General features: G+C 47.5%; 1 long non-coding RNA gene across 1 annotated transcript; it reads left to right on the top strand.

Annotated features, from left to right (window-relative positions):
* Positions 1–22058: 22058 nt before the first annotated feature.
* On the top strand, positions 22059–54570 carry LOC138303609 (uncharacterized). Its single transcript, XR_011205422.1, has 3 exons — positions 22059–23706; positions 34849–34952; positions 54143–54570. It is a non-coding gene; the product is annotated as an uncharacterized lncRNA (long non-coding RNA).
* The last annotated feature ends 17519 nt before the right edge of the window (positions 54571–72089 follow it).

Raw genomic sequence — 72089 nt, 5'->3', positions numbered from 1 at the left:
TTTCCCTACCACAACACCCCCGGTTAGTGTCTTTTCTTTTGATGCTAGCCGATCCTTAGCACTTGCTTGCACTATTCATAAATATGGGGCCCGGCTTGCTCTCACGAATGGCGCTAGCAGGCGCTAAAGATTTTGACGCAAAACTGCATTTGTGCAGTTTTGCATTAAAAAAAATATGCGCCCCATAGTGGCAGAAGAGGACTGCAAGCTCATCCAGTCTGGTCATGTGATACCTATTGTTCATTCACCAACAAAAGGTGATCTCAAGCTTTGCCCTCATCTTTTTCTAACTGTAGTTCCACCCTATGTTGATAGGCATTTAAGTGTACTCTTTCTAGACTTTCATTAGTCAGACCATACCTGGCCCCCAGCTTCAGCCTTTCTCCCTCACGTATCTCATTTTCTGGTGGTTTTAATAGTAAACAGAAGGAACAGAAAGATGCACGCAGTGAAAAGAGACAGGATAGACAGGTGAAAAGAGTGAAAGAGGAGGTAGGTTGGGAAAGGAGGTAAAGCCAACAGCAAATCCAGAGGGGAGGGTCAGGTGGGAGGAACGGAGGACAAGGGGACAATAACTAATAACAAAAAAATTAAGAATAGTAATAAAAAAATAAACGTACTTGTCCTGATGCTGCCGACTGCCTCGCAGTCCTCTTCTGATGGTTTCCCAGCATTCCCTGCACAGGCTCTCCATGCAATCTAAGCACTGCTCTCCTGGCGGTGCCTGGTGCAACCATCTTTTTCGACACTCTTTTCATGACCCACTTCTCCACAAATTCCCTCCCTTCTACTCTCCAGTAATGCCCCTCACCTCTCTTTAGCCCCTCTCTGCCATACATTTCTTTTTTGAATCGCTACTCACTCACACTTTCGTTATCTGCATGGTACACGTTCTTTGCAGCAGGCACATAATCCTTCTGCGCCTCTTTATGATGAGTAAAAAGTGCCACTACACAAAATTCTGATCTCTCACCAGAAGTAACATTAATCACCAGAGGTATCTTGACATTTTTATTGTTGCCTCAAAACTGCAGGATGCACAAGCAAGTTCAGTGCTTCTAAATCCATAAGTTATTTTGAAACTCAGCGCCCATACCAAAGTCAGTGCACGCACCAGAGCTCTCAGGCCAATGGTGTGCAGAGAGCCTAGGGGGCCCTCTGCAGCCCGGGGCACCCCAGCAAGCACAGCAGGAGCTGCGGGGGCTATTGTTATGCCACTGCTTCTCCAGCAGGATTTCACAGGAGTGAGAATTAAACCTGTGTCTGCAAGAAACTTGTGTGCATTCCCTTATGATTTTTACAAGGATGAAGAGCTGCCACCCCTCCCTGTCCTGTCCCTCACCATTTCGCATACCATCAGGGTAGTGGTGCAGTATTGGCATTTGTTCGCAGGGCACCCAAATCTGGCAGCCCCATCCATTCGCAGGGTAAGGTGTGGTAGAAATAGAAATAAAGCTCATGAGAAGAAAGTCAGTCAAAATGCAGACTTGGCACCAGCAGCCTCCAGAAATGGTTCTTAAATGCACTTTTGTTTAGAGCCACATGGGTAGAACCCTGCTGCAGGCAGCTCCTGCACCCATCTAAATGTCTGAGCCCTGGGTGTGGTCCCAGCTCACATATGGTAAAGGTCAACCCTATAGCACTGCATATGTCAAATAATTCTACTGGGTTTATAAATTCAGAATCATAATACTCACTCAACTTAGTGCATATGCAGAACTTCCATTATAGACTTCCTGTAGGAAAACATCGCAGCTCCTCTGGGGCCAAAGGTAACTCCTGCAGACACCCCCACAGCACTTGGAGAGGCCAGAATCGTGGCACATCCAGTACTGCCTTCACTGCTCTCTTTGTGGTTACTGCCAGGGCCCAAGGCACCACCAGTACTGCTTTCACTCGTCTGTGTTTACTGCCAGGTTTCTGAGGCACTTCCAGTACTGCCTTCATTACTCTCTCTGTTTACTGTCAGAGCTCTGAGGCATGGCCAGTACTGCCTTCTATGTTCTCACTGTGTTTAATGCCGGGGCTCTGGGGCACCTCGAGTACTGCCTTCACTGCTCTCTATGTTTACAGCCAGGGCTCTGAGGCATGGTCAGTACTGCTTTCACTGCAGTCTGTGATTACTGCCTTGGGTCTGAGGCACAACCAGTACTGCCGTCATTGCTCTCTCTGTGTTTACTGCCAGGGCTCTGAGGCACAGCCAGTACTGCCTCCACTGCTTTCTTTGTATTTACTGCCTCGGCTCTGGGGCACGGCCAGTACTGCCTTCACTGTTTTTCATGTGCCTAGATGCTGAGTCTACAGCTGTGATTTATATGCATTTTGGTGGTCATGTGCAGCATTGGCAAAACGAACAAGTATCGGTAAAGTCAGTAGGTCTCACATATACAAGTGTTATTTGGTTTGGCAATGTGTTCTGCCATGTTGTATACCAGCGTGGCTGCTGCTTAAAACAGCCACACTGTTGTACAACTAAAAGTAAACTGAATTAGAATGGGGTGGTGTGGATTGGATTGGGATAGAGTGGATGGATTGGAGTAGATTGTGGTGGATTGGTGTGTTGTGGCATGGGGTGGATCGAAGTGAGGTGGATTGGATTGGAATGGGTGGATTGGATTGGGGTGTGGTTGGCTGCAGTGGGATGGATCTGAGTGGGGTAGGAGTGGATTGGAGTGGGGTAGGTGGATTGGGCTAGGGTGTATTGGATTGGATTTGGGTAGATTAGAGTGCATTGAGGTGCAGGTGGATTAGAGTGCAGTGGGGCGGATGGATTAGATTGGAGTGGACTGAACTGGGATGAGTCGTGACCCTGTGCGCTGAGAATTAAGGGTGATGAGGCACAGCCACTATAAAGCGCCAACACTGCCTGAGGTGCTCCGCACTGACTGAGAAGCCCCCGTTCGAGTCTACATGTGCGGATCGATAGTAAAGCGCGGAGGAGTGCCGAGTGCTGCATGCCCCCATAGGAAGGTTGGCACTCCCCGCGCAACCTTAAAGCATGCACATACCCCCAGTGAGAATGTTGACTGCGTCACACAGCTGCGGTGACTGTCAAAAAATCTCACTCACCTGCTATGCACAGCGCATTGAAAGAAAGAGTGATGTGGCCAGTGCGGGAGGCATCCTGCTGCTAGGACCTGGGGCCAGTGGCAGGGGCCTGTAGTGCCAACCAGAGAAGGTCCAGCCGGTGGAGGACAAGCCCTGCGAAAGGGCATGCCCCTCCCCCATGCCTGCAGGGACCGCTTTAAGGCTGGGAAAGGCCTGCAGTAGGCCTTTTGCACCAAGACTGTAGCAACGACTCCACCTGCTCACCTTTAGCGCCTGCCTGAGCAACTGAACAAAAGGACAAGGAGTTGCAGTGTGCTCCGGCAATTGGCCGGTACTGCATATCTGTTAGAAATGGGGTTTTGGGTTTCCAGTCAGGTTACCCTCTGTCCAAGCAAGAACCCTCACTCTAGTCAGGGTAAGTCACACACAATCCAAAATTAGCCTGTGCCCACCCTCTGGTAGCTTGGCACGAGCAGTCAGGCTTAACTTAGAAGGCAATGTGTAAAGTATTTGTGCAATAAATCATACAACAACATAATATAGCACCACAAAAATACACCACACAGTGGTTAGAAAAATATGTAACATTTATCTGGGTATTAGCAGGTCAAAACGATCAAGATGCAATATGAATTTGTAAAGATATCTGACTCCCGCCGGCCGCGGTAACCGCGGTGCCGGCGGGAGCCGCCAGAATACCGCTGCGCGGTCAGAAGACCGCCGCGGTTATTCTGTGTTTCCCGCTGGGCGGGCGACCACCAGAAGGCCCCCCGCCCGCCCAGCGGGAAACCCCTTTCCACGAGGATGCCGGCTCCGAATGGAGCCGGCGGAGTGGAAAGGGTGCGACGGGTGCAGTTGCACCCATCGCGAATTTCAGTGTCTGCTATGCAGACACTGAAATTATCAGTGGGGCCCTGTTACGGGGGCCCCTGCAGTGCCCATGCCATTGGCATGGGCACTGCAGGGGCCGCCAGGGGCCCCACGACACCCCATACCGCCATCCTGTTCCTGGCGGACAGGTTGGCGGTATGGGGGTCGGAATCCCCATGGCGGTGCAGCAAGCTGCGCCCCCATGGAGGATTCCCCAGGGCAGCGGAAAACCAGCGGTACACTGCCGGTTTTCCGTTTCTGACCGCGGCTGTACCGCCGCGGTCAGAATGCCCTTGGGAGCACCGCCAGCCTGTTGGCGGTGCTCCCGCGGTCCCCGGCCCTGGCGGTCCATGACCGCCAGGGTCGAATGACCGCCAAAGTGTCTTAAGTCTTTAAAAAGCAAACAAAGGGGGTGATTCTGATATTGGCGGGCGGCGGGAGCCGCCCGCCAAGCGGGAACCGCCAGAAGATTTCGACCGCGGCGGTCATTCTGGGTTACCCACTGGGCTGGCGGGCGACCGCCAAAAGGCCGCCCGCCAGCCCAGTGGGAAACAGCCTTCCCACGAGGACGCCGGCTCAGAATTGAGCCGGCGGAGTGGGAAGGTGCGACGGGTGCAGTGGCACCCGTCGCGTATTTCAGTGTCTGCATAGCAGACACTGAAATACTTTGTGGGGCCCTCTTACGGGGGCCCCTGCAGTGCCCATGCCATTGGCATGGGCACTGCAGGGGCCCCCAGGGGCCCCGCGGCACCCCCTACCGCCATCCTGTTCCTGGCGGGAGACCCGCCAGGAACAGGATGGCGGTAGGGGGTGTCAGAATCCCCATGGCGGTGGAGCGCGCTCCGCCGCCATGGAGGATTCTCAAGGGCAGCGGAAAGTCGGCGGTACACCGCCGACTTTCCGTTTCTGGCCGCGGCTAAACCGCCGCGGTCAGAATGCCCAGCGGTGCACCGCCAGCCTGTTGGCGGTGCTACCGCCAACCTCCGCCATGGCGGTAATTACCGCCAGGGTCAGAATGACCCCCAAAGTCTCTTTCAAGCACAAAGTACCTGGTTTGGAGTGGAAAATCTCTGCAAAGGGCCGCAGAAAAAGAGATACGTGGAAAAATGGTGTGTGCGTCGATTTCTCCCCAGCACACATGGACTTGCATCGTTATTTTTCACGCGGGGAAGTCGAGCGTCGTTTTCCGGCGCGCAGACAGTCTCTTTCTGTGGGTCGCGGGATTACCAGATGTCCACGGGTCTGTGCGTGGATTCTTCGGCTTGTTTTCCGGCTGCGCGTCGTTCCGCGAGGCTGTGCGTCGAAGTTTTGTTCTCACGGCAGGTGTTGCGTCGATTTCCCCTCTGGAAGTCGGGCGGCATTGTCCTTGCGAGGCCGTGCGTTGAAGTTCCGGTCACCCCGAAGACGTCGCGTCGATCAGCGTCAGTGTGCGGCAATTTTATTGCCTCGGAGCAAGCTGTGTGTCGAAAAGTTTGGCGCACGAAGAGTCCAAATGAAAAAGAGAAGTCTTTTTGGTCCTGAGACTTCAGGGAACAGGAGGCAAGCTCTATCCAAGTCCTTGGAGAGCACTTTTACAGCAGACAAGAGTTCAGCAAGGCAGCAGGCCAACAGCAGGGCAGCAGTCCTTTGTAGAAAGCAGACAAATTAGTCCTTTGAGCAGCCAGGCAGTTCTTCTTGGCAGGATGTAGTTTCTGGTTCAGGTTTCTTCTCTAGCAAGTGTCTGATGAGGTAGGGCAGAGGCCCTGTTTTATATTAAATTGTGCCTTTGAAGTGGGGGTGACTTCAAAGAGTGGTTAAGAAATGCACCAGGTCCCCTTTCAGTTCAATCCTGTCTGCCAGGGTCCCAGTACGAGGTGTGGCAGTCCTTTGTGTGAGGGCAGGCCCTCCACCCTCCCAGCCCAGGAAGACCCATTCAAAATGCAGATGTATGCAAGTGAGGTTGAGTACCCTGTGTTTGGGGTGTGTCTGAGTGAATGCACAAGGAGCTGTCAACTAAACCTAGCCAGACGTGGATTGAAAGGCACAGAAAGATTTAAGTGCAAAGAAATGCTCACTTTCTAAAAGTGCCATTTCTAGAATAGTAATATTAAATCCGGCTTCAGCAGTCAGCAGGATTTTGTATTACCATACTGGCCATACTAAATATGACCTTCCTGCTCCTTTCAGATCAGCAGCTGTCACTTCAACAATGTCTGAGGGCAGCCCCAATGTTAGCCTATGAAGGGAGCAGGCCTCACAGTAGTGTAAAACAAATTTAGGAGTTTTACACTACCAGGACATATAAACTACACAGGTACATGTCCTGCCTTTTACACACACAGCACCCTGCTCTAGGCGTTACCTAGGGCACACATTAGGGGTGACTTTTATGTAGAAAAAGGGGAGTTCTAGGCTTGCCAAGTACTTTTAAATGCCAAGTCGAAGTGGCAGTGAAACTGCACACACAGGCCTGGCAATGGTAGGCCGGAGACAAGGTTAAGGGGCTACTGAAGTGGGTGGCACAACCAGTGCTGTAGGCCCACTAGTAGCATTTAATCTACAGGCCCTAGGCACATACAGTGCACTCTACTAGGGACTTACAAGTAAATTAAATAGCCAATCATGGATAAACCAATCAATAGTACAATTTACACAGAGAGCATATGCACTTTAGCACTGGTTAGCAGTGTTAAAGTGCCCAGAGGTCAAAAGCCAATAACAACAGGTCAGAAAAAATAGGAAGAAGGAGGCAAAAAGTTTGGGGATGACCCTGTCAAAAATCCAGGTCCAACAATATCATTACCTGAGGTTGACAGGGGCATACATCTGTTTCTGCTGCCAGCCTCTGCAACCGCTTGCTAGCACATGCAGCAACGTTAGAGCTCACAGCATGTGCACGAGCTGACTGGGGATGAAGTCACGTCTGCAGCACCACCTAGCGGCCATGTGCTGCACCTTGCTGAGGCACAGAGGATTGGTGTGAGCAATTTTTTAATCCTGCTTTGAAAGAAGGAACAAATTGATGAGGCCAAAAGCGTATTTGGGCAAGGCAAGCCCCAGATGACAAGAGAAGTGAGTGAGAAACCTCCCTGAGTGACAGACAGACTGTTGAGGAAAGTGCAAGAGGTGAGGGCTGAGGATACAGCATGCTCTCTAGTGGATGCCTGCCATTGACCCAAGGAGGATCACAGGTTGTTAGCCTCCCTCCACAGAAGAAACTGGAATCTCCCACAAAGGCCCTCATTATGACAGTGGCGGTAAAAAACACCTACCGCCACAGCGACGGCTGCCAAAACACTGTCACCGTGGCTACCAGCCGATCGCCATATTATGACCGCAGCTGGAATTCCGCCAGAAGGATAGCGGAATTCCGGCGACGGTCATGGCGGTGGACAGCGGTAAGGTGGCGCTTGTGCCAGCAGCAGCGCCATGGCAGTAGACCACCACAGACCGTATCATGACCCATGATACGGCCTGGCGGTGTTCTGTTGGCGAACGCTGCTTCTGGCAGCAGCACCTTGTCCCGTCTCCTGCTGGAGGACCTGCTGCAATTAGGTAAGTTGGGTGCTCCGACAGGGGAGAGGGAGGGGGGGGTGTTGTGTGTGTGTGTGGGGTGTATGTGTGTGCATGTGTAGATGTGAGTGTGCGTTTGTTGTGTTGTGTGAATGCGTGGGTGCTTGTATGAATATAAGTGTGTGTGAATGGATGTATGCATGCGTGAGTGAATGTGGGTATGAGTGTGTGTATGCATGTGTATGATGGTGCATGAATGTGCATGTTTGTTGGGGGTCGGGAGGGGGCGAGGAAAGGTGGAGGAGGACTCTGGGGAGGGGGAGGGTGCAGGGAAGACCTCTATCAGTGACAGGGAAGGAATTCCCCTGTCACTGATAGTGCCTACTGGCATGGTTTTCGTGGAGGTAAGGAAGCCACCAAAACCATGGCGGTAGGCAGGGTCATAATCCCGTGGGTGGGATAGTGACAGCCACCTGGTGCCCTGGCGGATGGAGTGATGGAGCCAAGCAGCAAAGCCTATGAAAGCTGCAAGCCTTAGGTGGGGCACGAAGAGAACGTGTGCTGAATGCATAGCCCCTAATGGCTATCTGCTGCCAACACGAGCAAGAAGATTGCACTACATGCCCCTAGCAGTAAATGGCCATCAATGCAGGCCCGGAGAACAGGCATGACCAAGAGCCAGCAAAGGGCGCCCATTAAGGAAGAGACAATGTCAGAGGTGCACAGAGGGCCGCACCTGCAAACCTGACAGCACGGGCCACAGCACAAGAGAAAGACTGGGCCCTCTGAGAGTGAGGTGCAACACCAGAGAGAAAAGGCCACGCCAGATGGTCACACTGCAGCACCAGATGGCCCCAGGTAGCTCATCATTAAGCAGGTCACAATGAGTGACTGACCATGCCAAGTAAACCCAGAGGAGGCAGGAGCAAGTGCTGCAACCGCGCAGTCTTGAGGTGCAAGTGCTGTGCCCTCGAGTGAAGAAAGGAAGAAGTGAACTATGAGCCTCCAGTCAGGGAGCGAACCATCAAGAAGATCCCAGAAGGGACCAGACCTGCGAGAGGTCTGCGAGGTGAAGGAATCAAGTCCTACTTACAGGACTAAGCCTGCGAGAGGCTGCAATGGAAGAAGATGCACCATCCGAGGTGCAGCACACAAGCCAGTGAGAGGTCCATGTGGTGCAATATGCAACCTGTGGCGCAATGCCACATCAAGAAGGGAAGTGGAGAGGAGAGAGGAACGTGGCACAATGCCATGACATGAAGGTTTGAAGAAGAAAGGGTGTGACAGACCTGTCACACAGAAGATCCGGAACACCACAGGTGTGCAAGAGAAAGGGAGAAGAACGATAGGACTGAAAATTCATACGAGTAACAGAGAGGGCATCCTTCAACACAAGCCAGCCACCAGAGTGAGAAGACGTCACTGGAGACAGCTCTGCGATGGACTAACTATAAACCGACAGCACACGCGAACCGCGTCCAGGCCCCACGCTTCTCAGTGCAGCTGTCCTGCCACCTGTCACCGGCTGCATGACATCGATGGCATTCTTGTTTCCAACTGGACATGTCATGCAAGAACCCCACGTGGCCACGAAGTCCCTCAAGTCAATCATTCTTCAAGAAAGACACCGCCACCTGTTGATCTGAACAAATAGATCATAAGATCGTCAACATTACCAGGTGCATCACCTGAACCACCCAAGGAGCACTGCACCACCAGAGTAGAGCCAAAGTCAGCATAGAGACCAGAAGTTGACAAGGAATCCCTGGGCTGACCACCCAGAAACCTGCTGTGAGGCCCAGTGAACCTGAGACCTGCTGAAGAGAGCATACTTGACCATTTGGATCATCCACCCTTGGGGTTGCATGAGGCTTGGATGTGGCCCTGTTGGGTGTTCTGCAGTGACCCCCTTGGCATGGCCTATGAGAGGTCTTTACAGCCTGTGCAGTCCCATGGCAATCCAGGGACAAGGGTCTCAAGAGAATTCATGTGAGAGGGGAATCCCGCCAAGACAGATGTGTGCGAGGCATCTCCACGATGGCCATCGAGAAGCACAGGGGTCATGGACAGAAACTGGATACCCAAAGACTATCGGACAAAGGCCAGTGCACATGAGTCCTGACGGCGAGAGCACACGGACCCAGTGACAACCACCCTTGTGACTAAGAGTGCAACTTGAATGTGGTCCTGTTAGCTGTTCCTCAGCAACGCCTTTACTTGGCCTGCGTTAGGCCCTGCACGGTCCACACGGCCTCGAGTCGACTCCTGTGCGAGAGGAAATTTGGAAGCTGCTCTACCAATGGACATTAGGATGCACCAAGGCCTTCAAGGACGACCCCTTTTCATCCAGGTCATCCTTAGTCTTTGGAGGTTCGCTATCCCTGGAGCATGAATGCCTTCCAAGAGATCTTTGAAGTGGTCTCCCCACTGCTCTTGATGCACCGGCATCAAACTTTGTAAATAGACTTCCCCCCTGCTCAGGTTGTGATATCCCAGTGGCCCTTGTAAATAGACTCCAACACTGTGAGCCCAGGTGGGACAGGACCTACAGTGCTCGAGTGCAATGTGATGTCATGGACAGGTGATTGAGGGATCCAGACTTCGCCACCACTGCCATTTGTACCCAGAGTAGTCTGGTTAAAATACGGAGGCGTGTCATGAGTGTCTCCAGTAGCACATGTCCGCGCAGCATGCCCAGTCGTCCACCTGAAGAGACTCAGTGGTGTTTATTTTAGTGTTTATGTTTTTCTCCCACAGGTCGGACTTGTTTGTTTCTTTGAAATAAAGTTTATGAGGGATGTAGAGTCTGGCTGGACTCATTCTAGTGTTTCCACCAGCTACTCTGCTGAGGGATGGCTTCCATACTCACCCAACACCCAACGATCACATGCATCACCAGTCAGGTGACCCTGCAATTGAAAAGAGGCTGGGCGCACATGCCCTGCGCAAGTTTGTATAACCACTAGGTGTCCGAGTCTCTTATTTAAGTTGCATGAGGGCCTAGGGCCCCCAACACCACAAGATAATTTGCCCACAAAGAGAGCACCAGCACTATGGTGCACACTCTTTAGTTGAAAGGTTTTGCAGCTTCTGCTGCTGGCGTGGGTGACGCTTCTCTGCCCTAATGGAGGAGCCGCCACTGCAAAGCTCTTGATTAGGTCTGTGATGGGGTTGGGTCTCCATGCACTCTCCAAGCTCCCTTTTTGTCCCCAAATTTTGTTATGCCACTGGGCATAGACCAATATCAGATTAAAGCACAGTACCACTGGGGTGGTCCTCTCTTACAGGACATAAAGGCAGATTACTGCCAGGTGACCCTGAGAACATGGGGCAGGCTCTGCGGGGGTAATCTCTTATGACATAAAGGCAGGCTCTGTGGGGGTAATCTCTCATGACATATTGGCAGGCTCTTCTGGGGGTAATCTCTCATGACACCTGGGCAGGCTCTGCAGGGGTAATCTTTCATAACATAAGGGCAGGCTCTGAGGCTGTTATCTCTCAAGACACAAGGGCAGGCACTGAGAGATAACCTCTCATGATACAAGGGCAGGCACTATGGGGGCAATCTTTCAAGACACAAGGGCAGTCACTGCAGGGGTAACCTCTCATGACCTAAGGGCAGGCTCTGCAGAGTTAATTTCTCATGATACAAGGGCAGACTCTGTGAAGGTAATCTCTCACTACACAAGGGCATTATCTGCAGGGGTAATCTATCATGACATAAGTGCAGGCTCTGTGGGGGTAATTTCTCATGACACAAGGAGAGGCTCTGCAGGGTTAATCTCTCACAATACAAGGGCAGGCTCATTGGGGGTAATCTCTCATGACACAAGGGCAGTATCTGCAGGGGTAATCTATCACAACACAAGGGCAGCCTCTGCAGGGGTAATCTCACACAACACAAGGCCAGTCTCTGAAGGGGTAATCTCTCATGACACAAGGGCAGTATCTGCAGGGGTAATCTATCACAACACAAGGGCAGGCTCTGCAGGGATAATATCTCACAACACAAGGCCAGTCTCTGAAGGGGTAATCTATTATGACATACGGGCAGGCTCTGCAGGGTTAATCTCACAAAATACACACTCTTAGGCATCAACTCCTCCCCCACCGGCCACCATCCCCTGTGTCCCCCACACTTCCTACACCTATGGTGAGGGGGTGGTGGTATTGTGTGTGAGCAAGGAGAGCACCAGCACCTTGGTGCAGGCATCACCCCCGCCATCAGTACCTTTGCTCCACCACATCTGTATCAGCACAGTTTACAGATGTGATGAGAGTGCCAACATACTTGTGCACACACAGCTGTGGCAGCAGAATTTGCAGTGCACACTTGGCCACAGTGACCAACACTTCATGTACATTCAAGCGCACTTGCCCTGATGCACGCTTGTGTACGGACATCCATTGACAGGTGAGTATTCAACCTTGATGCAAACAGGTCCATCAAAGATGGATCCCACCAAAGATTCAAGTTGTGAATCATCTGCAGGCTGAGTTTCCAATCGTTGCCATCCTTCAGGGAGAAAGAGTTCAAGTCTGCCACCAGATTGGCGCGTCAAGGAATAAATTCTGCCGTTCCTGATATATGATGTCAGAGGCAAAATTGCCAAAATTCCTTCCTAATCTCCACCAGGACTCAAGACCTGGTGCCACCCAGGTGGTTTATATGACGAATTGCAGATATGTTGTCCATGCCTAATAGGATGCAACATTTCACCTGGCGAGGAGAAAGAGAGCAAATCGCAAATGTCCCCGCTAGAAGTTCCAGGCAATTGATATGGAGCGTCAACTCCTCCGTTGACCTCCGGCCCCCTGTCGGTACCGAGCCACAATGAGCTCCCCAGCCCCAGACAAGGGCTCTCCTCAATTCTTTCTTGATAGAACTCCTCTTTGCCAGAGACAATAAAAGTTGGGCTTTGATAGAATCTACTTAAAAACCTGAGAATTCTATGACCTTTTACAGAGTCAAGATCGACTTGTCCAAATCGATAAGGAAACCCAGATCCTGCAGAAGCTGGACAGTCCATGACAGGTCCATCAACACTAAATCCTCGGTTTGAGCTATGATCAAAATATTGTTGAATTATATAATGAGTTCAATGCCTCTTTCCCTGAGGAACTGTAACACTTGATGTAAATGCTTGGTGAAGCACCAAGGAGCAGACGAAAGACCGAAGGGGAGAACGGAGAATTCGTACCATTGGTCTCGCCAACAGAACTTTAGATATCAACAGAGCAGTTAAAAATAGGCACCATGAGATACATGTCTTTGAGATCTAGATATGTTAGAAAGGCCCTCTCTTGCAGAAGGTCTCTTAAGAGATGGATACCCTCAATCTTGAATTGATGGTAGACTATCCCAGGAATTGAACTCCTTCAAATTGAGCACTAGACAGGAGCCCTGCCTTTTTTGTGTACCAAGAACACCGAAGTGACTAATCCAGAAGCGTGAGGGCTCATTGTGACTATGGCCCCTATGTGCAGAAGTGTGTCAATCTCTCCGTCCATCAAAAATCTCTCTACTTGGGAAAAATGAATGGAACAAGGAGGGGCTCTCTGTTGGGGGGAAGCATAAAACTCCAGTATGTACCCTTGCAGTGTCTGCAATGCCCACAGATCTTGAGAAATGTGTTCCCAAGCCTGAATATGCTCTTTTGATCTTCCCTCTAGAATATCTTCTGAGTATGGAATGATTCTTACCTGTTGATGTCCCATCAGAGGCAAAGAAATCACCTCCGTTATTGGTTCTGAAGCCCCGGCCTCTCCAGTATCTGGTAGGGTAGAATCCAGACGTAGAATAGGAGGTACTCTGACCCAGCTGGTTGTAGCCTCCTGAGACCTGGTAAAATCTGTGGCCTGGAGCTCTGCCCCTGTAGCATCCTGCCTGGACAAAAAGGCACCCACTGAACATCTTTTTCATAGACGATTGGGCCTTATCCTATGCAGAGAAAGTAGCCACATACTTTCCCAAGTCTTTGATGAATTTGTCGCCAAGTAGCATACCATTCACCATGGAGTCTGCTTCGTTAGGGGCTAATTCTGCCAGCTTAGGGCCAATGCATATTAAAAAGGACTGTGTGTGCTCGGTGGACATCTCACAATTTGCATTGCCCAAAAGACACATGGCTCGCTGAGCCCTTTCTAATACGGTCTGTGGATCCAGGGGAACACTGGTTTCTTTAGCCTGAACCGCCAGTTCCAAGATTTTTGTGATGGGACCTGAGATGTCCAGTAGTTTATCCTGGCAACCTGCCCAATATAGGCCTTTGTTAGTATCTTTGGAGAATCTTTTAATGAAAGTCTCGATATTCGGATCAAGATCAGGCGTATCCTCTACTTTGTCCAAAAGGGAGGGGCGAGGACATTCAGAGCGCAGGGTGCTGCGCACATCATGGTCAAACCCCTTCAATCTTTTGTGCACTTAATGTGCCACCTGAAGACAAGGAATCCACTCAGTGGAACAAGGGTGGATGATATTTTGCGGGTCAAAAGACAAGGCGGATGGAACCTGGTCGTCCTGTTGCAAATTGCAGGTCTTATGCATACGTTTGCCTGAAGGTTTAGGGTCGTCATGTACCCGGCCAGAGTCTGAAGATTGAGAGGCGGAGGATGAGGATACTTCCGCCTGCGTAGAAGACCCCATTAAGGAGTCAGAAGCCTCCAAAGCTGTGAAGGAGCCATATTCATTGTCCTTAATAACTGGCACAGCCATTTGCACCAGAATTTCACAGAAGAGGCTGGCCCCATTGAGGCTCTCTGGGCAAAGCCCAATCAGTAGTCTGGTCATCTCTGGCTCCAGTCTAGAGGAGGGCCCGCCCTCTCAATTCACAGTGGCCAAACCTCATAAGGGGCTGCGTAAAAGGCGTCAATGCTTAAATGAGAACCTGATTAACAGAGTCCTGGACATGGTGCCCCAGGGCCTCAATTAATCTCTCCTCCATGAGATGTTTGTCTGCTATCTCAGGGAGTTCCCGATAATAGTTGACCTCTTAGGCATAGTATGCCATGCTTCTGAGCAAGAGGAAAGAAAGAGTTCAAAGGGGGGTATCCCCAGCAGGAGTTACCTCACATAGATTGAGCTGGACTGAAGGCAGTCCAATATACAAGTGATAAGCAGCAAGATCAAAGGTGGAGGGAGCTCCTGCACTCAAAACCCCTAAGGTAGAGCCCTGCAACGTTTATGTGCCACATCGGGCATTCAGGGGATCAGAAGGAACTGTCTCCAAATGTGCGCTGTGCTTGGTCCCATCTCCTGTCTAAAACTGAGAAAATCGGATCAGAGCACATGCACAACTTGCAGAGAAGAAAGAGGATTGCTGTCCTTTCAAGACAAGCGGTCGCGGTCTAGGCATCCGATCGGACCCTAAACTTCATTTTCAGATAGGGCCATGCCTTAAACACATACTCACCCCATCGAACATTCGGGTATGCCCGAAAGCAGGCAAAAAAGTGGATCCAAAGGTCACGAGCAATTAACGTGAGCCAATCGTGAAAAACGATCGGGATGCGCAATAGCGCCATCGTAACAGAGCACCACGACACACTAAATATCCCCACTCCACGCTGGTAATTTATTAAAGTAAACACTTTATATTACGATTGAGTAAAATAGGGGAAAGAACTTATCTGCTGTCTGCAAGCAGGAAAGAAAGAGAAAGGGCTGTGTTTGCAGGGAAAGATATACATGGGGCAGATATGTGTTTGGTCGAAAGTATGGTCTAAGAGTGCGCTTGGGAAAATTATTTTTTTGTTTTTAAAGATCTGATTGGCTGCTGTTAATTGTTCAGTAAAGAGAGAGAAGCATAATCCAAAACCTTCGGTCCTGACATAAAAATGGTTTCTGTTCAACAAGTTGTTCCGTATTAAAGGAATAAATGTCACAGAGTTAAAAACCCAGAATTCTTCCGTTGCTTTAAGTTGCCACCCTTTAAATGTTGCATGCCTGGGTAAAACCAGATTCAAAGCGAACATGCACAGGCACCCGAGCTCGCCTCTACACCCACTGTGCATGTGCAGACAACTCAACCGCCCCCAAGAGAGCTCGACTGACATTTGAGAATAAACATACAACACGCAAGCGCTTGGTATCGTAGTTTCGTGCACCGAGAAGTCTATATAACAGGGACAGCGACGGTTCTCTCCATCTTAGACAAACCATTTTACTTTATGTTGTTTCTGTGGACACGTTTATTCGCGCCACTGTCCGCTGCGCCCACCAGAGGCCCCTTTATACACGGGGAAGGGGGGTGGTGGCATCGTGCGCGTGCACGGAGAGCACCCGCACCCTGGTGCACACACTGTGGGCATTGCCCCCCGCCATCAATACCTGTGCACACATCTGGGGCAGCAGAGCTCGCTCCGCGCACTTGGACACAGTGGCCAACACTTCATATACATTCCCGCACCTGCCCTGGTGCACGCTCGTGTACGGCGACCAATGCTCGTGTGCACATGTGTGTACCCGTACCCCTTACTCACAGATAAGGGCAGTAGCATCCTATTGTGCACTTGTCTACCCCGCTCACCTCCCTCACAAACACACACCCGGTGGGAGTGCCCCAAAAGTCCCTCACCAAAAAAGACAGGACTCACCGGGAAACTGTGGCTTTGATTAGAAATACTCCTGAAAGAGTTGGCTATTTTTAACCAGTTTCCGATTCCACGGATTTCCCCGTGTGTGAGTAGTCTAACACGGTGCACATTCATTGTTGTGTGTGCTGCACTGGAAGATCAGCCATTTACAATAATATGTAAGTGCCCGCCGGAGGGAGACGCGCTCTCCTGGACGATGACTCGTAAAGTGACACCCTGGTACCCCGGGCAAGGGCTGGGGCCCGTGTGGGTGGTCCATATTTGTTGATGATGGTGTCACAGTGACAGTTTCCAGGGTGGGGCCACTTCTACATATAACAACGTGTCCGGGACGCGCACTCGGAAGTCGGCGGAGGCTGTGGTGCCAGACCCCCTCGCCCCGTGAGAGGTTTCACGCGCCTCGAGGCCCCGGCACAGGGTCTGGCAGAAGGAGCCGCCTCTCACCGTTGAAGGGAGAGCTTATTATCTCATGGGCGACAGCGCCTCTGAGGGCTTCTGTCCGTCCCTCTCTCTTCAGCCGCCCCACACTTGTGAAGAGTGAGTGAACCTGACACCTCCCGGCATGGGGCCCCCCGAAGAGCGCGCACTCGCTGAAGCCCCGGAGCTCGTGCCAGGGGGCGACACTGAGGAGACACACTACGTTGTGCCAGGTGAGCTAATGACCCCCCTACACTAATCAGTACCAACCTTTCACCCTCCCCCACCCGCGCGCAGACCCTCAGCACTAGTGCACAGCCAAACAATGCCAAGAGACCCCCTTCAGGCGGGAGACTCGCGATTTTAAAGCGAAAATGGCTTTACTGTTGCTCTCAGCCGCCTGTATCTGTCGCTCCTCCAATAGGAATCAATGGGAGAAATACATTTTCAGAATTTGTCTTCCCAAGATCCCAATTTCCTCAGCACACCTTGGCACACCTCAGCCCACCTAGGCGGCACACCTTAGTCCTCCTTGGCACCCCTCAGTCCACCTTGGCATATCTCAGCACTCCTCGGCACACCCTGGCGCACCTCTGCACACCCTGGCATAGCCTGACACACCTTGGCACGCCTCGGCACTCCTCAGCACACCCTGTCACACCCTGGCACGCCTCGGCACTCCTCAGCACACCCTGGCACACCCTGGCACGCCTCGGCACTCCTCAGCACACCCTGGCACACCCTGGCACGCCACGGCACTCCTCAGCACACCCTGGCACACCCTGGCACGCCTCGACACTCCTCAGCACACCCTGGCACACCCTGGCACGCCTCAGCACACCCTGGCACACCCTGGCACGCCTCGGCACTCCTCAGCACACCCTGGCACACCCTGGCACGCCTCGGCACTCCTCAGCACACCCTGGCACGCCTCGGCACTCCTCAGCACACCCTGTCACACCTTGGCACGCCTCGGCACTCCTCAGCACACCCTGTCACACCCTGGCACGCCTCGGCACTCCTCAGCACACCCTGTCACACCCTGGCACGCCTCGGCACTCCTCAGCACACCCTGTCACACCCTGGCACGCCTCGGCACTCCTCAGCACACCCTGGCACACCCTGGCGCACCTCTGCACAGCCTGGCATAGCCTGACACACCTTGGCACGCCTCGGCACTCCTCAGCACACCCTGGCACACCCTGGCACGCCTCGGCACTCCTCAGCACACCCTGGCACGCCTCGGCACTCCTCAGCACACCCTGGCACACCCTGGCACGCCTCGGCACTCCTCAGCACACCCTGTCACGCCTTGGCACGCCTCGGCACTCCTCAGCACACCCTGGCACGCCTCGGCACTCCTCAGCACACCCTGGCACGCCTCGGCACTCCTCAGCACACCCTGGCACACCTTGGCACGCCTCGACACTCCTCAGCACACCCTGTCACACCTTGGCACGCCTCGACACTCCTCAGCACACCCTGTCACACCTTGGCACGCCTCGGCACTCCTCAGCACACCCTGGCACGCCTCGGCACTCCTCAGCACACCCTGTCACACCTTGGCACGCCTCAGCACTCCTCAGCACACCCTGGCACACCCTGGCACGCCTCGGCACTCCTCAGCACACCCTGTCACACCCTGGCACGCCTCGGCACTCCTCAGCACACCCTGGCACACCCTGGCACGCCTCGGCACTCCTCAGCACACCCTGGCACGCCTCGGCACTCCTCAGCACACACTGGCACACCTTGGCACGCCTCGACACTCCTCAGCACACCCTGTCACACCTTGGCACGCCTCGACACTCCTCAGCACACCCTGTCACACCTTGGCACGCCTCGGCACTCCTCAGCACACCCTGGCACGCCTCGGCACTCCTCAGCACACCCTGTCACACCTTGGCACGCCTCGGCACTCCTCAGCACACCCTGGCACACCCTGGCACGCCTCGGCACTCCTCAGCACACCCTGGCACACCTTGGCACGCCTCGACACTCCTCAGCACACCCTGGCACACCTTGGCACGCCTCGACACTCCTCAGCACACCCTGTCACACCTTGGCACGCCTCGACACTCCTCAGCACACCCTGTCACACCTTGGCACGCCTCGGCACTCCTCAGCACACCCTGGCACGCCTCGGCACTCCTCAGCACACCCTGTCACACCTTGGCACCCCTCGGCACTCCTCAGCACACCCTGGCACAACCTGGCACGCCTCGGCACTCCTCAGCACACCCTGTCACACCCTGGCACGCCTCGGCACTCCTCAGCACACCCTGGCACACCTTGGCACGCCTCGACACTCCTCTGCACACCCTGGCACACCTTGGCACGCCTCGACACTCCTCAGCACACCCTGTCACACCTTGGCACGCCTCGGCACTCCTCAGCACACCATGGCACACCTTGGCACGCCTCGGCACTCCTCAGCACACCCTGGCACACCTTGGCACGCCTCGGCACTCCTCAGCACACCCTGGCACACCTTGGCACACCTCGGCACTCCTCAGCACACCCTGGCACACCTTGGCACACCTTGCTCCCGACAGATTTTCAGAAGTCACCGTTTTAAGCGGGGGAGGACCCAGGTCCTCTTGTGTTTTTAGGGCTTTCAGAGGCCCCTGGAGACTCGGGCAGCTCTTCCTTTCAGAACAGAGGTGGAGGCGGCGTTGGGAAGTAGCATTTCAGGGCGTGGCCATTTAGGGGGCTAGAAGTACCCCTCCAAAGAGGCGCCAGGGGTGTGCGATTGGCACGGATAAGTAATACTACAATTGTTTTTGTTTTGACCGTGAGGCTGAATTAAAGATCACCGAGGCCTGTGGGGGGAGCAGTCTCGGAGTTTCCCAATAACCCGTCATTATTTTCACTCCATGATAGACGTGTTCACCTTTTTTTCTCTGCACATCTCGTCAATCTGCATCTTACACCTCATCTCTCTCCTCTTCAGCGCCCCCTTTTCACTGTGAAGGGGCAAGAGTGTGGGGGCGGGGAGGGAGAGAGGGAGTATCTCAAACATGTTTGGGAAGTGCTTAATTTGTAAATAAAAAGATGCCGGTGCCCAAAGCTCTCCTCCTAAACACGCGGCTGCTGTAATTAAATGTGCGAGCACAGAATACAGAGGCAGCTTCCTTCCTCTTTCCCATATGTGTCTTTTGCTCGCAATAAATGCTTGAGGCACAAAAATAAGTGCCGGCCCTCAAAAATGAGTGTTGGTGCTCTGCACCGGAAACAAAAAGCACAAATTAAGCACTGTGTTTGGGGCAGTGAATAGGCATTGATTACTTTGAATCTGTCTGTGCATGGTTCCTGCACAACAGAAGTGATGCTTCGCTTGCACTAGCCAATTAAGGAGACTGCAAGGAAGATTGATGCAGAAGCGAACAAATGCTAAGCAATGGGCGGGCTCAATGCCATTTTTGTAAACAGTAGTGTCTTGAAAGCTAGACGCCAGGGCATACTCTTGCAAGCTCGCCCCTAATAATGAATGACCTTGTGTAATGTAACTGGTGCTCATTTAATATACTCCAGTACCTTCGAGTTGAGTCTGAGCTGTATGCAATCTCTTGATCATTGAGTGATTTATCTAGATTTACAGGACTTTGAGCCCAAGTCAACACTTGCACCTGGGTCCCCAGTTCCAAAGTTGGCAGCTCCGGAGGTAATGCCACAATATTTTTTGCAGCAGCTTTTCTATGGCGTGAACTCGATCCAAAGGTATTGAGAACTTTAATTTACATAGGCACCAGTTACATTACAAAATGACACCATATATATTTTTGGCACTGAGAGATTATGTGATTTGGCAACAATCACAGGAGGTTGAGCCGAGGCCAAGACTCCCTTGGTTTTCCGGTTCTAAAGCTGACGTCAGCGGCCGCAGCGCCGCATCCTCTCTTCACTGCTCATCTTTTGCATAAATAAGCGTATTTCACTCTTGCAGGCAGCTTTGGGCACAATATTTTAGAAACTGCATTTTATCAATGACATTAAGGATAAAAAGTGAACTATATGCTAAACAATGCTGTTCAAATCAATGTTCATATATATGTTTAAATATAAAATACATGAACTACTGCAGTGGTTCCCAACCTGTGGTCCGGGGACCCCTGGGGGTCCGCGAAGCCTCCTCAGGGGATCCGTGGCTGCTTAAATAATAAATAATATTAATAGATTAGGTCCCCAACATTCAGTGCTCAGTGGGGGGGTCCCCGGATTCCAATAAACAGTAAGTGGGGGTCCCCGGGCTCCAGTAATGATAAAGTGGGGGTCCACAGAAGTGAAAAGGTTGGGAACCACTGAACTACTGCATATGATAGTTTTTAAAGGCCTGACTCGTGTGTTATGCTGGCATTTTATAATTTCATGTTGTGGTTTACTGGCGCTGTGCGCCCAATTAAAGGACACCACAGAGTTTATCCGGAACAGCTCAGAAGTGTTGAATCAAGGAGTAGAAGGAAAGATTTGGGGTCGCGGGGGGAGAAGGCAATGTCTGCCCCATGTGGTACAGTACACTCCTTAGGTGCAGCACTCTGAAAGTGTCAGAACGAGTTCTACATGTCTGCGAGCTTTAGGTTCCATCAAGGTGGCTTGTGGGGCGCCTAGAGGTGGAGACCCTTTGCAGACCACGCAGCACAGTCCTTAAACCACAGACCTTGTGCAGCTCTCGGGCCGCACCTGAAAATGATTGAAAATAACCTATTGGCTGATTTACAAGCCCCTCGCGCAGCCGGTGCGTCTTTTACCCTTAGATAAGGTAACACCTCGGCGGCGCGAGCCCCTCAGTGTTGCGTTAACCGGACAGAGATCTGTTTCTTTCCTAGATCCCGGGTGTCCCGGCCGTGAGAGGACCGCGCTGACCCGAGTGCGCAGACTCCGTGCGGCCCTGGCGGCCGCTCTGTCCATCACTGTAGAGGGGCTCGCATCACGGGTGAGTAGCATCACTTCAGTCCATGATTCACCCCTTACAAGCAGACCTCGTTCATGGAGGACGTGCGACACCCAGCGGCCGTGACTGGCTCTGCTTTCAATTAATGGAATGCAAGCTCTTTTAATAAACATTGTGCCCCGAAAAATATTTACAGATTCTTAAAGGAAAGTGACGTGTGTACATTTTGTGTGGACAATGTGTTTTTAAATAATAGCTAAAGGCACCTTTTCTGCCTCGTCCCCCAAAGAGGAAGTATAACAGTATACGAATAGAAAAATATTTGTGAATTGTGATCGGAGTGTAAACCCAATCGGACGACCTTTACTGCTGCTTTGATGTAACTATTAAAGTATTTGTAGCACAGCAAACGTGATTTCACATTTTGTTGTGTTTCTGTACGGGAATCCAATTCATGTACTCTAACTTTTTAATTTAAAAGTTGTCAGCGTGAAAAGCAAAATCAGCTTGGTTAAAGTGTTCTTATTACATTAGTGACAAAATAGTAAAAAAAAAAAAAAACACTTTATTATATTTGTAAAGGTAATTTATAATTCAGTATTCCTTGTTTAAATCTGTATTTTAATTGTTAAATGTTGTGTATTCATTAAATGATACATTTGGTTTCACAAACCCCCTTTTCCATTATTCTCCTGGTGCAGACGTCTTTCTGCGAGGAGAGCCCCCTCAGTTTTACAATAAAGGATGCCAATAGATGGTGGCTTGGATTCCGCCCAGCGCGCGGGGTTCGCGGTACCTTCTGTGCCCCGTTCTCCGCCCCTCACGGGGTCATTGCAGCACATTCATCAGCTCCTGTCATTCCGTTTACACCAGACCTGGAGCACAGACCCCACAACCCAGAACATGGCCGCGGCCGTAACCGGTGATGTGGAGCCGGCGGTGGTTTGAGTACCCAGACCCGTTGTAGTAAGAGGCGTCTAGGGCCAACCGCTCCTTAAACACAACCGCAGCGCTTTGAGAAATGGTAAATTAGCGCAGTTAGTAGTGTTGTGAGAGATTACCTCCGCAGAGCCTGCCCTTGTGTCGTGAAAATTAACCCTGCAGAGCCTGTCCTTATATAATTAGAGATTACCCCCGTAGAGCCTGCCCTTGTGTCGTGAGAGATTACCCCCGTAGAGCCTGCCCTTGTGTCGTGAGAGATTACCCCTGCAGAGCCTGTCCTTGTGTCATGAGAGATTACCCCTTCAGAGACTGGCCTTGTGTTGTGTGAGATTACCCCTGCAGAGCCTGTCCTTGTGTCGTGAGAGATTACCCCCGCAGAGCCTGCCCTTGTGTCGTGAGAGATTACCCCAGCAGAGCCTGCCCTTGTGTTGTGAGATTGCCCCCATAGTGCCTGCCCCTGTGTCGTGAGAGATTACCCCTGCAGAGCCTGTCCTTGTGTCGTGAGAGATTACCCCTGCAGAGCCTGCCCTTGTGTCGTGAGAGATTACCCCTGCAGAGCCTGTCCTTGTGTCGTGAGAGATTACCCCAGCAGAGCCTGCCCTTGTGTCGTGAGATTGCCCCCATAGTGCCTGCCCTTGTCTCATGAGAGATTACTCCAGCAGAGCCTGCCCTTGTGTCGTGAGAGATTACCCTGCAGAGCCTGTCCTTGTGTCGTGAGAGATTACCCCTGCAGAGCCTGCCCTTGTGTCGTGAGATTGCCCCCATAGTGCTTGCCCTTGTGTCGTGAGAGATTACCCTGCAGAGCCTGCCTTTGTGTCGTGAGAGATTACCCCCCCCCTCCAGAGCCTGACCATGCGTTTTGAGAGATTACCCCCTAGAGCCTGCCCCTGTGTTCTCAGTGAAACCTGGCAGTGATCTGCCTTTATGTCACGAAAGACAGGACCACCCCAAAAATACGCCACTGCTTATGCTCCTATACTGAGAATGCCACCCGAGAATTAAGGAAACCTTATGCGACCCAGAAGCAGCCGGTCAACTGTTGAGAGAACCAGCCTCGTACCAGCCCTTCTAACACTGCCTCATTAACCTATAGGCCAGTCCGATCCTGCCCACCCCAGACAATCTCAGTGCACCGTCCTTGCCACGTTTTATAGCAGTGCTCACTGTATTCCATCACACATGGTTTTAGGCTTATCTACAATTCACTTTCTGCTTTGCAAGTTCTGAAGGGGAGACAGTGCTCCGAAGAGCCCCAGACAAAAGGCGCCCAAAGCAGCGCTGCAGAGACTGGAGAGGACAGTGAGGCGCTGCCCCCTTGTGGCGATGGCTGGATCTGGTACCTGAACAAGTGTTTCTATTTCTCTAAAAGTCACGTAAACTGGACGGAGGCCAAAGACTCCTGCGCTGCTCTGAACTCCTCCCTGTCTCTGGTTGACACCCAGCAGGAACTGGTAAGAGCCGTGAAACTCTCAATGTCTCTTTTACTTTCTTTTACCCAGGAAACCATGATTTGTCAGCCCTCCCTTTCTTCATATCCCTCACTGATCACACCTAGTCCCTCGCCGCCTCCTTTGACCTGTCACATCTTCTGTGTCTGATGTTTATGTCACATAAATGTGCTGCCATTACCAGTCGCCTTTTATTTTATACTCGTGGAAAAGGAGTATAAACAAACTGTGTCATTCACTAACTTGGCGTAGCAGTTTTTTGGAGGCGGCCGGTGGGAGCGGGAAGCGCAGGTCATGTGCGTCCATTGGAGTGTATCCAGGGGACTGTGCGGCTGTGAAGGGGAAGAGGCACAGGGGGCAGCAGGGACAGGATGGAGAGGAGAAGGGGGGGACATCCGTCTACTGCCAGCGAGTGACAGAAGATCTGTGTGTCTAGCAGTGGCAGATCCTCCACCATGACAGAGGAGCATCCCCTCTCCCCCGCCAGCAGCAACCACTGTAGATCCTTTAGCAATGAAAGGATAATATACTATGGATATTATCTTTTAATTGTTAAAGGGGCGGGACATTGGAGGTGACGAGCAGTGAGGGGAGTGCTTTATACACTGCCCTCAGCGTTCATGTATGTTTGGCCAGCTGTCTCGGGCTGGCAAAACACACATGCGCACAGGGGTCTCTCCAGCCCGGCACTGTGTTACCGGGTGGAGAGAGCCTGCACAGGCTCCCAGTCTGCCTAGGAGCGCCCTGTAGATACTTTTTTTTAAATATTAATATTCCCAAATCCCCCCACCCACATGCCACCTCGCATCCGGTGACCCCCGCAAGGCACGACTGGTGTCTAGTGTTTATTTTCAAGAGAAATCTAGCAAAACAAATTAAATACGTTAAATCCAAAATGATTGAAGCAGAAAATTTAAATAGCGCCCAATATATTTTTGCCAGCTTTCCACAGTTACACAAAAGGAACCTATGCGTACTGCACACATCACTACCTTGCACTCATTAGACTATTTCTCTCCCCCTCTGTTTCTAGGCAGTGTTACTCGCAGCCCATTGGCAGTGGATGTTCACATCTGCACTCGAAACACAATATCTGCCCTCTCCCTAAGTGGGCTGTTTAACCCTTGATTCTCTACTAGGAACAACTGCAGAAAGTCACAAATTAAGTTTATTTCCCTTTTCTCAAAGGTGCCAAGCAGCTCCATGACCCGAGGCCCTCAGCCATTCATGGATTTTTTGAAAAAACAGTGGCTTTCTTGGACTTGTGGTCTTTCCTAGAACTGGCTGAAGGTGTCGCACATGACTCTAGGTAGCCCTGCTTTGAAATTTTACAAGTTCGCTAGCCATTTGACAAATTCTGCTGGTTTCCCCCGCAAAAGCAGAAGTAAGTTTGGCTCACATATTGTCTAGCTTTAAAAAAGCACTGGCAATGCCAATCATTTTTTTTTTTTTGGTAACAAAATATTTTACCTCAATCTTCAGCACTGGACGCTAAGATTAAATAAAAAATAGGTGTGAACAGCAAGCGGAGCTGAACAAGGTTTTTACACCCATAACGGGTAGTAATAGCTCAAGCTTCCTTTCCTCACAGAGTATGCACGACTGGAACATATGCGGTGCACACGTGTCTCTGTCTTAAAATGCACTGAAGGCGATGGCAGGGAATAGGTTACTTCTTTATCTAAACAGGTGCAGCAGTGTAAGCATCCCTCTCTCACCAAAGGGGCACAGCTCGGGGAGCAGCAGTGCAAGCTTCCTTTCCTTACACAATATGCACAACTGGAGCAGATATAGTGCACACATATCTCCCTCAGGGAGGATGTTCCTTCTTTGTATAGCTGCACTGGTAGAGCCTGGGGAGCAGCAGTGGAAGAGCCCAGTCTTCATAGGACAGCTGCAGTATGGCAGCAGCAAACCAAGCTTTCCTCTCACGGACAGGTAACTGCAGTGCAAGCTTCTCTTCCCTGCAGAACAGATCAGCTCTGCAGGAGTGGAAGTGCAAGCTTCAGCCGCTCACAGTACACGTACAGTCACGGTATGAGCGGCATGTAGGCTACAGAGCTCACTGGAGCAGGTGCTTGAGCCTCCAGAGTTGTGTGTAGGGGTGGTTTAGTGAGTCAGTTTGTGAGCGCTTCTGTCTAGTCAGATGTCTGCACACTTTCTGTTGCTCCTGCTTTTGGTGCGATACTCTGCAATGCTTCTGTCACATGCTGAGTGTACAGCTACAACTCCTGATGTCACATCCTGTAGCCTTGCTGCTGTCTCATCATATGGATCCTCCCACTGCCAGTCACTTGGACTCATGTCAGTGAACCTTGAGCTACGATGCCCATTGCAGGCATCTTGTGTGTTATAACATATGCCATAGAGAAACCGACATTGATGCTTCAAGTTATTCCTACGTCTAAAACAAATGGATACAGAAATGCTGAATCCATAGTACTGGCTATCATACCATTTCCTGGATTGGCAATAGATTCCTGGTCCCATTTTGTTCTTCTCCTGAGGGTGTCCTGGAAAGCGGGATAAAAGCTTGGCGTAACAACTGGAGACCTGAAGGATGGTGGTCCCTTTAAAGCGTTCTGCCACTGTCCTATTAACAACAAGGTACCAACTAGAAATATCAATCACAATAGTCTATGATGCTCTTGCACTGACGACTAGCAGAGGTGTGATGTCAACATGGGAGGAAGGCATCCAATGACCAGCATTAATGTGTTTCAGTTTTGAATGTTATTAGCAGTTGTCGGATATACATATGATTTGTGGTGATTTGCACTGAAGTGAAGGCCAGACTGGTGTGTACCCATATTTAAAACACAAGGACTAAGGCACACGTAATTAAATTATTGTCTATATAGTCAGTAAATTACTAATATTCAAATTCGAAATTTCAATAGTCCAATTCACATAAAACCTATATGCAAATAGAAATCCGATGGAGTCCTTGAAGTGAAGAATTCATCTTTAATAAAAGACAAAGACAGCCAACACGTGTTTCGTCATGGAAGTGAATACTCCCCGTGACTTTTTCAAGGCTGAAAAGAATATTAAACACATAAGAACCACATATAATATACATAGAACAAAACATACATCACATATAAAAGACAAAACTTACATATACATCTCAAATTCCAATCAAGATAACCCATAATAACACAAATACCATGTCCCCCATTACATCAAAATACCTATTATACAATCCAAACTGTAATTTTAATTATCTAGTGAGCATAAAGTCAACCATATCTGGTTTGGAAATGAAAGGGAGGAACCAAGATACAAAACGCGAGGAAAATATAAAATATAACTAATACTGGGTGGAGAAAATTCAGAAGTGCCAACAAGAACCTCAAGATTTAGATCCGCAAATGACCCTGACAGAAAGAAAGGGGGGAAAGGGCAGTATTACACACATATTCTACTTAATACAAATACTATAGCCACATAAACCCAGTGTGAGCAAAAACACCAAATCTAACCAACGTGATCCCAAGTCAAACAAAACATACCTTAATTGGGTATAACGCAAACTAACTTTGTTGGCACAGTAAATTATTGCTGTCAGTAACAGAGCACAAAATTAAACCCGTGAGAAAGATAATAAATTAGGTTAAAAAACCTTATGAATACATCCACGATTAGCCATAAAAACACCTACCAATCACTGACCACGTATAAGTAGGTCCGTTTACTGTAATGATATGTGAATAATACCTAAAACAATAAAAATAATATAAAATTATAAATATTAAGGAAAATAAATCCCGTAGTGTCCACCAGCAAAACAGAGCTCACCGCGCTGACAGCGCGAGAACATACTGCATACTCACCTCTCGTTATGTCCTATTTTACATAGAGAAAACCCATATTTAACCCTTACTGCAGGGAAACTGAATGCCCTGGTCCCAAATGTAAACCGGATTAGAAGGGCTTCCTGAGAGACCCCCCCCCTGTAAATCTAACACAAAGGCACACTAATCGGCAAATCTGAGTTTCTGTCCATAGCCGACTACTTTTCATTTTAAGATTTTTAGGGGCTGCTGGGTATTCACACTCTCCCCTGCCCAAGGGTGGCTTTGGGACTGCTGCCACTACGTATAAAGTCATGGTGTGGCCAGGACTATCTTTAATCACATCTGATGTCCTAATGGTGGCTCTGTGTGGTGTGAGGGCTGTACTAGACGATATAGAAGAGTCTCTGATGCATCCACGAGGGATGGCGCGGGCGTGTTCCTAGCAAGCAATGACCACCCAATCCCCTTCTTCTTGGGAGTCTTGTTCTATTGTCCTTCTAGTAGCCTAATGTGGGCTGAGACTAGCCGGGTCATCCCCAAGACCCCTTAGACTGATGAACCTGCTGCTGACTTCGCTCCCACTTCTGTGATGTGAATTAAAATAGTCAAATACAGAACTATTCTGGGAGCTCCTTGGTACAAGTAAAGGGCTCTTTCTGAGGGACACCTTGTTACCCTTCGTGCCTGGGTTTAGTAGGTATTCTCTGTGATCCCGCAAGGTTTTACACTCTTCCCCGGTGCCCAGCTTATCCTGATTTTCTCCTCATTGCCTGCATTGGCGCACATAAGAATTTCCACATAATAGATATCCTTTGAGATCATACCATGGAGTCACTCCAGTGATTTAAATTAACTTAAGTGCCCATATTCAAGATGTCACAGGGCCCTTTTGAGATGTATCTTGGAATCAGTTTGAGTTCCTTGGAAGCACCTCTCATGTCACACATCTTCCCACAAGATAGTCCTGTATTTTTTGATTGGAAACTTCAGCATCAGCATTGAGCCCTGTGGCTGACTTCTGGAATTCCACGTGAGTGGAGTTTTCTGGGTTGCCCTCCATATAAGGGCTTACGATGGACTGCCTGATGTTGAGTGGTGACTTCTTAGCCTGCCCTGTGGGGAGATGTGGGTGCAACAGGTTCTGTGGAATATCTCCTGCTTCATTTTTCTGACACTACCACCTTGGTCAGCACGAGTGTGGACAGTGGAATTCCCAGGGGTTGGTCATTATGGGGATTAACATGATTGTTGCTTGCCTTTCCTAAGACTTTTCTGTCCTAGCACCTTCACAGTGCAATAATCTTCCCTCTTGTTGACTGTTCATCTTTCCTTCAGAAAACTGCTACAAACACTGATAATGACTTTAATATACAATTGTTGGGAATTAGCCTTTTTGAGGAGCCTGTTTTTCCTACACAGCTTTCTAACACATTAAATGAAGAACCTGAACAGCAGAAACACAGCAACTACTCTAAGTGAAGTGCCCCAGAGATGGCTCTAAAGAATATGCCAGTCAGCTAAAGGAGTTTTTTTTTTTTTTTTTTTTTTGCATAGGTAACTTTTTTTTAAATGGGTTATTAAAGAACAGGACGAGTTGTGTGTGCAGAGGTTGTATACGTCCTCGATATTTCATCTAAACGCAGAAATAAAAGTGAGCAACCTGGACTGGTGACGTGTTTATAGTCTAACCCTTGGCGTCATCTGGTCAGCTGAATGTTGCATTTCACGCAGAGCACTGGGGTTGGTTTGTCCACCTCGGTGTGAAGTGGTTCCAGTCGTGGGGATGGTTATTAATGAGGTTGCAGTAGCTGAAACAGACTCGGAAAATCTAGGTGGAAGGAAATATTTATTATTCAGTGCTAAGAATGTGTCAAATCCTGAATCATAGAGTGGATAAATGGATGGTAATCCTAAATATTCAATTTAGGGCACTCATGGGGTCTTTGCTTGGAGAGTATAAGATGGGTGTTAGTGTTCATTTTTCGATGCTGCTTTGTCTGCGCACTTTTTGAGAGAAATTGACATTTTTCCAACAGCAAGTAAGAGTCCTGCCTGCTTGGCTTACACCAACTAATTTGCTTATGTTTTTAATTTAGAGAGGATGCTCATTGTATCCCCCTCTAGCGCCAATTCATATTCAGTTCTAAGCCCTTCACACAAGAACCCCCAACTATCAAAAGCCCTGGTGCTCACGATAATGGGTTCTTTTAACATGAACAACTTCTTATTTATTTTAATTAGTTAGGTGAGTCACAAACCAGACCTGCGACCAGAGCACAGATTAAGGACTGAAAATGTCCTTGAGGTGAAGGCAGATGTGCTGCTCATACTTGAGGTTGTTGTAAACACTCCATGCCACTATGGTTTATACACTGGAAAGATCAGTCTTGGCAGAGATTTGGTGCTCCCACGGTGCCTACTGTACCAGAGGAGGTCTACTGAAGAGGAACTGACTATTCAAACTATGATAATTATTTATAGGTGATAGGAAAGATATATTTTTTATGGTCCCCAAAAGTTCATGTTGTTTTTCTTTAGAAGTGTGTGTATTGTGGCTGTTACACCGAGAAATTCCTGTGCGTGTATAAAAGGATCTTAGTATGATTTTTTTTCCATCTGATTGGCCAGGTTACAAGAGGATCTCCAGCATTGGACTCATCTCTGCGCTCCTCGAACTCCTCTCTCAATTTTCCAGTATGCACACTGATTTTCCTTCTAAGAAGGGCACTTCTTTTATCTTCTCCACCCTTCTGCATGTCAATAATAGATGTCCTTCCTACCGCAGGATTGTTTAGGTCTCGGCTCTAGACAGCACACATGCGCAGTCTCGAACCGAGACATGCTGTATGTACATCGTGGGCTTCAGCCCTCCCGTAGCCTTCTCATTTGCTGCCACCTTTGTCACTCTTTTTTGCTGCATCCCTATTCGTGAAGGGCATGGGTACGTCATGCCTTTTCTGGTGTTTAGCCCTCTGAAGGCACTGGCCAACTATTAACATACCAGTGGCAATTTTTTAGCCATTGATTGGGACTACTTTTTTATTCTGTTTTCAATGGGTGACCGGTCCTATCACACATTGGGAGCACTATTGGCCCTGTCGATTGGTTTGGTTCATAAGGCTGCTTTCTTTTCCGTGCCTCTCTTCCTGTTTTCTGTTCAGTTCTTGTCTTCTGTTTGTGCCTTTCTGCTTGTTGTTTTGTCTTGTTTGTGCCTTTCTGCTTCTTTTATGCTAGTCTCTTGCCCTCTGTTACTGTCTTTCTGCTCATTTCTTGCCCTCTGATTCTGCCTTTATGCTTGTTTTATGCTCATTTTTGCCCCCTGTTTCTGCCATTCTGCTAGTTTCTTGATCGCTGTGTCTTTCTGCTCACTTCTTGACTTCTGTTTGTGCCTTTCTGCTCATTTCTTGCTGTCTATTTGTCCCTTTCTGCTTGTTTCTTGCCCTGTTTGTGCCTCTCTGCTCCTTATAAGCTGATTTCCTGCCCTCTGTTTCTGAAATCCTGCTCATGTCTTGACCTCTGTCTCTGACTTTCTGTTCTTTTCTTGCCCTTTGTTTCTGCCTCTATTCTAGTTTCTTGAACTGTTTCTGCCTTTCTGCTTGTTTCTTGGCCTCTGTTTCTGCCTTTCTCTTGTTTCTTCGCCTCTTTGTGCCTTTCTATTGTTTCTTGACCTCTGTTTCAGCCTTTCTGCTCATTTCTTGACTTCTCTTTGTGCCTTTCTCCTCGTTTCTTGACTTCTGTTTGTCTCTTTCTGCTTGTTTCTTTCCCTCTGTTTCTTCCTTTCTGCTCGTGTCTTGTCCTGTTTGTGCCTCTCTGTCCATTTTCTGCTTGTTTCTTGCCCTATTTGTGCCTTTCTGCTCCTTTTATGCTTGTTTCTTGCCCTCTGTTTGTGCCTTTTATGCTTGTTTCCTGACTACTGTTCGTGCCTTTCTGCTCCTTTTCTGCTCTGTTTCTTTTTTTTGCTCCTTTCCTGACCTGTGTTTCTGCCTTTCTGCTCATTTATTGCCCTCTGTTTTTGCCTTTCTACTCGTTTCCTGATCTGTTTGTGCCTTTCTGCTTGTTTCTTGACCTCTGTTTGTGCCTTTCTGCTTGTTTCTTGACTTCTGTTTGTGCCTTTCTGCTTGTTTCTTGCCCTTTGTGCCTTTCTGCTAGTTTCTTGTCTTCTGTTTGTGCCTTTCTGCTCATTTCTTTGGGTTGTGCCTTTCCGCCTATGTTCTGCTTGTCTCTTGCTCTGTTTGTGCCTTTCTGCTAATTTCTTGTTACTATTATGCTGTGTGCCATATCCACCTCCCTTGTTCCCTGCCACTCACCCACCCCATCCTTTCTTCTTCACCCCAACCCGCCCTTGTCTCTGTTTCATCTCACCCCCATTCCCATCTGCCCTCCTTCATGTCTGGATTTTACAACTCTTTCGGTGGCTTCTCAGTGCCCCGAGAGCACTTACTCTCACAGTGCGACTATCGTTAGGGCCCAGATACAAGCACGGTCTCTTTGTCGCTCAGCCCCATCCATACTCTGCCCTCAGCACTGCAGCAGACATAACCACCCGCCCTTAGGTTCACCACCTTCCCGTTCACCACCCCCACCCCATTGCCAAAGACAATAGATCACACACTGCAAGGACCCAATGGCTTTGCCAATGCTTGTTCCTATTCTTTAATTATTTGGGGTTTTTGAAAAGGGTTTGCATTGCCCAACTCATCGGTTGTATTCTGTATTTTTTATGAGGATGTACGTGATTCTTTATGATCCTGGGTTATGAAACTTTGTGGTCTTGCAGAAGATCATAGGAGATTTGGTTAGATTTTTACTAGTTAGAAGTACTGTGGAAATACAAATGTGGCATTGTCACGATGGGGACTAAAGCATCTCATCCCAATGGCAAGCAAGAGGTCAATTGATTCTTTTGAGGGTTGTTTTTACAAGTGGGCCATGAGAGTTTGGCTAACTCCCAGTAGCGTCCCACTTACAATTGTGAACAGCTGCACTTTTTTTGGGCTTGGGTAGGCTGCCAGCTAGCAAAACCTACCAGACCCAGACAGTTCTGAAAACTGGACAGCTGGGGCAGTCTATGGTGTGCTTTGCATCCATCCCACACCATTGTCTTACCCATAATGTCCTGCAAACCTCAAATGTTGACTAAAAACATACATTTTTCCTCATATTTCTGTAAGGGAAACTTCCGGAATCTGCAGAAATCCACAAAACTCCTATCACCCGGCATTGCCCCACTTCTGCTGATAAAAATGCTGCACCACTTGTGTGGTTGGGCCTAGTGCCAGACACAGGAATGTATCCAACCAATGCTGTTAGGAGTCCCCAAACAAGGACTCCCAGTGCCCTTGGTTTATAGGTTGCTGTCACTAGGCCCAGCCACAGAAGTGAGGTACCATTTTTATCAGAAGACTTATAAGAATGCTAGGTGGAAGGAAGTTTGTGGCTCTGGGCAGATTCCAGAACTTTCCATCACAGAAATGTGAGGAAAATGTGTTTTTTTTTTAGTCAAAGTTTGAGGTTTGCAAGGCATTCTGGGTAACACAACCTGGTGAGAGCCATGCAAGTCACCCCATTCTGGATTCCCCTAAGTCTTTTGTTTTTAAAAATATGCAGGTTTGCTAGGTTTCACTAGATACCAGATGAGCTAGGGCCCCAAAATCACAGCTGCATTGCTCCCCCCACTCAAAGCCTTTTTGGGGTAGGCTACGCTTATGCCCCCATAAATTTTTGTCCACAAACGTTATCCACTCCAAATGTGCGCCATTTTTTTCCAACGTCCTGGGGGTTCTAAAGGTACCCAGGGTTTCTGAATTTTCCTGGAGGGGACTGAGAAAATGGCAAAATGTAGCTAAATTGTGAGTTATTTGTGGACAAATGGGAGAAAAGTGCTGCAGAAGACTGTATTTTTGGGGGGTGGGTGGGGGCATGCCATGACAATGTTGGGCAGCCCCCACCCCTACAAATAAAAAGAAAACATAATCCCTGGTGCCTACTGGGTTTCTGCTTCACCTGAGGGGCAAATTAGCATAAAAATAAGGCCAATCAGTTCTCAGGGGTTGCAGAAAATGGCCAAAATCATCCCCATAATGGGGAGCAGACCTTGACTACGGGTCACTCCCCAACTTATATTTTTTAAATCCCTGGTGTCTAGTGGTATTCTGCTCCCCCCGGGGGCAGATTGGCCTAAAATTAAGGCCAATCTGCCCCGTGGGGGGGAGGGGGGGAGCAGAAAACAGAGAAAATATATTCGTAATTATTAGGAGCAGCTCTTGCCTAAGGGGCTGCTTCCTGCTCCCACCAAAAATACCTGGTGTCTAGTAAGGTTGATCCCTGCTTTGGGATCACCTTCCTGGGGGCTTGGGACTTGTGCCAAGTACCATTGGAAAGGGGCTAATTTCACTTTCATTTTCAATGTAATGACGTCTGCGCCCATGCACACGATCTTCATTACATCAGCACAGGAGCACCGTGGCTGAAGATGGAACAGTTCAATCCTCAGCACTGAACTGGTTAATTTAAGGTAAACCTAGCCCCTAATACTTACGTCATTTCTGATTTTGTCTATCATTTCTCCGTTTAATTGCCTCAAGATTATTGCCCCCATAAATAAACTGGAAAAAATTGTCACTATAACTGCCAGCGCTTAACCTTTCAGAGGTATGGACAGACATGGTAATGCTACTAAAGTGTCTTGGATAACTAGATAATTTATGTTTTTTTTCTCTAGTGGGAGCACACATGGGAGGAGGGCAGTCGTGGGTTTTTAGGTCTGACTCCACAGTGTAATTGTCATTTGACCTTTAAACGTAAACTTTACACCAATATTACTCTACAGTTCTTTGCTTACACCGAAATACATTTTCATTCTCATGCTATTTACTTGTAATGCTTCACATAACCATCCAACATACTTTTAAAGCCAGACCTATTAGCATTGCCCATACTTTCTTGCAGTAAGCTGCTGCATCTATGTAACAAAGTGGCTGCCCTACAGTTTTGTAGTTGTGAACTTTGACATTTACCCCCCCAACACCTCTCCACAGTTCCTTCATGGCAAATGCATATCAAATGAGTTGATCATTCTTTTGCAGAGAATATAAACAATGTAGAACAGTTATGTGAATCAAGTTAGCTAGTTTTTTAAGCAACAAACTAACATTTTGTACGCATCAAGTTGGTCAAATGAGTGCGTCAAACAATGAATGCCCTAGTTCAGGTTGCAGTCTTGTTTTAGTCTTTGCAGGTCACAGCTGTCTCCTAAATTAATTCTTTATCAATTGTGGAAATCAGTCAGTCTGCACACTGCAACTCCACAAACTATTGCGAGTAACCCTAATCTGTGCATTTCCAGGATTTCATGTTTCGCTACAAAGGGGAGCACGACTACTGGATTGGTCTACAGAGAGAGCCTGATCAACCTTGGAAATGGGTCAATGGCACCGAATTCAACAACTGGCAAGTCCTCAGTCTTTTCCTTAACACACTGCTGACATGTTCAAATCACTAAGGATATGCTATTAATTGATCACAGAATCAACGGTTTGTTCGGTTATTTTAGGACTCAAATTATGAGCTTTTTGATGGCGGAGTCACTAGTTACAGGTGGACTGCCTGCAAGAAAGAGACCAGTAGCTGTCTTGAATAAAGAGACTAGGAATGCATTTGTATTTAAAATTGACTTAATAAAACCAGGGAGAGGCCATTAGTGACATTTGTGCGCCAAAGCATCCATCTATCTTACCTAGAGCACTAGAGCAATTAACGTTTGGCAAAACCATGAAAAGGGTATGTCATTGCCTGAACCCCTTCAGGCTGGTGTTACTGGGCCGACCCATGGTGATTGAGTCCTTTGACTCCTGTTGTCCCAGGGCCCAACCTACTATGGGATCATGAGCAACTGGGCCAAGTGTCCCTTCAACACTTGACTCTCAGTTGTAGCGTGAGTCAAGCAGTTCTAGACTCAACACCAAAAACTTGGGGCCGTATTTATACTTTTTGACGCAAAACTGCGCTAACGCAGTTTTGCGTCAAAAAAATTAGCGCCGGCTAACGCCATTCTGAAGCGCCATGCGGGCGCCGTATTTATTGAATGGCGTTAGCCGGCGCTAGCAGACCGGCGCTGCCTGGTGTGCGTGGAAAAAAACCACGTACACCAGACAGCGCCGGCGTAGGGGGAAAATGGCGTATGGGCGTCTTAAAATGGGGCAAGTCAGGTTGCGTCGAAAAAATCGTCGTAACCCGACTTGCGCCATTTTTTTTCGACGCCCATCCCCCATCAACATGACTCCTATCATTGTAAAGATAGGAGTCATGCCCCCTTGCCCAATGGCCATGCCCAGGGGACTTATGTCCCCTGGGCATGGTCATTGGGCATAGTGGCATGTAGGGGGGCACAAATAAGGCCCCCCTATGCCACAAAAAAAAAAAAAAAAAAATACTTACCTGAACTTACCTTAATGTCCATGGGATGGGTCCCTCCGTCCTTGGGTGTCCTCCTGGGGTGGGCAAGGGTGGCAGGGGGGGTCCCTGGGGGCAGGGGAGGGCACTCTGGGCTCATTTTGAGCCCACTTGTCCCTTAACGCCATCCCTGACCCAGGCGTTAAAAAGCGGCGCAAATGCGCCGTTTTTGGCCACGCCCACTCCCGGGCGTCTCTTTTGCCCGGGAGTATAAATACCATGTAAAGGCCTGGGAGTCATTTTTTAAGACGGGAACGCCTCCCTTGCATATCATTAACGCAAGGAAGGGGTTCACGCTAAAAAATGACGCACACTCCGGGCACTTTGGCGCCCGAAGCGTCTAACGCCAGAGTATAAATATGGCGTTAGTTGGCGTTAGTTCTGCGTCGAATTTGCGTTGAAAAAAACGACGCAAATTCGGCGCAACCAGAGTATAAATATGGCCCTTGATTCTTTTAATAAAAAGTAGTATTTATGCACACACACAGCGAAATACAGTACTCACTAAATAATAACACACTTCTTAGAATCTGTAGTCTAATGCTCTCTGTGCGGATATTTAGTTTCTCGCTCTTTTAACCCCTTCCGTGCCACAGCGCTTCTGTGCCGCGGACGTAACCATAACGTCCTGGCCCCGGTCCATGTTGGGAGCGCTAGCGCTCCCCACCCCATTGGGTTCCCACCCACCCCCTCTGGGCAGGGATGGCAGGGAATCTTTTCCCCACCACCCCCGAATCCCCCCCAGTGATGTCTGATGACGTCAGCACACGATCTCGCGCTGATCTCATCAGAGGTCGCCCCATCATGCTGGAAGCTCAGCTTCCAGTGCATCTAAAGAGAAACGGTTTTGCTTCTCTTCTGATCGGGGGAAGGTCAGAGAGGTATGAAATGAAAGGCTTTTCCTTTCCTTTCATGTCTCTCGGAGCATTACTGCAGGAATGTCCCCTAGACACCAGGGATTTTTTTTTCTTCTTTTTTTAACGTAAACAATGAAGGGGAGGGACCCCTTGGGCAAGGGTCACTCCCCTGGGGGCGGGGGGGGCATTTTTTAATGGCATTTTCCACCCCCTTTGGGGCAGATGGGCCTGGTTTAATTAGGACAATCTGCCCCCAAGGGGGCAGAAACTTCTAGGCACCAGGGATCTTTAAAAAAATTTTGTTTTAGAGATGTGGAGCTACCACTTAGGCAAGGGTCGCTCCCCTGGGGGGCAGTTTTATTTTAGGCTATTTCTGCCCCCCTTGTGGGCAGATGGGCCTTCTTTTATTAGGCCAATCTGCCTCCAAGGGGGGGCGGAAACCACTAGACACCAGGGATTTTTTTTTTGTGCCAGTTTCATGCAAGGGTCGCTCCCCTGGCGGGCAGTTTTATTTTAGGCCATTTCTGCCCCCCTTGGGGGCAGATCAGCCTACTTTTATTAGGCCAGTCTGCCCCCAAGGGGGGGGAGCAGAAACCACTGGACGCCAGGGATTCTTTTTTATTTACTATTTTATGTAAGGGAAGCGGTCCCTTGGGCAAGGGCCATTCCCCATGAGGGCAGATTATTTTAGGCCATTTCTGACCCCCTTGGGAGCAAATTGGCCTATTTCTATTAGGCCCATCTGCCCTCAAGGGGAGCAGAAACCACTTGGGCACCAGGGCTTGGTGTATGTGTGTTTTGTTTGGGGGGCAGCCGGTTGGGCATTGGGTTGCTCCCCATGGGGCCACATTACTTTAGGCCATTTCTGCCCTCCCTGGGAGCAGAGCGGCCTATTTTTGTAACACCCATCTGCCCCCACTGGGGCAGAAAGCACTCTAGATACCAGGGAAGATTTTTTTTTTTTTAAAAGAGGGTGGGAGTATGGCCATACCCCCCCAAATAAATGAGGACAAAGTTGTTCTGCCCACCAGTGGGTAGATGGGGCAATTACCCCCAATCCACTACGGGGGGCAGAAAGCCTACTGGATGCCAGGGAATTTTAAAAAAAATAGTGGGGTGGGAGCTACCAACCAGTATGAGCATGGTTATGCCCCCACCCCATCTGAAGGGGTAACTGTCTTTCAGCCCCCCCCCTGCAAACTAAAGGATCTTATCCCAAGCAAGACGACATTTGATTATTTTGGTTTTGATTTTACATTTAGGCCATGGGAGCTATGCGAAATCGAAAAATGGTGTGGTGAGGGCTGCACTTTTTGGACTTTGGGATGCTGTTTGGACTTTGGGATGCTGCCACCTTGAAAAATCTACCAGACCTAGAAACGTCTGAAAGCTAAACATCTGGGTGAGTCCAGGGTGGTGTGCTTCACATGCACACTGCACCATTTTCCTACCCAAAATGCCCTGCAAACCTCCAACTTAGCTTGAAATCACGCATTTTCCCCACATTTTTGTGATGGAACCTTCCGGAATCTGCAGGAATCCACAAAATTCCTACCACCCAGCATTGTTGCGTCTATACCAATAAAAATTCTGCCCCACTTGTCTTTCAAACTGCCCTTTTGGACCTGCTTTGGCTCCCCCTCAATTTCAACATGTTTTGGCTCTACCCTGTCACAGGCACTTGCCCCACCTACACAAATGAGGTATCATTTTTATCAGGAGACTAAGGGGAACGTTGGGTGGTAGGAAATTTGTGCTGGTGCGGTGATCCTACACAGAAATGTGGGGAAATGTGATTTATTTTAGCTAAATTTGAGGTTTGCTGAGGCTTCTGGATAATAAAACACTGGGGGATCCATACAAGTCACAGCCTTGGGTGACTAGTTTTCAGAAATGTCTGGGTTTTGTAAGTTTCCCTAGATGACTACAGAGCCCAGGACCGAAGCCGCAAGTGCCCCCCTTGCAAAAACAGGTAGTTTTGTAATAGATAATTTTGATGTGTCCATGTTGTGTTTTGGGGCAATTCCAGTTGCGGGCACTAGGCCTACCCACGCAAGTGAGGTACCATTTTTATCGGGAGATGTGGAGAAATTCTGGGTTAGAAGGAAGTTTGTGGCTCCCCTCAGATTCCAGAACTTTGCAACAACAAAATGTAAGGAAAGTGTTTTTAAGCCACATTTTTATGTTTGCAAAGGATTCTGTGTAAAAGAACCCAATGAGAACCCCATGAGTCACCCTATAATGGATTCCCCTAAGTGTCTAGTTTTCAGAAATGTCCATGTTTGCTAGATTTCCGTAGGTGCCAGGTGAGGTAGAGGCCAAAATCCACAGCTAGGCACTTTGCAAAAAACAGGTCAGTTTCATTAGAAAAAAGTTGATGTGTCCATGTTGCGTTTTGAGGTGTTTTCTGTTGTGGGCACTAGGCCTACAAACACAAGTGAGGTACCCTTTTTATCAGGAGACTTGGGGGAATGCTGGGTGGAAGGAATTGTGTGGCTCTTCTCAGATTCCAGAACATTGCAGCACCGCCATGTGAGGGAAACGTTTTTTTTCAGACAAATTGTGAGGTTTGCAAAGGATTCTTGGTGCTAGAACCTGATAAGAACCCCACAAGTCTGCATATTCTGAATTCCCTAGGTGTCTAGTTTTCAAAATTCCCCAGGTTTGCTAGGTTTTGGTAGGTGCCTGCTGAGCTAGAGGCCAAAATCCACAGCTAGGCACTTTCCAAAAATCACATCAGATTGCAATGTACAAATTGGATGTGTCCATGTTTTGTTTGGGGCGTTTCCTGTCACGGGCACTAGGCCCACCCACACAAGTGAGGTACCATTTTTATCGGGGGAACACAGAATGGAAGAACAAGTGTTATCGCCCCTTGTCTTTATCTACATTTTTTCTCTTCCAAATGTAAGACAGTTCTAATCCACCCCACTCCAGTCCAATCCAACATAACCCACTCCACTCCAATCCACCCTACTCCAATCAAGTTCTCTGCTACTCACTCCAATCCAATCCAATACAATCCACCCCACTTGAATACAATCCACATAAATCCACCCCAATCCAGTTCAGTTCAGCCTATATTAATCCGCCCTACTTCATTCCAATCCAGCCCACTCTAATCCACCCCACCCCAGTGCAAACCACCCCAATCCAAACTAGCCCACCCCATCTTAATCACCCCACCCCATTTCAATCCACTCCACCCCAGAAGGCATTACAGATAAGTGGACCGCCTTGCACATTACTGTGGGTAGACCGCCTGCTTTGAGGTGGCAGAAGTGCTTTACACTCCTGTCTCCTAAGTTAGACCTGTCTGCTCGCACTGAGGTCACTGTCACTGAGGTCAAATTGTTATGAGGACGAACAGCCATTTTAAGCTAATTTAAAATATTCCTTTTAAAAGTAATCCATTCAATACATGAAATTCGCAGATCAAAAAAGACAAGTTGTGAGGTAGTTACTGAAAAGCAGTCCAAGTTAAAAAGATATTATGACATGAAGAGAGCCGTAACAAACAGTAACATAGCTGAAAGTGACATGGTAAGGTCAAAGGATCTACTGTTAAAAAAAAGAGGGGAAGAAATGTTTGGAGAACCCCTACGAGTGGTTAAAACATTTGGGTCAGTCATTAGTTTGGAAAATGAGAGATGCTGGAATGTGCTGCGAGCTGTTCATATTTCTCCTAATGTGACAGAAAATATTCAACAGTCTACCTTTAGGGACAGTAACAGGACCAATCTAGAAGACTCTGCCAATGAGTCTGATTCACATTCATGCCTTCAAAGGCCTGACAGTGAAACCCATCATTCACATGGCCTGTTAGACCTATCATTAGGGTGACCTTCCCCACAACTTGTTTGTCTGCTTTCCTCCTGTTTCTATTGATTCTTTTTGTTGGCTTTAGGACTCTGACCACTTTACCACTGCTGACCAGTGCTAAAGTTCATGTGCCTCTCCCCTAAACATGGTAACATTGTTGTATACACAGGTGGCATATTTAATTTACTTGTAAGTCCCTTCTAAAGTGGTATATTATATACCCAGGACCTGTAAATTGAATGCTACTAGTGGGTCTGCAGCACTCCTCATGCCACTGACACAAGTAGCCCTTTAAACATGTCTCAGGGCTGCCACTGCAGAGTCTGTGTGCAGTTTTACCAGCACTTCGACTTGACATTTAAAACCCTTTGCCAAGCCTTTAACTCCCCTCCTTATTATACATTTCACCCCAAGATAGGCCCTAGGTAGCCCATAGGGCAAAGTGTTGTGTAAGTAAAAGAAAGAACATGTACTTTTGAGTTTTGCATGTTATGGTAGTGACAAACGGATATATTAATTTTTCACTACTGAGAGGCCTTCTCCTCCCACAGGCTAACATTGGGAATTCCTATTACACATTTGAGCTTAAATTCCTGAAGGAGTATCTGTGTCATATTTCATATCATTGGAAGGGTAATGATAAATCCTCTTTACTGGTAAAGTTGGATTTAAAATTAGTATTTCAGAAATTACACTTTTAGAAAGTGGACATTTCTCTGATGGTACAGCTCTGTGTGCCTGCAGCCTGTCTCAGATACACTTCTGGGATTGGTGACAGCTACACTCTGTACATTCCCTCTAGACAGTCACAAACACAGAAAAGTTACTTGTGTTCATAGCACACTTCTGTGTTCTGATGGCTCTTCCTGGACAGAAAGGGAGGAAGGGGCTGACACTTATACCTGAATAGGCAGTGCTGTGTCCTCACACGAGGGGCTGATTATGCCCTAATGATAGTCTAGAGCCAGGGCGGGAAGAAAGGGACTCTGTGCACTACAAATACCCTTCTTTGAAGTCGCCCCCACTTCAGAGGCACTACTGTGTATAAGTACTGGGTCTCTGGCCCCACCAAATCAGACACTCCTGGACCTAAAACTGGACTCTGTGAGTATAATTGCTGTGCTGACTGTTATTCTGCTGTACTGCTGACCTGGAAGGACATCTTTTCTGCTGTGCTTGCCTGCTGCTTCATGACCATGCTGAGGGAGAGCAGAACTCTGCTTTGCAACCCAAAGAGATCTCTGGGGCTTGTTGGTTTGACTCCTGTTGCTAGAGACTTGGGGATATCAAAGTCTGTACCCCTTATCCTGTTCCTGGTTCACTGGGAATGGACCTATATCCTTGCACCAGTAGAACTGATGCATCTCTTACCTGCTGGAAGCAGCAACGAATGCATCTACCCTGTTGCGGGGGTAAAATCTGAGCATCACACTGGGGGCCTGAGCAAGACTTTGGGAACTGCCTCATCGACTGATGCATTCCCTTCCTTCAGGAAGCAGCACCCAGTGCATCAGCATTGACACATCACTGAAACCACTGCATCGCTGTCATCACTGACGGACGATCAACGCATCTCTTTGACAGAGTGTAGAATCCCGGTGCATCAGATTTGGAATCAACTCATCATGGCTTCAACGTCCTTCTTCAGAAACCAATGCATCTCCATTAACACGTGTGAAAAATCAACGTATCCCTCAAATGCGGGAGTAACATTGATGCATCAACCATGCATCTTGCATTTGCCTCCAGGATTAGAGTACTGTCTTTACTGGGCCTGCATGGTTTTTGTCCCCTCGCTGTGTTTCACAGCAGTCAGACTGATTTTTTGACTTTGCCCTGGTCCAGTGCGACCTCAAGAAACCCCTAGACTGCTAATTGCTTCTAAGTGCTTATTTAACACTTAGGGGGTCATTCCGAAACTGCCCAAACACCACCCCGCGGTCAAATGACCGCGGGGACCATTCTAACTTTCCCGCTGGGCCGGCGGGCGATCTTCAAAAGGTCGCCCGCCGGCCCAGCGGGAAAGCCCCAGCAAAGATGAAGCCGGCTCCGAATGGAGCTGGCGGATTTGCTGGGGTGCGACAGGTGCAGTTGCACCCGTCGCGATTTTCAGTGTCTGCCAAGCAGACACTGAAAATCTTAATGGGGCCCTGTTAGGGGGCCCCTGCACTGCCCATGCCAGTGGCCCCCAGGGGCCCCACGACACCCACCGCCAGGAACAGGTTGGCAGGAAGGGGGTCGGAATCCCCATGGCGGCGCTGCTTGCAGCGCCGCCATGGAGGATTCCTTTGGCCAGGGGAAAACCGCCGGGAAACCGCCGGTTTACCTTTTCTGACCGCGGCTTTACCGCCGTGGTCAGAATTGGCCAGGAAGCACCGCCAACCTGTTGGCGGTGCTTCCGTGGTTGTTGGCCCTGGCGGTCAATGACTACCAGGGTCAGAATGACCCCCCTATTCTTCAAAAATTCATATCTCGACTTATGCTTATTGGATTTTTGTATTTTTGGTATTGTTTTGTTCAGATTATTATAATCTATATTTCTAAACCTGTGTGGTGTTTACTTTGTGTTATAATGTGTGTGTTTTGCATAAATACTTTACACATTGCCTCTTTAGATTAGCCTGACTGCTCTGTACCAAGATACCATAGGGCAAGCACAGGTAATCTTTAAATGTGTATGTTACATACTCTGACTAGGATTGTGGTTCCTGCTTGTACAGGGTGCATACTCTGACAACCAGAAACCCAATTTCTAACATGGCCCCTATGACGTGGGCAAGAGTAGTCCGACACAAGCTAATAGCGTCAAGATAGTATGCAGTGCCAACTGTTACTCAATATGGGAATGCTTTCAAAATTTAAAGATTTCATGATATTGTAACTTTTCAAAAGAGGAGAGGAGATGTAGTGTCTGTTATGTTATTTATAATACTGTACAGGGAGTGCAGAATTATTAGGCAAATGAGTATTTTGACCACATCATCCTCTTTATGCATGTTGTCTGACTCCAAGCTGTATAGGCTCGAAAGCCTACTACCAATTAAGCATATTAGGTGATGTGCATCTCTGTAATGAGAAGGGGTGTGGTCTAATGACATCAACACCCTATATCAGGTGTGCATAATTATTAGGCAACTTCCTTTCCTTTGGCAAAATGGGTCAAAAGAAGGACTTGACAGGCTCAGAAAAGTCAAAAATAGTGAGATATCTTGCAGAGGGATGCAGCACTCTTAAAATTGCAAAGCTTCTGAAGCGTGATCATCGAACAATCAAGCGTTTCATTCAAAATAGTCAACAGGGTCGCAAGAAGCGTGTGGAAATACCAAGGCGCAAAATAACTGCCCATGAACTGAGAAAAGTCAAGCGTGCAGCTGCCACGATGCCACTTACCACCAGTTTGGCCATATTTCAGAGCTGCAACATCACTGGAGTGCCCAAAAGCACAAGGTGTGCAATACTCAGAGACATGGCCAAGGTAAGAAAGGCTGAAAGACGACCACCACTGAACAAGACACACAAGCTGAAACGTCAAGACTGGGCCAAGAAATATCTCAAGACTGATTTTTCTAAGGTTTTATGGACTGATGAAATGAGAGTGAGTCTTGATGGGCCAGATGGATGGGCCCGTGGCTGGATTGGTAAAGGGCAGAGAGCTCCAGTCCGACTCAGACGCCAGCAAGGTGGAGGTGGAGTACTGGTTTGGGCTGGTATCATCAAAGATGAGCTTGTGGGGCCTTTTCGGGTTGAGGATGGAGTCAAGCTCAACTCCCAGTCCTACTGCCAGTTCCTGGAAGACACCTTCTTCAAGCAGTGGTACAGGAAGAAGTCTGCATCCTTCAAGAAAAACATGATTTTCATGCAGGACAATGCTCCATCACACGCGTCCAAGTACTCCACAGCGTGGCTGGCAAGAAAGGGTATAAAAGAAGGAAATCTAATGACATGGCCTCCTTGTTCACCTGATCTGAACCCCATTGAGAACCTGTGGTCCATCATCAAATGTGAGATTTACAAGGAGGGAAAACAGTACACCTCTCTGAACAGTGTCTGGGAGGCTGTGGTTGCTGCTGCACGCAATGTTGATGGTGAACAGATCAAAACACTGACAGAATCCATGGATGGCAGGCTTTTGAGTGTCCTTGCAAAGAAAGGTGGCTATATTGGTCACTGATTTGTTTTTGTTTTGTTTTTGAATGTCAGAAAAGTATATTTGTGAATGTTGAGATGTTATATTGGTTTCACTGGTAATAATAAATAATTGAAATGGGTATATATTTTTTTTTGTGAAGTTGCCTAATAATTATGCACAGTAATAGTCACCTGCACACACAGATATCCCCCTAACGTAGCTAAAACTAAAAACAAACTAAAAACTACTTCCAAAAATATTCAGCTTTGATATTAATGAGTTTTTTGGGTTCATTGAGAACATGGTTGTTGTTCAATAATAAAATTAATCCTCAAAAATACAACTTGCCTAATAATTCTGCACTCCCTGTATGTACTCATGTTAGTTAATGTTTTATTTACCTTGTCCCTTTTCATTTTCCACCTTTATATTAGGCTTGTGGGGCCCACGCGCCACGGTTAGAATGTTGGGGTGGTTTTGACAGTTGTGGGCGGGGTGAGATTATTCAGTAGAGATGCTGAAGATGGAATAAAGGTATTCTGCGCTACCTGGCGCCCAGTTGTTTCTACAGTTGTCAGACCCCTCCTGCTCTCGACAGTGTTTTCAAACACCCACTCTCTTCATTGTGTTTTCAAAATCCCCATCCCCTCCCGCTCTCCTCTGTGCTTTTCAGCAGAATAAAACGTGCACTAGATCTGCGTTTTCCCTCACGTGTGCCTCCCACATTAACACTCATAGTATAATGAAGTGTGTATGCAAGAGTTTCAGTTTTGACTGATTTCAGTATTTGTACCTGGATCTCTGACACTGGAGCATTCACCCAGTGCAAGTGCAGCTGAACTCTCCCTGAATTCTTACATTCTGGACCAGCGCTACTGAACTTGCTGGCTTCTGAGGATATTGATGCTCTATACCTTCTGTTTGTTGCATTCTTTTATTTCCAATTAAAATTTGGGACTCACCGTGTGTAATTTAATTTCTATTTTTTGCCTTTCGTTCACTTTAGTTGATGTAATTCAGTTGGACTTCTTTTCTTGAGTCTTTTTGCCAGTTTGTTGGAGAGTTGTGAGAAGAATCATTACTTTAATTTCTCCTTTACTTGGCTTTGAGCCATCTGCAGATTCTTGAAAGGTTATTTGGAATAGCCTTGTATGTCACAGGACCTCGTTGAATCTCTTCCCCCATGCCTTGTTGTTTGTACCTGCAGTTTAAGTGCTCAGGTATTTATTAACAGACCCCAGCTCTTCACTCTTGCTGCTGTCTTCTCCTTGCTTTAGCCCCCGTTTTTTGGGTGCCTTCTCCTTGCTTTTTCCTCATTTTCACTGAGTTCTGCTTGCCTTTTCCCTAGTTTGCTGGGTTCTTTATTCTTACTTTTCCCTCGTTTTCATTACTTTCTTCTTGCTTTCCCTTGCTACTCCCGCATCCCACCTTTATTTCCCGCCTTTTGTGTCGGCTTGCCCACCGCCTCCCAGACCCCTCCCTCCTCCCAGGACATACTTAATGGAGGCCACAGCACAACCCCATTGAGCAGGTCTCAGGCCCAGCTCTCCCCATGCTGCTGCATCGCTCTTGCTTCTGTCTTCTCCTTGCTTCTTCAGCACCTTGAGACCCTGATGGGTCATTTGCTGCACTTTATAAATCCTTGATTGATTGATTACTTTAATTTCTCTGTTCCCTAGTTTTGAACCATATGCAGATTCTTGAAAGAAGTAATTTGGAAAGCCTTATATGTCACAGGACCTTGTTGAATCTCTTTACCCTGTGCCTTGTCATTTGTACCTGCAGTTTTAAGTGCTCAAGTATTCATTAAAAGAACTGGGGGCTTATTTACAAGTTCCTTGCACCGCCGTTGCTTTACCTTTTGCCATATAAAAAGTGGCACACCTTCGGCGCAAGGAGCTTGTAAATAAGCCCCTTGGTGTTCTATCACTGCTGTGTGTTTGAGTTTTTGCACATTCTGGGGGTCATTACGACCCTGGCGGTTGGTGGTAAAGCGGCAGTAGGACCGCAAACAGGCCGGTGGAAAAAAAAATGGAATTATGACCGCAGCGGTTACCGCTGCTGTCATCCGCCACTTGCGGTCTTCAGCCCGGCGGTCGTCACAAGACCGCCGACGGTATTAGGACCCTGCATACCGCCATCGATCTTGGGTGGTTGGGAACCGCCATGAGATCCATGGCGGTAGGCACTATCAGTGCCATGGAATTCCTTCCCTCGCACTGATAGGGGTCTCCCCCACCCCCGCTACCCCTCACGAATCCTCCCCCCAAACCCCCCACCCCCCTGCCACCCCCCAAAGGTGGCACAACCCCCTCCCCACCCCGACCCCGAACATGCTCATATACACACCCCTACACGCACACATACACCCCTACAACACATACCTGCACACATACAGACATGCATACCGTCTGACCCTCACACATTTCCCATACACACAACACCCCCCGCACGCATACACTCACTCACACACCCCCTCTACACTCTCACACGCACACCCCCATGCACGCACACAACACACAACACCCCCCACCCCCTTCCCTAACGGATGATCAACTTACCTTGTCCGTTGATCCTCCGGGAGGGAACGGGATCCATGGGGGCAGCTCCGCCACCAGCACACCGTTACCAGAACACTGCCACACCGAATCATGGGACGTGATTCAGTGGGCGGTGTTCTGTTGATGTGGCGGTGGAGGTTGAGAAACCTCCACTTTCCCGCCGTCCACCAGTATGGCTGCTGGCGGCTTTCCATACGAAAAAGGACGGCGGCTGCCAGTGGTCATAATACACGGCGCAGAAGACCACCACCACTGGCGGTCTTCAGCACGGCAGAACCTCAGCGGTCATGCGAAAAGACTGCTGAGGTCGTAATGACCCCCTCTGTCTTTGTATGATGCAGTCTATCCTACATTGACTCTGGAGCTGTCTTATCTTTTATTCGCCTATTAATCTCCAGAATTTATTTATCACTGGTGTATTTGTGTTTCTTTCTTTGTTGCTCCAGGCTATGAAAATGAGCATTTGTATCAGTGCCAGACCTTATAGTGGCTTTCTTGTGGAGCTTTGTTTAGGCTGTTGTTTGGACTTGACTCCAAGATGTATTCCACATTTTACAAGGCTTCTCTTCATTTAGATTTAAGGACTGCACCGAAGATTTCTAAATCCTGTTTGTCACCAAATGTCATGTTATGTAGTATATGCCAGATAAGTAAACACCAATACTATGAGATACTTCTAAATATTGTAATTCCCTCACCAATTACATGATGCTAGTCATGAACAGAACTTGTCCCTGCACTTCCTCACCGTCCCTGTTCTTGTCCACCCTTTCCCTAGGAGCAGGAAGTGGTGTCCAGTGTCCACATTCTCTTTCTTTCTGCTGCAGGGTCCTGGCATCCAGTCTTGACAGTCCAACAAACATGGCTTTACCAACTATAAGATTTTGGTCTTATTGTGGCAGCAGGTTTGATGATCAGCTTCAGTAGGGTCCAGGGAGATGCTTTGCTCTTTGATGTGTGTTGGACCTAGTCATTTTTGCAGGGTCACCCACAAATGTTTTGCCTCCTTCCTCCTATTTTTTCTGACCTCTCGCTGTTTTCTCTAGGACTCTAAGCACTTTATCACTGCTGATCAGTGCAAATGTGCAGGTTCTCTCCCTTCTAAAGTTGGTATGATTGGCTTACACCTAACTGGCACATTTAATTTACATACCTTGTACAGCGGTATCTCTATACCTAGGGTCTGTAAATTAAATGCTACTAGTGGGCCTGCAGCGCTGCTTGCGCCACCCACAGAAGTAGACTTTCAAACCTGTCTCAAGCCTTCTAGCGGAGTTAATGCCACATGGACCTGTCATCTAAATGTATTTGCCAGGCCCAGAACTCCCCTTTTACTACATGTAAGTCACCCCTATGGTAGGCCCTAGCTAGCCCTTTGGGCAGGGGGCTACGTATGTAGAAGGCAGGACATGTGCCTGGTTGCATGGCCTGTCCTGGTAGTGACAAAATGGTTTCTCACTGTTGTGAGTACTGCCTTCTCATAGGATTACATTGGAAATGCCCTGCCTTATGTCTAGGTGGTATTTTCTGATCTATGAGGGGTAGGGTAGGCCTGTTTGGTATGGTTGTAATAGTAGTGAGAAATGCTGCTTACTGGTGTAGGTGGACTTTTTATTACCATTATAGAAATGCCACTTCTAGAAAGAGAGCATTTCTCTGTGCTTATGACTCTGGTGTTTTGCAGCTTGACTCCAATCCACGTCTGGGACAGAGTGACAGCTGGGCTTTGTGCATACTTTTCAGACAGCCTGTACACAGGGAGGGGGAATGTATCACAGGGGTGCATCTGCCTATTCAATGGTCTTCCTGGGCTGAGAGAAGGAGAGGCATTTGAAAAGGCTGTGCCCTGGTCTCACACAAAGGGCTCGTTTACCCCCAATTGATGTCTAGAGCCTGTGCTGGAGGAGAGAGGAGGCCCTCCTAGAACCAGCTGGAACTGGCTGGAACCTCTTCTACTCCTCTTTTTGAAAGCTTGTGCAAAATTGAGTATAAGTACAGGGGGTTTTCCCCTTGTTGGGATAGACACTTTTGAACTATCAGCTTAGACACAGGAGGGTGCTGGAGGGACTCAGCTGGAACCAACTTGGACTGCTGCCATTGTGCTGACTTGTGACCTGCTGGGTCACTAGGAGGAACTGCCTCTGCTTGCAACCCTGGCCTGTTTGCTTGAGTTTTGCTGCCCTGTGCTCCTTTTCATCATCTTCAGGGGCTGGATGGTGTGCCCCTTGCTCCCCTGCAACCTTTTGCCCTGCGTTGAGGTGGTGCCAGAGGACCTCTTAATTGAAGAAGAGGAAAGCGCATCCTGAGCGCTTCCCTGGATAAGCATTTCAAGCGCTTTATGCAGGAATATTATAACGCTTTATGCAGGAATATTATAACGCGGCCTGAGCGCTTTGATTCTGGGCCTCAGAGTGCACCTGGAGAAGCTCTGCTGTTTTGTGAGTGAAAATTCACTGCTGCAACCCAGGCGGGGCTAGCGCATCGGAACATGCTTTATGTTGTGCCCCGGGGGTACTGGAGCACTATAAGGAGTGCCCCTGGGGAACAGGCACAAACTATTGGCAAGAATTCACTGCAATGGCCTGGGGATTCGAAAAACACTCACACACCATAGCAAGCGAGTGCGTTTATGGAGGAGTGGTACCAGGAGGGACGGAGACCTCATCAGCAGTCCCTCCTGCTCCCTGGGCCGCCCCAGGGCCCACGACACTGGTGTAGCACGCTTGGAGGGGGAACACCTGGTCTCCGAGGTGCGAGAGGCTGCAAGATCCTTTCTCCTCTTACCGGGCAGCAAGGAAGCCTCATCGGAGGCTCCGCCCTGGAGAGAGGGTGTGCATGGTGCCCCCAGATGAGGAGGGGCACCCAAGGAGCAGGACGCGGGAGGCAAGGGTAAGTCCCTCTTCCCCAGTCGCTGCGACAGGAGCACAATTGCTCCAAAACATTAATTAGAGTTTTCTTATCTTTTTTGCCCCTGCGAGAGCTGGTTGTGGCTTTTGGGGGTCATTGAGGCAATTTGTGCCCCTTCATGGCAGTTCTTCTTGCGAGAGGGAAGTGGCCTCCTCAAGGGATAGGAGGGAGTGCATGCCACCCCCCTCCTTCACCCGTGATCAGACGGAGGCCCCGTCCCCACAAAGCCGGCTTTGGGACCCCCCTGTGTGCTGAAGGAGCGCTGGAGTCCTTCCTTCTGGCCTCAGGAACTTGGCCTATGAGAAAGCAGGAAATGCTTCATTGTTCTGGGTTTTCCTGGTGTTCCAGTGACATTTTCTCAGGATAAAGCTTACTGTACATTTCAGGATACTGCTTTGACCTTGTTGGTAACCTGTGTTTTCCATGGTATGTGCAGTGCTGATGTTATGGGGATTTTTGGCAGTATGATTGCTACTGTGTATTCATGATGCAGTTTGACATTGTAGGTTGTAATTGTAATTCATGGTATGTGCCTTTCCAGTGATAGTGTTTTAATGACTGCTGCTTATGTTGCAGAATAACCTGTAACCTATGTGTTTCATGTGACTTCTGCTGTCTTTCACAGAGTACCAGTTCTTAGTATTGTTCTGACAATGGCTTGTGTAGCAGGGTATAACTGACATGTTGTGTTTGGTCTGATAAGGTTGCATAGAATACAGTTTATTTTTATATAACTTGGTGTTGTGGTGGGGATAATGCATTACATGTGTAGTGCATGTTGTGCAGTTGCTTTATACATTGCCTCCGGGTTAGGCCTGACTACTCGTGCCAAGCTACCAAGAGGTGAGCAGGGATTATCCTGGGTGTGTAATTCTCTCACCCTGACTAGAGTGGGTGTGTTCTGCTGGCTTAGGTGCATACTCTAGCCAACCAGAAACCCCATTTCTCAAAATGTGACATTACATACATTCTCCAGTGCATTTTAATACTGTTGGTGTACAAGAATAAACACTGCCTAGGCTCAGATATCAGAAACTGAAATCCAGATATATTCTGCCAGGTTCCTATCTTCTTCCAATTAATTGATGTTGTTGGTAGATCGTTAAATGCCAACAGTACACTCTTATTACACCAAATAAAACATTCCAATGATAGGATATTTGAGGGTAAGTAAAATTATTCTCAAGCCAACATCTTCAAACAAAAGGCGACCGAGGTACTTGTTGCAAGAACCTTCAAGCAACAAAGACTGTAGAACACTATTTGAGTGTCCGCCCATCTTAGTAAAACAGCCTCTAGACATTGCCAACATACTCTTCTCAGTGACAGTGTCTACAAATCTACATATAATAACGTCTAACAAAACATTGATAAAAACAATACATCTCGCAATTGCCAGCTTTAGTGCTGGTGACGTCTGGTGCGACATTAATTTTTTGTTGCACCTCCCTCCACATGACCTCCTTACTACTACTACACAAGTACCCCTCATATCTCCATAGCCCCTCTCTCACATGTATTTGATTGGTTTTAAAGCGCTGGTAAATGCTGGCTTTACTAACCTAGTAAACTACCACATGAAATACAGATCTGTCCTTCTCAGCAGGCGTATTAACCCTCTGCGCTGCTTTATGGTGAGTCAAAGCTGCCCCTGGATACAACTCCAATCTCTCTCCCAGGCAGGAACATTAATCACAAGAAGTATCTTGATATTTTTATTGTTGCCTGAAAGCTGGACGCTCTAAGGACTCTGCAACAGGAGCCTTTAAATCATAGGTTATTGCTCAACACAGCGCCCTCCCTGAGAGCAGAACCCCCCCCATCCAGGTCGGCACTCAGTACAGCCACACCGGTCCTAAATCCGGCCCTTGATCTCGCATAGGAAAGTCAAAACCTTTTGGCTTTGCCAATGCTTTTTCATGTAGCCATCCTTTTGAAGAGCAGCATGGAGGACGCCTCCCGAACAGCAGGAGTCAAGTGTTTTCCACAGTATTGCCTTTATTCACAGCCCTTTAGATTTCTAATTTTACAGATGCAGTTAATGAGCCGCAGCGGGATGCACGGGGCGCTTGGGAGGATTGCCCGTGATCCATATGCACATAAATCCTACACAGGATGGATCAAAATTCAGACGTTTCCCACGTGTATGTGAAATGCGTCTGACATCTGAAAGGTGACCTAATCAGCCATTCTTTGCACTGTTCTCATCTGCCCACCAGGGCAAACTCAAAACTAAGACTGACCCGAGGCATGGATTTCTATATTAATGTTAAAGGTGCGAATGATAATGGTTCATGTTATTTTCCACCTTACAGGATGTGAAACCTGCACCTGTGTTTTTTAGTTTAGTGTTCATTTTGCTAGTTCACAAGTTGCCATGTTTCAAATCGTGCTTTTTATGTTTTTAGGTCTCTGTGTCGCCCCTTCTCTTAGTTGTTATTGTCGGTTTCCCAGGATCCCTTTGGCCATTTTCTTATTGTCCCACATGCCCTCAGTTGTCCATGTTCTTCCCCAGACCCTCCCACCACCCTCCGTTGTCAACTTTCTTCACCCGGACATACCTGTCCTCAGTTTGCAGCTCGATTCACCTACCCCTCCTGTCGCCCTTGCACTGACAGCTGGCTTTCAGGGCCGGCTCCTTTGCTATGGCGCAGGAGTGTCACCCCGCCAACAGTAGCAGCAGCAGCTGCAAACCTTTAAAAATAAAGCGATCATAAACAATGGGGCGGGCCATGGGGTGATGAGCACTGAGGGGAGTACGCAGTGCGCATGTATGTGTGGCCAGTTGTCTCGGGCTGGCCAAATACACATGTTCACAAAGACTCTCTCCAACGCGGCTCTGTGTGGCGGGGTTAGAGAGAGCAAGCCTAGGCTCTGTCTGCCTCAGCCCTTCCTGCCGTCCCTCCGTTGGCAGCTTGCTTTTTTAGCCTCTCCCATCTGCCCGCCATTACAAGCTTGCTTTCCCAGCCCTCAGTTATCGTCTTCCTGCCCCATCCCCTACCTCCTGCCCTCTTTTGTCAGCTTGTTACCCCAGCCCTGTCTACCCTCAATTGACAGTTGGCTTCCCAGCCCCTCTAACCCTCAGCTTTCTCCATGCTTTCCCAACCCCTCCCACCTGCCCTCTGATGTCACCTTGGTTACCTAACCTCTCCCACCTGCCCGCCATTGTAAAAATGTTTTCCAAGCCCTTCCCTTCCCCTTGTTATCACCTTGCTGCCCCAGCCCTGCCTTTCCTCCATTGAGAGCTAACTTCCCCAGCTCCTCCCTTCCACCCACCTCTGTCAGCTTGCTGCCCCAGTGGCTCCAACCTGTCAACTAACTTCTCCAGCCTGCCCATCTGCCCACCCACCTCTGTCAGCTTGCAGCACCATTTCTCCCCTTCCGTTGTCAACTTGTGGCCACAGCCTTTTCCGGCCCTCCTCCTTGTCGCCCAGTGGCCACAGCCTCTTCCACCTCTGTTGGCTTGCTTCCCCAGCTGTCCTAGCCTTCTCATTGCACTTTTTTAGCCATGGTGCACCGCAGCCACTCTGCTGTACAATCTGGCTAAAAATCATTACCAAAGTCAATAGCTGGTGTAGGTGAGACCTATTGGCTTTACCAGAGCTTGCTCCATTAAGTAACTGTGCAGTTCTTGCCCACTGTTACATATGAGGGGCTCGAGGCTAACCAGGCTGAGACCTGGTTCCCTGGGAGATCACTTGTCACTTATATTAACCAGCAGAACATCCAGTCCCTCCATCACTGACCAGTGTCTGTTCGGCCAGGCTCCCATTCCTTGCACTTGTATATTGTTTTTGCGTATTATATTGTATTTCAAATATGTATGTGTCCAAGCCTTCCAGCAGTATCGAATCTGAACCAATGGAAACTTTCAGAAAATGGAAATCTGAACTTGTTTTCTTTATATTGTAGGTTTGTGGTGGAAGATTATTCAGAATGCGCCTACCTGGGTCATGGGAGAGTTAAGAGTCTAGAAGACCACAGCAGACACAATTGGATCTGCACCCAAGTGGCCACATATGGACGAAAACGCAAAAATAAAGGACACTTATCTGCAGTTATTTGTGACTCTGTCCATCCCAAAAGCTTTCTTTGGAGAGTGGGCGGATCTCTTACAAGTTGCACTGTGCTGATGAGACTCAAGAAAGTCGAAATAGGTGTGCTGCTTTTAATTTGTACATTAATTTTATATCGCCACTCCACTTCACAATTGTTAAATGCGTTTTCGGTCACATTCACAGGAAATCCCAGGAGTGGGGTGAAGGTGAATTTAAGCTGCTCGATTTTCTTTTTCTTTTACCTATTTAAGTCCATAATAAAGAGAATTGTTTTACCCTAAATTACCTTTGTGTTTTTAATTATTCTTCAAGGTTTTAAACCAATATATTTTTCACCACAAGTTTTGTAAACAAAAACAGGATTGTGCCCTAACATTTTGAAAAGTCCTTTATGTTCACAATATAACTCTAACAAAAGTTGCACATAACTTAAACAAAAAAATTTACTCTTTCCTCAAATTGTTTGATCAGCAAGGGTAGTAGTTCTAAACCTGTGATCCTAAACATCTGAGGTCTGTGACACCTACTTAGGGAATCTGTAACTGCTGAGAAAATTAAATAATATTAGCAGATTAATGAAGTGTAAGCAAAATGTAAAACACTAGGGGGCATATTTATACTCCATGTGTGCCAAATTTGCGTCTTTTTTTTTTACGCAACTTCGTCGCAAAACTAACTCCATATTTATATTTTGACATTAGACATGTCTAGGGTCAAAATATTGGAGTTTGCACCATTTTTTTTAGATGTGTGAACCTACCTTGTGTCAATGAGATGCAAGGTAGGTGTTCCCATCTAAAAAATTGTGCTAACCCCATAGCCCCATATTTATCTCCCCATGCTAAAATGACGCACGGGTGGAAGGAGGAGCTAAATATGGTGCAATGCAAGGTTTGCATCATTATTTAACATCTGGGTCAGACCAGGCGTTAGGGGACCTGTGAACCCATTTCCATGGTTAAACACTATGGAATGCGTCCACAGGTGCCCTCCTCAAGCCCCAGGGACACCCACACCAGAGGGACACCGGAAGATTGGGGACCCCATCCCAGGTAAGTAGGGTAAGTAGAGGTAAGTATTTATTTATTTTTAAAGGAAAGTGCCATCGGGGGCCCAACTTGGGGCCCCCTGCATGGCACGGGGTGCAATGGCCATGCCCAGGAGGCACTAGTCCCATGTACTGGCCATTTGGGTGGTGGGCATGACTCCTGTCTTTTCTAAGAGAGTCATGTGGTATGGATGGTTTTACGTCAGAAAATGATGCTAGGCTGGTTGGAGGCATCTTTTTGCCTCTAACCAGCCTAACGTCATTTTTTGGTGCAAACCCCCCTTCTCCCACCTGGCTAACGTCATTTTTTGTTTTTGTTTACGCTAGCCCACCCTTTGCATTGGCTTGCTCCATTCCATAAATATGGCGCCCGGCTGGTGTTCAGGAATGGCGCACGCCATTGCTAAACTTTATGAAGCAAAACTGAGTTAGTGCAGTCTTGCATCAAAAAGTATAATAATGCCCCAAAATTTTAAAACGCTCTGTAAATATAAAGGAATTTTAAATTGTAGGCTAAAAATTAACTTGGTCTCCTCCAGCTTTGTTGCAGCAGTAGTGCAAGTGCATCATCTAGAAAGCTCCAAACTTCCCATTAAAGTCATTTTTTTGAATTGTTTTGTGAATTAAATAAGTGCATCATTTGTGTGTTTGATAAATGCTTGTTTCTGTATGTTTGTGTATTGTTTTGCAATTCAAATTATTGAAATTCCTTAGGCTGTGGGCGCCAGATTCAAATAAAGACACAGTGGGATCACTGAAAAGGTAAAAACCATTGACAAAGGGTATAATAGCAAGAGTATTATTTTGATGTATTCTTTTTGGTGACCCTTATTATTTTCCAGTGTCAAAACCAAAATTCTGGATCAGGTAATATTTTGCCAGCATCTGCTGGTCCACTCTGGATATTACTCGCCGCGTTAAATGTACTTAGGCCCGTATTTATACTTTTTTTGCGCCGCATTTGCGTCGTTTTTTGGACGCAAAAACGGCGCAAACTTGCAAAATGCCATTGTATTTTGTAGGTTTGCGCCGTTTTGCGTCAAAAAGCGGCGCAAATGCGGCGCTAAAAAAAGTATAAATACGGCCCTTAATCTCCTCCTTGCTTTTACCCGAAGGCTCATCAGACATCTTTATGCTTCACCTTTATGTATTTCCCTACCCCTGAAGTGGCATTGGATCTGAGTCTGTTCGATGGTTGACCTTGTGGTTGACAAATTACTGAACTATGAATCAAGGTTCTTGTCTGTCAATGGTGGGGTTCCAGTAAAGCTTCAGAAAGCCCCCCCCCTACATCACAAATTACTGCTCATTGCTGATATGTCTTTTCCTTGGAGGATGAAAACCATATGGGATGCATCAGACAGTGGAAGATTGCACTTTCAAGTCTGAGAAATGATCCAGAGAAGCCTGTTCTTATCTGTGCCTGCAGCGTCAACCAAAAAAAGTACATTTCACCATAGTATATATATATATAAAGTATGAAGACTATACAATAAATTGAAGCCTGTGCATCAGCAAAATTGGTTTGGTATTCTAAAATAGAAACAGCGTAATGCCTGTCTTGCCCCATATCCATGCAGTGTAATCATAACACCCCCCATGATCTTTGTTAGCTGTCCTCAGATCCAATCCTTGCATGGTTCCCCAGTTTCCAACCCCTCACCTTCTTTTTAGTGCTTACCACCAGCAAATAGTCCAACTTCTATGCATATGCTAGTGCACCATCCATGAGCCCTCTGCCCCTCTCAGACTTCTGCACTTGCAAGCAAAGTGGAAAGAGGGAGGCACTGTCTCCATACCTAACCCCCTCTCCAGCTGCCTCTCTCCACGTCGTCCATTTCTGCATCCAGGTCCTGGTGATCAGTTGGTAACTTGTTCTGGGCTGTACCTGCCTTCCTGCGGGCTATGAATTGTTGGGGTCAGTGAAGAAGTGATTTCCCATCCAGCATCACCCTTAGCCGGGTGGGGTAAAGCATACTGTAGTCCATCTGTAGCTCTCGCGATCTTCACTTCCCTTGTTGGGATAGTTGTCGCGCCTCCTGCACTTGTTGCATGAAATCCGGGTAGAGTACTATCACAGCACCTTCATAGCGCAGGGAGCCCAATTCACGTTCCATCCGCAGAGTTGTGTCTCTATTCCTATAGTTAAGGAGCCTCGCAAGGATCAGGAATGGGGGCACCCGGGACTGGGTGCAGCCCCAAAGTGCTGTGTGCTCGTTTGCCCACAAACATAGTTGGAAATGTTTCAGGGCCTAGGACTTCAGCGAGTAACTGTTCCACATAGGACTCCATATTGTCTATATTGGTCGACTCCGCAACTCCCACGATTCTTACACCATTCTTACATTACTGCACTGTGACCAGGCATTCAGCTTTGGCTTGTACCGTGTGCAAACGTTTGTCCATTTGTGCTTGCTCAGAGGCCATCATGGTCTGTTCATCTTCCATCTCCGATGTTCGCCGCTCTACTTGATCCAGGCGTTCTGCATGTTTGTCAATAGGTTCTGTCATGCGGTCCATGCAAAAAGTTAATGTAACGATTTTCCCTTGATTTTTGTCAAACTCTGTTGCATGGTCAATAATATCTGTTTTATGTCCGCTTCTGCCTCCATCTCCACATTCCCCTTATCTCGTGCGGGGTCCTGCACCGATGACCCCCCCTTTCTCTAGTCCTTGGGGTCTTCCTCTTGTTGAATTGTAGTTTTGACTGCACTTTATCCCTTTTCCCCAAATTGTCACAGTCCTATTTCTCACAGTGCCAGGCCCCCAAGTTAGGACTTGTCTCATTCTGGACCGAGTCACTCTTAGCCTCCTCTGTATTCTCCCGGCGTAATCCACCAAGTCAGGGTTCAGGGCCACCAGTCTTACTCTTGGTGCCAATTGGGTCCTGCAGAAATCCCATTAACATGAGTCATAGTCTGAACCCCGCTGATCATGGGGCACACCTCGTGGCCGCCGTCCGCTGCATGATGATCTGTCTTGTGTACAGTTTGAGACCCCAGTTCATGCTCTATTTCAATCTCTGCACCTGCCCAGCTGATGAACAGCACGTTTGCCACCCTTTTGCGTGCCAGGGAACAAAATACTGCTCCTCCCGCTGTCAGGGGCCCATGCATGCCTCAGTTCATGTCATCCTCAGAGTCAACCATAACTTTGCTCAGAGTTGCTCCTCCTAAATTAATTTCTTGACTGGGCATTGGCGTACTGTCTCAGCAGCCAAATTGTGTCCAGGAGACCCACCACCTCCACTAGGCCACACATCTCCGGCACCTACAAACCTCTATGCATACGGACACCTACGTATGCCCTGCAGTTCCTCACCCTGCTATCCACTCAGGGGTCTGTGTCTTCCATGGGCCACCAGCACACACGAGTCACCGCTTGCTTCTTCTTGGATCAACTTCTTGGGACGTGGCCATTGCAGCCACCCTAATGGCGCCAGCCACTCCTGTAGGCTGTTTCTTTGCCCAAGCTGCTGCTGTGTCACTTCTTGTTTTCACACCCGAGTGCCAGTATCTCTTAGGGGACCCCCAAGCTCATATGATGCACTGCTAGCTTCTTCCATGGGTTCAAAGTTACCTGGCAGGGCCCGCCCATAAATCCTCCATTGCCGTAGGTCGCCCCTCAGCCCCCAAAGCCACTGCTGCAGTAGCCCTGCAATTTCTGAGGCATTATCCAGTAGCAGTCAAGTCAAGGGTTCCCCCTAATGTCCTGGGGGTCTTGTATGCATGGTTGCGATGCCAGGATTATGTCAGACATTTATGTGGCCGATGGTGTTCTAAGCCTACGCTGCCATTTTCTGATGTGGCAAGCTCCGCCCTGAATCTAGGATAGTTACTAAGCAAAGACTGCAATTTAAGAGTGGCATGATTAGAGACTATGGGCCATATTTATACTTTTTGACGCAAAACTGCGCTAACGCAGTTTTGCGTAAAAAAATTTAGCGCCGGCTAACGCCATTCTGAAGCACCATGCGGGCGCCGTATTTAATCAATGACGTTATCCACCGTTAGCCGGCGGCGCTGCCTGGTGTGCGTGGAAAAAAATGACGTACACCAGGCAGCGCCGGCTTAGGGGGATATGGGGCTTGGGCGTCAAGAAATGGGGCAAGTCAGGTTGAGGCAATTTTTTCGCCTCAACCCAATTTAGCAAAGACAGGAGTCATGCCCCCTTGCCCAATGGCCATGCCCAGGGGACTTATGTCCCCTGGGCATGGTCATTGGGCATAGTGGCATGTAGGGGGGCACAAATCAGGCCCCCCCTATGCTACAAAAAAAAAAAAAAAAAAACACTTACCTGAACTTACCTTAATGTCCCTGGGATGGGTCCCTCCAGCCTTGGGTGTCCTCCTGGGGTGGGCAAGGGTGACACGGGGGGTCCCTGGGAGGGCACCTCTGGGCTCCTTCAGAGCCCACAGGTCCCTTAACGCCTGGCTTTTGCAGGCGCTAAAAAACGGCACAAAAGCAGCTGTACGTCATTTTTTTTGACCCGCCCACTCCCGGGCGTGAATTTTGCCCGGGAGTATAAATCCGACGCACATGCCTCGGAGTCGATTTTTTAGACGTGAACGCCTACCTTGCATCTCATTAACGCAAAGTAGGTGTCCACGCTAAAAAATGACGCAAACTCCATGGACTTTGGCGCTAGACGCGTCTAACGCCAAAGTATAAATATGGAGTTAGTTTTGCGTCGAAATTGCGTTAAAAAAAACGACGCAATTCCGGCGCAAACGGAGTATAAATATGCCCCTCTACATTTTTGGCAAATCAAAAAATGACATGTAACAATAAAACACACAACACTATCCCGCTTTTAAGAAAGCCTACATCAGCTTCTGCGATGTTGCTGCCTGGAATTCACACCACAATATGAAACATTTGTTAAAAAATAGCCCACAAACTAATGTATTCTACAAGGGCATATTTGAAATACAGGAGAAAATACCTTTTGAAAGGGATACATTTGGAACATGAAGAAATGGCTATTCACAACACATCCACTCTAAGGGAAATAGCTGATTATGTCATGTGTACAGATCTGTGAGGATTGCAGAGACTATGAGAAAAGAAGACATGCAGAAGGCATTATTGGAAAGGGGAATGCGCAAAAGTGAGATGAAGAGAAAATTAGAACAGCATCCATTTTAATGAAATGGTACCTTCATGAAAGTCTGTCACTACTAAATCACATTAATAAACACATTTCTAAATGTCACAAACTTATTTTAAGTGTAAATCATTTGTATCTAGAATCTACCATAAAAATCAATATTATTTGTCACCCGAAATTGTGCATTTAAAAAATCCTCCACAGTATCTCAGTTGCCCTGAGCCTGTGAGTTAAAAGTCACAAGTTGACTGCAAAACTCATTGTACAATCAACAGTGGTAATAATGTAAACATGGCTGCAGGCCTGCTACCAGTATCCTGGTTACACAGGTTTAAACTGCAAAATTGATGTTTTTTGACAGGCTTAAGACATCTGTTTAATATTTGTAATTCACCCCTAAGTAGAAGTTACTAGACAAGAAGGCAAGGTGCATAGTACTTAAAAGTAGGACATCTAAAGGTTTACTGTTAAACATGTCCTTATAGTGAAAAGAACCCTGAAAGCCATTTTTGACTGAGTAGAGTTAGATGTTCCATAGGAAAGCAATGGTAGACAATATTGCATATAATATTGCTAGCTTCTCTTAGCAAACAGCTACAGAGTACATTTTGCAAGCCCAACTCATAGGTAAAGTTGAAAAAGTAATAAATAATTTAGAACAGGTACTTTGAGAAAAGTTACATGTTGTCTGTCTAAAGTCTATAGAACAGTGTTTCCCAAACTGTGGGTCGCAGACCAATTTTTATGGATCAGAGAAATTGGAGCAATAAACAAAGATACCTTTAATTCTATGTTTATCTAGTCACATTTGTAGTGCTCAAAAGACAGAGGTCAAATGTCAGGCTATGCCTTCTCAGATGTTGCTTCTTATTCTTTTAAGGAGGGATTGGTGTTTACTTTCTCTGACCGGAAAGTGAGAGAAGTTTCTAAACTAAAATATGAGACAATCTTGGGATGTTGTTTTTTGCAACACATAACAAAATGTAAATACCTGCAAATGAACTGTATGCATTCAGCATTTAGGAAAAATAAATGGAAGTATTTTTTTCATTCTTAATTTTGCTAGAAACAGAGGGCCTCATTATGAGGCTGGAGGGCCGACTATCAGCCCACCAGCCCCGTAGAGAGGAGCCCACTGCGGTCCTGGCTGGCCCCCCTCCAGGCCAATACGAGTTTCCCACTGGGCTCCCACTGGGCTGATTTGCAGAAACCAAGGTTTCCGCCGAACAGCCCAGTGGGAAAGAGGCAGCGGCATTGTTCTCAGCTCATAAGTGATCCAACAGCAATGCCGTCATACAGGATGGTGCACCAGCACCTTCGAAATGTACACTGGCCCCCTGCATGTTTTAAACCAGCCTTTTCATGGCAGGATCCCAGTCATGAAAAGTCTGGTGGAAACAAGGTTGAAATCAGCAAGGGTGGCGCTCAGTGCAGCTCAGCTGTGAGTGATTTCAACTGAGAATGCCATCAGCCAATCTGGAACCATGTTCCTGTCGATGAAGGCGGTCCACTGCCTGGTCTACCCACCAGGGTCATAATGTGGCGGTCAGACCGCCAGGATTGTGGAGGACCAACTTCTATGGCAAGGCTGGTGGCCCCAGTACCTCCAGCCTTGTAATAAGGCCCAGAGATTTTAATAGGATAGAAAAATATCCACTTTAATTAGTGATCCACAAATGAAACATATTCACAGAAACCTTATTTTCACACAATATCTTTTGTGTTCAGTATTGCCTATAGTTTTCTCATTAAAACTGTTATGTCTGTTCAAAGTTTTTGGCTATTTAACTGGAAATGTACTCTCTTTAAATGAAAGTGTGCTAGCACACGATACATTAGTTACATTTAAAAATCACCTGCCTCATGGCCATTAATGGTAGCTAGGTTGCAAAAGTTATTAAAAAGTTAATTGACGTCTAAAATGTTTGGGGACCCCTGCCCTGGAGTTGTGTTTCCTAAACTGTGGGTCGTGACCCACTGGTGGATCATGAGACGATTTTTGGTGGTTTGTGAAAGTCCAAGCAATAAATAAAGATGCCTTTAAATTCTGTATTTATCTTGTTCCATTTGCAGCACTTCAATGACAAAGGTGAAATGTCAGGTTATGTCTTCTGATAAAATGCTGCTTATTTTGTTCCCAGGGGATTTGTATTTACAAACACCACTCATTTGCAGTGAGAGAAAGAAAAGTAAACTTGTATGAAAAGTAAATTGTTATGTGACAAGTTTCATAGAGTACCAAGATGGTGAAAAGAAAATTTGGCTGCTGGATGCCATTATTTTGTAACACGCAACAACATTTAAATACATGTAAATGAACTACACATATTCAGCAGTTCAGAGAGAGCAAAACCTGAAGCATATTTTTGTCTTTCTAAGGTGTGATAGAAACAATGATTTTAATAGGTTAAAAACAAATCAAGAAACTTTTACTTGGTGATGCAAAAGGGATAAATATTCACTGAAACCAGATTTTCACACATTATAATTTGTGAGCAATATGCCTTCATCAATAAAACGATGTATGTGCAACTTTATAGGCCATTTCAATGGAAAAATTTGCTGTCTGTAAATGCCAATTCGCTACCACATGTTTTAGTTACATTAAAAAATAGCCTGCCTCATGTCCGTTAAAACTGGGTGAGTCACGCAATCTTGTCACTCTAAAAAGTGGGCTGTGATTCTCAAAGGTTTGGACAGCATTGCTTGAGAGGCGGATTTCCATGAGATTCCAACTGTCTCACAGGAGGTGAAGAGCTCCCCTGATGAGGTATGAACCTATTTCCAGGGTTGAGACAAAGGCCTTCGTTGTGGGAAAGAGTTCTGCTTTTCTAACAGGATGACCATCTGAGCTGTGCCCTTGAATTTAAATAACTTGAAATAGGAATCTACCCTTTCACATGCAGATCCAGTTAACACCTGGGCATGTCCCCTTCCCTAATACCCTAGCCAAGCAGGCACCAGGGCCAGTGGGAAGAGGGGAAGGGCACTGCCTCCAGAACTGGCTTAGAGTCACCACAGGGGAGAGCTTAATTACTTCCCTGGCCACACCTCTGTGGTGGGCAAAGGAGATCTGCACAGGAGAGGAAAGGTTCTTCCATGTTGTGTCTGGGCAGAGAGTGGCACTGGGGGGTTGCTTACAGTAAAACACAAAGGAATTGCTGCAAAAGTGGGTAGTGTCACCGTTGGGAACTTTTTACCTCATTAGTTAGGAGTGGGCAGAAGTTTCCCCCACCCATTGGCAGGCACTGGGCATAAATGTGGCATCTTCAGCACCCTCTTCAGAACACCGCTGGACCTAAGGAAGATTTGGAAGAGAACTGCCTGCTGTTTGAAGACCTGATAAGACTGGTCCTGCTTCACTTGTAAACAGGACCTCAGAAGTGACTCCAAGGGACAGAAGCCTGACCTCCTGTTTGAGCTACAGGGACACAACATATATATTCATATTGTTCAGAATATTTACTACCATTCAAAAATTTAAAACAATAAAAAAAAATCAGAACATAAAATTAACAATCATAAATCAAAAAAACTTGTATACAAATTTTGCATTTACAAAAGTACTAAACATAACGTACAATGTAAATTCATTTTTTAAAGACAATTTGAAATAATTTAAACAGATTTACTTTTTTAATGTAACTTTTTTTACTATAGAAACATTTCTAAATATTGTACCTAATTAAACCATTTTATGTTTTTATCATTTTCATTTTTCATTTTTCTCATTTAAAATTTAAAAATATTTAACACCATTAACATATATTTTTATTGACTTCAACTTTAAATTTCTCAAAATATTAACATAAAATGCATTTAGAAAAGTCTACATTTTTAACGTGCATACCTTCAAAATTAGTAGCTTACAATTTAAATTCTAAATGTTTTTTTTTCTGAAATCTCCCCACGATTTCCCCCTAAAATCCCAATATCCCTCTATTAAAAGTAAATTCACGATTATTACAACTAAAAATACAAATCTCAACAATGTCATAAATAAAATAATATCTTACTATAAACATAAAATAATAAAATAATAAAAACACATGCAATCCAACACACTACAATACATTACATACTAATGAACACTTATGGATGATGTTGCATTCAATGGTATTTTCTACATTGATGTTTTTTTGCAACAATATTAAAAACAACACAAAAAACAATACTTTTACCTTCAATATTCCTGTCCACAATATTTTTGATGGCCCAATAGTCGTGACACAATATTTTTGCATCACAATATTACTTTTTCAATATTCTGTCTAAACACTGTTCTACTGAAAGTCTAAACTTCGCTCACTCACCTTCACTATTAGTACTCTGGTAATCATGTCCAGATACATTTCCTTCACTATCAGAAACATTTGACCCTTCTCCTACCTCTGCCTGCAAATCCATTTATTCTGCTACCATTGAATCCATAGAGCTTCCTTTAAATGTTTTCACTTCACAGCGATTGGTTGATATTGGAAATGATTGTCCATCAAACACTTGAAGTCCATGTCACCAAACATCTGTTACTTTCTTGACTCTTGTGATGGGCTCCATTCTAGTCAGGTTGGCTCCACCTAAGATAAAGCATGGACTAAGGGCCAAAATATTATGCAGAAAGGTGTCTCAGACACCTTCTGCGACTCGTTATGGGGTCGCAAAGACCCACCTCATGAATATTAATGAGGTGGGTCGCTGTTTGCGACCCCATAGCGAGTCAAAGCAGACCACCATGGCTGTGACTGCTTTTAAATAAAACAGTTTTTTTTTTCTTTTTGCAGCCCGTTTTCCTTAAAGGAAAACGAGCTGCAAAATGAAAAACTTCCGAAACCATTTAGTTTCGTTTTTTTCAGAGTAGGCAGTGGTCCTCTGCCTGCTCTGAAAAAATATTCCTTTTGGCATTCACAAAGTGGAAGGGGTCCCATGGGGACCCCTTCCCTTTTTGTGAATGTGTTACCATCCATTTCAAGTGGATGGTAACTGCGAGTTGGTTTGCGACCGCATTCGAGGTCACAAACCAACTCAGCATGGCGATGTGGTCACAAATAGAAAGGGAACACCCCTTTCTATTTGCGTGTCGCAGCCTCAAATTGCGAATCGGTACCGACTCTCAATTTGAGATTGTGCATCGCGTTAAGCCTTTTGCGCGTCACAAACTGCGTTTTTCGCAGTTTGCGACGCACAAAAGGCTTCCTACATCTGGCCCGAAGTCTTCATGGCAGCCCTGGATGACCAGAGCACGGAAGCAGGCAACTGGTGATGTCAATGCCTTGATTCTTTTTGATCTGTTAGTGGCTTTTGCCCCTGTTGATCACTTCATCCTGTTGGATTAGCCTGGTCCTGTTTGATCGCCAACCCGGCATGTGAGTGGTTTGTCTCACTGCTTGCTGACTAACTCCAGCAGACCAATCTCCATTTTTTCAGCACCACCCCTTATGTGAGGGGTACCACATTATTTTGCCCGACTTCTCAATGAAATGAACTGCTAAATTGAGCCAAACTTGCAAATTCCAAACGCTTTGCTTCCATGTGCATTGAATTATTATCAAGATTAACATTCATCTTGTGGGGTCAGTTCATCAATGACTCCTTTTTAACTCTGTTTCAGGTGGATCAAGGAGGGAATGGGTCATTTCTGAGTCAAGTTAAACTCAGACAAAACTGAGGCCTTGCTTTGAAACACTCTCTTAGAGATTCCGTAATATCTATTTTTTCTGCTTTTCATGAGCATCTAGCTTTTCTTACAGTTTACAGGACTTCTTGTCTTTGGCAGTTGCTTTATCAGGGGCATAGCTTCGGTGGGGTGTTTGGGGTGTTACACCCCCTCAATAATTGCACTTTTTGATAAATGTTTGGGTAGCGGTGCTTTCAGTTGGATATTGTGAGATGTCCTTCGTATTTCATGAGGAATTTTCACTACAAAAGCGTGCACACTCTATCTTTGTTTTGAAAGTCCTAAAAAATGTTGGTTATTTTCCATATATTGTGTTTTCTCTCTTAGTTGTCCTAACAATCCCCATTCATTTCCCTTTCCACTGCCCCATAAGCCCCTCTCATGCACCTGTCTTGTCGTATAATGTATGTAAACATTACATACCAGCCTGGTTGTTGGACAACTGAGGCTCACACCCACCGAATCTTACTGGCCAAACTCCGCCCCTGTGGGCTATGCTAATCCATCCAAGCACCAAGAAGCTTGTCTATGTTTAGATAACACACTGTAGCATTACATAGGCCTGATTTAGTGTTTGGCAGACCGGTTGCTCCATCACAAATGTGACAGATATCTCGTCTGCCGTATTATGATCCCCATAGCCTACAAAGGGATGGTCACTGAAAATAAAACATCACTGACTCTCGCTGACCAGCTTAGTCCTCCTCCAACCTCCCCATGCAGGAGGAGTCTTGGAGCACTAGGAAAACAAAAGTCAATAATTCCTTAATCCCATCTCCTTTCCATTTGTCAGAGTTGAGTGCTGTCTGGTGAGTGGTAAAGGACTCCCTGTCTCAGACTCGGCCTCTAAGGGACCTACAGCAGGCAGCGGCCATGCTACATACCAAAACCCTTGCTGGCTGTTGTATTCTGTCGTGTGGTTTCCTGCCAGAACCTTGTATGATGTCTTTGCCAGAATCCTTGGATAGGAACGTTATGTTATGAAGGCAGGGAATAGTTACCTGTGTGGGATGCTGGTGATGGCAGGCAGCTCTGAGGAGATTGTTTTAAACAAAGTTAATGCTACATCAACTTGCATCTGGACTTCTTCATTAACGGAAGAACCACAACATTTTGGTCACTATCCGTAGAACTCCCCAGAAAAGAACTCAGGATTACAGGTCAGTCAGGATACCAAAGATTGATAGTGTTCTTCAAACAAAAATATATTTATAAAAGGTGTTACCAGTGTTAATGATTGGGCGAAGTCCACCTGTGACTCATCTTAGTGTTATTGCTTTTGGCTGCTGTGGTTTAATTGCTTCAGATACAACGTGCTCGGTATAAGGGGATTCATTTACAATATTTTGGCACAGGGCAGCGCTGCAAGGCTTTCTGCTTTTGTAAAAAAAAAGAAAAAACGAGCAGAAAGATATTTTTCCTCCTTACACCTCCCATGGGGAGGCATAGGCTTGTGACACATCCCCAGGTTTACAAATCCTTTTAAATATTAAATCTGGCAATGCATCAAAATCCATGGGTGTTGCATGGGAACACCCAGTGCAACACCCATGGAATGCCTCTTTGACGCAGATTAGGGCAACGCAGCGACTTGCACTGTGTTGCCTTACTCCATATCTACAAGGCCATGAAAAGCCATGCAGAGTGGCTTTGTTTGGCCTTGAGGAAATGGGCCTGCAGCCTGCTCCATTGATGCATCAAAAAAAGTGAGTCACCGGTGGCTCAAGCCACTTGTAAATATGACCCTGGATGTGGTTCTCTGGCAATGAGCCTGCAAAATGCACTGTTGCATTGTTCATCAATGCATTGAGTATTTTCACAGCTTCATGCAGCACTGCTTTAGATTGGAAAACCAGTGGATGCAGGCAAGACCACTTTTACACCAAGACACTGCTTGGCAACCACAGCCACCAGGAACATCTTCCGTTTGAAACCTAAAGATGCATTGCCAAAGCCAACCAGCTTGCCTTTTTATTACTGAACTTGATTGATGATTTATGAGTTAGTTTGTGTACAAGTGGCGTATGGATGGACCTGTCAACGAATGTGGGTTTATGTGAGTGGGTAAATGTTGGTGATTGTATATGGACGAATGGGTAGGTGAATGGGTGTTGTGATGGATGAATGAGAAAATGCAGTTGTGAGTGAATTAGCAGCAATGTTGTTAGTGGAGAATATTCTCCTACCATCAGCACAACTGTAGCTGGCTATACACTCACTGATCATAATATCTCTTCAGTCATCCATGTGCTAACCTAGCCACTCACCCTGCCATGCAAATATCAAACCGCCCAGCTATCTGGCCTTGCACTCATTCGCCCACTTATATATGCACTCGCTCATCAGTGCAGCAGTAACAGTGATCATGCAAGCAGCGCTATACATTAGCTGCGCCTCCATGGGTCTTAGACCAGGTAGAAAGAAAAAATGGCTTTTATAAGAGTCCCTATTGGACCCTAAATTAACAGCCCTACCTTTAAAGGCAACACACTGAATTGATTGCTCAGTAATGCTTGCAAACACCCTTTGGGTAATCCATGTCAGCAATACATCCTGTTTATCTTTCAAGCTTTACTTCTTCTTGAATTCCCTAACAGTATTTATTTTTCCAGATCTTTGCTTTCTCTGTTTTTTCATGCAACATCTGAATGTTGTATGATGCAAACTGTGAACCGAGTCACTTCAAGGTGCTTGGGTGACTTCAGGGGGTGAGTGGATGTTTATGACAGGGGCATGACTCCATAGCTTTGGGACAGAGGCTGAAAGTAGTTTAACTTTACGCTTCCTGTCAGTGGGTCATAAAGTTTGGTCAGACTACATGCACATCCAATCCTTGGCTTCTCTGCAAAGTTCCCAGAGCGCTGTTCCACATATGTGTCAATAATAAATGTAGGAAAGTGTGAAGGAGGTGCACAGCTGATAAAATGTGGGCAGCAGGAAAGGAAACATTTTAATTGTAGGAAAGTGGGATAGAGGTGCACAGCTGATAAAATATGGTCAGCAGGAAAGGAAAGAATGCAGTATTTGCAGGTGAGGGGTGGGGTTGTGTGTGGGGTAGTGAAGTGGAGGAGATGAAAGAAAGTACCTGAGAAGGAGATAGGGAAAAGACATCTTAAAGAGGACCACAATGACATGTGAAATATGCAGATGGAGGATGTCAGAAATATATGGGGAGAAAAAGTGTATACCAGAGTGAGATTGCAGAGGAAAAGGCTATAGGGGGAATTTCAAGAGTGAATGACATACTCTAAAGGCCACTACCTCTTCCACACACCTTTATAATGTTTAATTCACAGACTCATATGTTCAAAATTACACACAAAAACGTAACTAGAAGCACAGACTTTTAGGCCGCACAAATAAAAGAGGCCTTTTACATTATAGACAGCGCCAAGCCAGTCTACTTGGGCGAAATTGTCCACCTCTGGTGTTTCACTCTATACAAGAAGCCAAGCAGTGGTCGTAGGGAGGAGATGTTGTCCAGCGGCGCGAACTGCCGACTTTCGAACCCGGAGACACAGACTTGAATTCCAGCTTGGGCACTGGACTCAACATCATATGATTCTGGGCAAATCATTTAATCTCCCTGTGCCTAAATCTGTATAACATATACTTGTGCACAAATACACAACTCAGGTAAAGGACATCCCTGAGTTGCTTCACTTTAGCCATTGATACTCTTGGACTGGCATCCTATGTGTACATCCACCTAAAAGAAGTGCCCTTCAATGCCAGGGCTGGTGTGTCAATACCTTAATTTGCAAATGCTCTTTCCTTTCAATTCTTTATCTTTGTTTATTTTTTCATCCTTGTGTGTGTATATTACATTTGCAAGTTATAGTAATTCAAAGCCCCTCACAATACCTTTTCTTTGTGCTAATAAAATTCATAGGGGCATGTTTATGAAACTTCACTCATGATGCACCTCTTTTCTAGCACCCCATTGCGTCCTCCTAATGACACCATGTGTGCGCAGTATTTACAATATGGCACACCATGGCAGTTGTGTCCACATGCTAATTTGGCGCTTTGCTGGATTAGCGCCATAAATTACGGCACTAATGCAACAAAGCATAGGGGGGGCCATTGTTTAGAATGGGAGCATCATAGGCAGGTGTTAATAATGCTGCTTGAAGTGGCGCAGTGAAATCTTGTAAATTTCACTGTACCATTTTCCTGGGCCTCCCTACGCGGGAATGACCCCCTCGTATACATTATGCCTGGTGCAGGCATATTGTGGCACAAGACTTTACAAAGTGACGCAATGCTTGCATTGTGCCACTTTGTAAATATGGAGCATGGAAAATGCCACCTTAATGCCACATTCGGTTAAAAACAAAAATAACACAGGGGGTCATTCTGACCTCGGCGGTAAAAGCTGCTTACCGCCGGTCAGAAGACCGCCACAATACCGCCGCGGCCGCGGTCAGCCGCCACGGTCATTCTGACCCACAACTGCCAAACCTCCAAAAATCCGACCTCCATTGCAGTCCGCCACATCAGCGGCCCGCGATAAACTGGAGATGACCAAACCTCCACCGCCACGCCAACAGAAATATGCCCATGCCATTACGATCCACAAATCCACGCGGCGGTCTTTCAAACGCGGTAGTCTATTGGCGGTACACACCGCCGCGGTCAAAATACCCACACCTTTACAAAACACTACCACATTGGACAATTTGAAATACACACACCTGATACACATACAAACAACACTCCCACACATCCAATACAATATAAAACACACACCCACATCACCCACAAACCCCTACTACCAAAAATCAGAGACGAAGGAGAGAGAGACACATCAGAGAATAGAGAGCCAGACACCCAGAGGCACACTACAACATCACACCCACCACATAGTAGCACAAAGCACCACACACCAACACACTCATCACCACATACACCACCCCACACCTCATCCACACCACCCCATGGCACCACAAAGACACCCACGCTTCACGGACCAAGAACTCAGGGTGATGGTGGAGGAAATCCTAAGAGTGGAACCCCAGCTCTTCGGCTCGCAGGTGCAGCACACCACCATAGCAAGGAAGGCGGAGCTATGGCAGCGGATCGTGGACAGGGTCAACGCGGTGGGACAGCATCCCAGAAATAGGGACGACATCCGCAAACGATGGAACGACCTACGGGGGAAGGTGCGCTCGATGGTGTCGCGACACAACATCGCGGTGCAGAAGACTGGCGGAGGACCCCCACCCACCCCACCAGAATTCACAGCATGGGAGCAAGAAGTATTAAACATCCTGCATCCTGAGGGCCTCGCTGGAGTACCCGGAGGAATGGACTCTGGTAAGTCCTATCTCATATACTTCATCCCCCCCAGCCCCCCCAAAATGCCAACCCACACCCCCACCCTCACCCCCAACCCACCATCACACATCATCCCTGAGAATGTATCCCTAGCACAACCCACCCAACCCCTCACCAACCCTTGCATGCCACCACAAACATTGGACACCCATTACCTAAGCATGACCACTGCACATACCCATCACCCCCACAAACCACCCTCACAACACCACCCACAAGGGAATGCCTGCACTGGGGGACAAGGGCACCCATAATTCGCACGCTTTTCCACACACAGAAACAATAACCATACTCTCTCACCCCATGCAGGACCTGAACGCCAACACACCGGTCAGGAGGGTCCTCAAATGTCCATCCCACCCCCGGAACAGGCCCCCAGTGAGGACAACAGCTCTGGCGACCTGGAACCTGATGACCAGCCCGGACCATCGGGGACCTCTGGGCAGTGGGTTCCCCAAACACAGACACAGGCCACAGCAGACCCAAACCCCCCTGGGAACAACAGCACAGCTCCCACCCAGCGGGCCCATGCCTCTGTCTCTAGGACAGGTCAAGCAGCGGTGTGTCTGCCACTACAGGGCACCCAGGCTAACCCAACACCCCAACAACAACAGGGACCTGGGGGCAGTT

The sequence above is a fragment of the Pleurodeles waltl genome, chromosome 7 (assembly GCF_031143425.1).
Source record: "Pleurodeles waltl isolate 20211129_DDA chromosome 7, aPleWal1.hap1.20221129, whole genome shotgun sequence".
NCBI lineage: Eukaryota > Metazoa > Chordata > Amphibia > Caudata > Salamandridae > Pleurodeles > Pleurodeles waltl.
This window is presented reverse-complemented; position numbering and strand designations above follow the sequence as displayed.